This window comes from Neolamprologus brichardi, chromosome 15 (genome assembly GCF_056152115.1).
Source record: "Neolamprologus brichardi isolate AB-2024 chromosome 15, ASM5615211v1, whole genome shotgun sequence".
Taxonomy (NCBI): Eukaryota; Metazoa; Chordata; class Actinopteri; order Cichliformes; family Cichlidae; genus Neolamprologus; species Neolamprologus brichardi.
The window spans coordinates 39624796-39695153 of NC_142118.1; the positions used below are offsets into that span (position 1 = coordinate 39624796).

General features: G+C 43.6%; 4 protein-coding genes and 1 long non-coding RNA gene across 8 annotated transcripts in view; 4 read left to right on the top strand and 1 right to left on the bottom strand.

The window, feature by feature from the left end:
* Positions 1-5530, top strand: part of vps16 (VPS16 core subunit of CORVET and HOPS complexes) — a 13574-nt gene extending 8044 nt beyond the window's left edge. Inside the window, exons 21-24 of the mRNA XM_087851812.1 lie at positions 1-61; positions 176-272; positions 4905-5008; positions 5083-5530. The exon at positions 1-61 is cut by the window's left edge and continues 22 nt beyond it. Of these exons, the coding sequence (XP_087707938.1) occupies positions 1-61; positions 176-272; positions 4905-5008; positions 5083-5224 (404 nt within the window). The 3' untranslated portion in view covers positions 5225-5530. The remainder of the gene's footprint in view (positions 62-175; positions 273-4904; positions 5009-5082) is intronic.
* Positions 5531-18563: 13033 nt separating this feature from the next.
* On the top strand, positions 18564-19916 carry LOC148098650 (uncharacterized). Its single transcript, XR_015720715.1, has 3 exons — positions 18564-18768; positions 18932-19112; positions 19486-19916. It is a non-coding gene; the product is annotated as an uncharacterized LOC148098650 (long non-coding RNA).
* A 3981-nt stretch (positions 19917-23897) lies between these two features.
* rgn (regucalcin) lies at positions 23898-32562 on the top strand. Its single transcript, XM_006791888.3, has 8 exons — positions 23898-23984; positions 27917-28106; positions 28184-28366; positions 28442-28536; positions 29753-29867; positions 29943-30074; positions 30190-30344; positions 32324-32562. The coding sequence occupies exons 2-8, from the start codon at positions 27944-27946 to the stop codon at positions 32372-32374; spliced, it is 894 nt and encodes a 297-aa protein (XP_006791951.1). The 5' UTR covers positions 23898-23984; positions 27917-27943; the 3' UTR covers positions 32375-32562.
* A 28-nt stretch (positions 32563-32590) lies between these two features.
* On the bottom strand, positions 32591-48946 carry fmnl2b (formin-like 2b). 3 transcript variants are annotated; one of them, XM_087851815.1, is made up of 28 exons: positions 48326-48946; positions 47068-47151; positions 46424-46504; positions 46228-46304; positions 46056-46139; positions 45738-45881; positions 45540-45666; positions 45336-45412; positions 44983-45076; positions 44323-44397; positions 44039-44149; positions 43747-43896; positions 43521-43622; positions 43066-43286; positions 42870-42973; positions 41757-41942; positions 39936-39956; positions 39260-39384; positions 38971-39173; positions 38137-38371; positions 37989-38057; positions 37802-37882; positions 36346-36475; positions 36105-36265; positions 35151-35252; positions 34954-35052; positions 34084-34207; positions 32591-33999 (listed from the first exon to the last, which is right to left on the bottom strand). In XM_087851815.1, the coding sequence occupies exons 1-28, from the start codon at positions 48440-48442 to the stop codon at positions 33911-33913; spliced, it is 3273 nt and encodes a 1090-aa protein (XP_087707941.1). In that variant the 5' UTR covers positions 48443-48946; the 3' UTR covers positions 32591-33910. The 3 variants fall into 3 exon arrangements, with proteins under 3 accessions (XP_087707941.1, XP_087707940.1, XP_087707942.1); XM_087851814.1 differs by having other exon boundaries at positions 42852-42973; XM_087851816.1 differs by lacking the exon at positions 39936-39956 and having other exon boundaries at positions 42852-42973.
* A 1468-nt stretch (positions 48947-50414) lies between these two features.
* Positions 50415-55921, top strand: LOC102790568 (cyclin-dependent kinase 5 activator 1-like). Of its 2 annotated transcripts, XM_006791886.3 has the most exons (4): positions 50415-50624; positions 50725-51127; positions 51696-51833; positions 53818-55921. In XM_006791886.3, the coding sequence occupies exons 2-4, from the start codon at positions 50753-50755 to the stop codon at positions 54313-54315; spliced, it is 1011 nt and encodes a 336-aa protein (XP_006791949.1). In that variant the 5' UTR covers positions 50415-50624; positions 50725-50752; the 3' UTR covers positions 54316-55921. The 2 variants fall into 2 exon arrangements, with proteins under 2 accessions (XP_006791949.1, XP_087708626.1); XM_087852500.1 differs by lacking the exon at positions 50415-50624 and having other exon boundaries at positions 50691-51127.
* Positions 55922-70358: the final 14437 nt, after the last annotated feature.

The following is a 70358-nucleotide window of genomic DNA, read 5'->3' on the forward strand; positions in this document are numbered from 1 at the left end:
CATTAGGACTCCACAAACAGGCAGAGCAGCTTTACAAAGACTTCAGAGTACCTGACAAAAGGTGTGTCACTGAGGCTGCGCTGTTATTGGCTCTCAGTCTTTTACTACGGTCTTTCCTGTCTGTCCCTCTCACCTGGTTGCCTCTCTCACCTGGTTGCCTCTCTCACCTGTGCAGGTATTGGTGGTTGAAGTTGAAGTCTCTGGCGGAGAAGGAGGAGTGGGATGAGTTAGAGAAGTTCTCAAAGAGTAAGAAGTCTCCCATTGGCTACCTGGTAAGGAGAAGCCCCACCCCCTCTATTATGTTGCATTAACTACAGGGTGGGCCATTTATATGGATACACCGTAATAAAATGGGAATGGTTGGTGATATGAAAGTCCTGTTTGTGGCACATTAGTATATGTGAGGGGGCAAACTCCTCAAGATGGGTGGTGACCATGGTGGCCATTTAGAAGTCGGCCATCTTGGATACAACTTGTTTTTTCAATACGAAGAGGGTCATGTGACACATCAAACTTATTGGTAATGTCACAAGAAAAACAATGGTGTGCATGGTTTCAACGTAACTTTATTCTTTCATGAGTTATTTACAAGTTTCTGACCACTTATAAAATGTGTTCAATGGTGCTGCCCATTGTGTTGGATTGTCAATGCAACCCTCTTCTCCCACTCTTCACACACTGATAGCAACACCGCAGGAGAAATGCACGACCAATCCACTTTCCAGGAAACTGTCCATCTAGGAATGCTCGGACCTGGCACCCATAATGTGGTGGTGCACCATCTTGCTGGAAAAACTCAGGGAACGTGCCAGCTTCAGTGCTTAAAGAGGGAAACACATCATCATGTAGCAATTTCAAATATCCAGTGGCCTTGAGGTTTCCATTGATGAAGAATGGACCCACTATCGTTGTACCCCATATACCACACCAAACCATCACTTTTGTTGTTCCAACAGTCTTGGAGGGATTAATCCAATGTGGGTTAGTGTCAGACCAATAGCGGTGGTTTTGTTTGTTAACTTCACCATTTACATAAAAGTGAATAGAAAAAGTGAAAATCTTCTGCGTGAACTGAGGGTCCTGTTCCAATTTTTGTTTTGCCCATTCTGCAAATTCTGTGCAAAACACCTCGCTGAGATGCTGCAGTAGCTGGAGTTTGTAAGGGTGCCATTTGTGAGTAGCTAATATCCGCCGAAGGGATGTTTGACTAATGCCGCTCTCCAGTGACATGCGGCGAGTGCTACGCTGTGGGCTCTTGCTGAATGAAGCTAGGACAGCCACTGATGTTTCTTCATTAGTGACAGTTTTCTTGCGTCCACATTTTGGCAAATCCAACACTGAACCAGTTTCACGAAACTTAGCAAGCAGTTTGCTAACTGTAGCATGGGAGATGGGTGGTCTCGTAGGGTGTCTTGCGTTGAAATCTGCTGCAATGACCCGGTTACTGCGTTCACCAGATATTAACACAATTTCGATCCGCTCCTCACGTGTTAACCTCTTCGACATGTCAATGGCTGTGAACAAAGAGAAACTTGTAAATAACTCATGAAAGAATAAAGTTACGTTGAAACCAAGCGCACCATTGTTATACTTGTGACATTACCAATAGGGCTGCCACGACTAATCGACTAGTCACGATTACGTCGACTATCAAAATCGTCGACGACTGATTTATAGTCGACGTGTCGTTTGAAGCTTTGTAAGATCCCAAAAGACGCAGGAATAAGTAGTAGGATTTAAGAGTGTAATAACGGACTGAAACAGAAGATGGCAGCACTGCATGTACAAGGATGCCAGCTGCCGTTAAACCCCGAAGAAGAAGAAGAAGTAGCTGTGTCCCAGAATTCATAGCTTAGTTTCCAACAATGGCGGCAGCTAGTTGTGTGGATGCCCTCACAGGGCATCCACACTATTGAGTTCCTGTTTCTCTTTAAACTTTATTCTTATAGTTGCTCCACGTTTTTCGGCACTTAACTACTCCCTCAGTTTTCAGCCGATTTTCTCCGTTCAAACTCTAAACTGTTCTGCTATTTCTGCTAATTCCAGCTATATCTTTTGGTGTTTATTACTATTACAATATTACACTTTTTTCCTTTTTTTTGTCCCATTGAAATGAATGGAAAACTTCCACAATTCTGCTAAAACTTGCTTGTTTTTCAAACTTAACTACTTCCTCATACTTTCACCTAGAAACTCCATTCAAACTTTAAAACGTTCTCAAATGATTGGGCTTTTCGTGTGTGATTCAGCTTTTTCATATCTGTTACCGTTTTCATTTAATGCCTCTTTAAGTTTTCAGTTGCAGCTTTGTGATTTTTCAGAAAATATATGCGTTGTTATGGTTGCTATGCAATTAACTCAGAGTGAGAGCTGGTGCTTTCTGAAGTTTCTCTTCATGTCCGAACAACTTCTTGCTACTCGCTCAATTTCCACTCAACTTCCACAAATTATACATCAAAACGTAGGTATTTTTGCTGGCTTTAAGACAGTGTCACTATAATTATCGTGCGAGTTACGGTTTTTTCACAATTTGCCTCGAAGTGACACAAGGTCTAAAAACTCCCCATTCAAAGTCTATGGGGAGGTTGTGAAACTCACAGCTGAAATACTGAAACTGAAGGCATTTTCAAATCGTCATATCTCCTTAACGAAGCGAAGTTAAGACATGAGGCTTGTCCCCGTATATCTTCAGACACTCCTGACGCTCACAATTCAAGAATTATTTTCTCACCTATTACCGTTCTGAGATGAATTAGACTTGTTTGAGGGTAGGAAATCTGTCCTCCTCTCAGTTTTCAAACTCCGAAAATGAAGCCGTTTCTTCTCTCGTCATATCTCCGCGACGGAGTTACAAAGAGCTATGAAAATCGCAGTCAAAGTTCACCAAAGTCCGCTGATTAACCCAGTACAAGAATTATGCTTCTATCCCACCTAGTTTTTGAGTTACATGACGTTTTGTAACTCCAAAAAACGGCGTTTTTCGCCTCTTACCGCGATCTAATTCTGACTGCTCATCACCCTGTTTTCCAAGCGTCCGCTCTCTTTCCCAGTGGCGCAGTTGGTAATGACACGGGTCTGAAGCCCAAAGGTCGTGGGTTCAATTCCACCTTGTCCACATGTTTTTTTTTCACTACAAATTGATACACTATCACAGACCAGTAATTCATATTGATAATTTATTACAATTCTGCAAACTTTTATGATTTTAGCAGCTTTTCTAATATGGACCTCAGATTCTTGTTAACAGTCCATGGCAGAAATACATACAAGTACACAGCCTGATGAAGCAGACAGAAGCACTACCTCTGATTGGTGGACTGAAATTGAGCAGAACCAGGTTGTTGTGCCTCTTTTCACCAGAAAGTGTTTTCTCAGCCTCTTCTGCTGTTTTTAATAAGAATTTTCAGCTTTTTCACCTTTTTTCAGTTATATGAGAACCAGTTTGGCTCAGTGAGATGAGTATGAGATGAAATTCTGCTGATTTACCTCTTTTCTGCCAAATCTTCAAACATTTCACCTCTTATCAGCATAATTCTCAGCAGCTTCTGGTCTTTTCAGCAGAATTCTGCTCATTCACCTTTTTTCAGCAGAAATTCTGCTGATTGAACTCTTTTCAGCAGATTTTTCAGAATTTTCACCTCTTTTCTGCCCAAATTCTGCTTATTCACCTCTTCTGAAAAATTTTCAGCCTTTTCACCTCTTATCAGCACAATTCTCAGCAGCTTCTGCTCATTTCAGCAGAATTGTCAGTCTCTCCACCTCTTCTTTTTGAGAATGAGTTTGGCTCAGTGAGATGAGTAGCCGCTTTGAGACCAGAAGGGCCAGGTTCAAATCCTGCTCAGGGCAATCTTTTGTTTCAGCTTTTTTCAGCAGACATCTTCAGCGTTAAGGCATCCACACAGCATTTTCGCAGGAAATGCAAATTTTTCTAGTATTACTCTTATTATTCTTTCTGGGTCACAAAATAACGTTTAACATATTTTCAGGCGAGAATGTAGCTGTGTAAACCTCAAATATCTGCTCAGTTTATCAAGACACCACATATTTTCAAAAGTGCTCCGACGTTTTCGGAGACGTCTGTTTCCCACCCGCGCAATAGCTAGCCGGGGGCAAGGCTCGCTAGAGCCGTGAGAACACCGGACTCCCGGCAAATCGTTTTCAAACCCACCGCCGTCTTTCGCTACTCAGGTTAAACATGATATATAAGTCACTTAGATAACTTAAAAATGTTATTGTTTGTTTTTTTCAGTATTGTATTTGTTCCTGAGTAAATCGGTTTGGCTGAGATTAAAGTTATAGTTTTTACACAGCTGAATAAACGTCAATCAGACAGCTGATTATCAGAAGTGTGAGATGCTCGAGAATTTACTCCGGTGTCCTGTTATATTTTAGATAGCAAGGAGTTTATTAAACTTCACCGAAACAATTTTTGCAAATTTCATTAAAATTTTATAAACTATCATCTTGTCTTTATTTTTAGTTAGCACCTTAAACACTTAAAGCTGTAAGCTAATGATAGTTATATAAGAGCAGATGCTGCTGGTGCAATAAGCTGTACGTTTTACATCCAGTGGATGATGATCTGATTAGTCGACTAATCGCAAAAATAATCGGTGACTAGTCGACTATCAAAATAATCATTTGTGGCAGCCCTAATTACCATTAAGTTTGATGTGTCACATGGCCCTCTTCCTATTGAAAAAACAAGTTGTATCCAAGATGGCCGACTTCTAAATGGCCACCATGGTCACCACCAATCTAGAGGAGTTTGCCCCCTCACATATACTAATGTGCCACAAACAGGACTTTCATATCACCAACCATTCCCATGTTATTACGGTGTATCCATATAAATGGCCCACACTGTACATTTCCCATGAGTCTTAGCGGGATCTCTTCTTCAGGCGTTTGTTGAAGTTTGCATCAAGTGTAACAACAAGTACGAGGCCAAGAAGTACGTTTCCAAGGTGACGCCTGAGCAGAAGGTGAAGGCCCACCTGGCCGTCGGGTAAGACACCTCTGTGACATCATTACACAGCACAGGTGGGAGCACTCATGTAACTCCTCCTCTGTTCCCGACAGTGACCTGGAGGGGGCTGCGGATGCTGCCATTGAGCGCAGGAATGAAGCTGAGATTGGGGCAGTCCTCTCCAGATGCTCCGCCTCCAACAGCCTGGTGATCGAGCGGCTGAACCGAGCTCGGGCCGCCATTGCCAAAAAGTGAGCTTCCACTCTTGAGCATGACGTTGGTGGGAGCCAGCTGCTGTTACTGATCAGAGACTGTGATTGATTTCTGATCAACTGATGCTTTCTTCTTCCCTTCAATTAAAAGCTTTGACTTTATTTACACTCGAGCGCCACACCTGGACAGAAGCACTTCCTGCTGCTGTCCCTTCACAATAAAAGCTTCAGTGTGTAGCATGGCCGGTGTTATATTGTGAAAGAGGACAGTAAGTGTCCAAGCTGACTGCATGTGTCAGTTTGTATGATTTTAAATGTTGTTAGTCGATCAATAAACATGAAAAACACAGAGTGCAGTTCTCAGTCTGACCACCGGGAGGTGACAGAAATATATTCAATTCAATTCAATTCAATTTTATTTATATAGCGCCAAATCACAACGAATGTCGCCTCAAGGCGCTTCATAGATACAGAGAAAAGCCCAACAATCATATGACCCCCTATGAGCAAGCACTTTGGCGACAGTGGGAAGGAAAAACTCCCTTTTAACAGGAAGAAACCTCCGGCAGAACCAGGCTCAGGGAGGGGCGGCCATCTGCTGCGACCGGTTGGGGTGAGAGAAGGAAGACAGGATAAAAGACATGCTGTGGAAGAGAGACAGAGATTAATAACAGATACGATTCAATACAGAGAGGTCTGTTAACACATAGTGAGTGAGAAAGGTGACTGGAAAGGAAAAACTCAATGCATCATGGGAATCCCCCGGCAGCCTACATCTATTGCAGCATAACTAAGGGAGGATTCAGGGTCACCTGGTCCAGCCCTAACTATATGCTTTAGCAAAAAGGAAAGTTTTAAGCCTAATCTTAAAAGTAGAGATAGTGTCTGTCTCCCGAATCCAAACTGGAAGCTGGTTCCACAGAAGAGGGGCCTGAAAACTGAAGGCTCTCCCTCCCATTCTACTTTTAAATACTCTAGGAACAACAAGTAGGCCTGCAGAGCGGGAGCGAAGAGCTCTAATAGGGTAATATGGTACTACAAGGTCATTAAGATAAGATGGGGCCTGATTATTTAAGACCTTGTATGTGAGGAGAAGGATTTTGAATTCAATTCTGGATTTAACAGGAAGCCAATGAAGGGAAGCCAAAACAGGAGAAATATGCTCTCTCTTTCTAGTCCCTGTCAGTACTCTTGCTGCAGCATTTTGGATTAACTGAAGGCTTTTCAGTGAGTTTTTTGGACATCCTGATAATAATGAATTGCAGTAGTCCAGCCTGGAAGTAATAAATGCATGAACTAGTTTTTCAGCGTCACTCTGAGACAGGATATTTCTAATTTTAGAGATGTTGCGCAAATGGAAGAACGCAGTCTTACATATTTGTTTAATATGTGCGTTGAAGGACATATCCTGGTCAAAAATGACTCCAAGGTTCCTCACAGTGTTACTGGAGGCCAAGGTAATGCCATCCAGAGTAAGAATCTGGTTAGATACCATATTTCTAAGCTTTTCAGCGCCGAGTACAATGACCTCAGTTTTATCTGAGTTAAGAAGCAGAAAGTTAGTGGCCATCCAAGTCTTTATGTCTTTAAGACATTCCTGCAGTTTAACTAATTGGTGTGTGTTATCTGGCTTCATGGACAGATAGAGCTGGGTGTCATCTGCATAGCAGTGAAAATGTATGCTATGTCTTCTAATGATGCTGCCTAGGGGAAGCATGTATAATGTAAACAGAATTGGTCCTAGCACTGAACCCTGTGGAACTCCATAATTAACCTCAGTGTGTGAAGAGGACTCTCCATTTACATGCACAAATTGGAGTCTATTAGATAGATATGATACAAACCACTGCAGTGCAATACCTGTAATACCTACAGCATGTTCTAATCGCTCTAACAGGATATTATGGTCAACAGTATCGAATGCTGCACTAAGGTCAAGAAGGACAAGCACAGAGATGAGTCCACTGTCAGAGGCCATAAGAAGATCATTTGTAACCTTCACTAAAGCTGTTTCTGTGCTGTGATGAACTCTGAAACCTGACTGAAACTCTTCAAATAAACCATTCCTCTGCAGATGATCTGTTAGCTGTTTGACAACTACTCTTTCAAGGATTTTTGATATGAAAGGAAGGTTGGAGATTGGCATATAATTAGCTAAGACTGCTGGGTCTAGAGATGGCTTTTTGAGTAAAGGTTTAACTGCAGCCACCTTGAAGGCCTGTGGTACATAGCTGATTATTAGAGATAGGTTGATCATATATAAGATCGAAGAATTAATCAATGGCAGGACTTCTTTGAGCAGTTTTGTAGGAATGGGGTCTAAAAGACACGTTGATGGTTTGGAGGAAGTAATTATTGAAGTTAACTCAAAAAGATCGATTGGAAAGAAAGAGTCTAACTTAACATCAATGGAACTAAGAGTAGCTGTAGATAATATTACATCTGTGGGATGATTATTGGTAATTTTTTCTCTAATGATAAAAATTTTATTTGTGAAGAAGTTCATGAAGTCATCACTAGTTAACGTTAAAGGGATGGTTGGCTCAAAAGAGCTCTGACTTTTTGTCAGCCTGGCTACAGTGCTGAAGAGAAACCTGGGGTTGTTCTTATTTTCTTCAATCAGTGATGAGTAGTAAGCTGTTCTGGCTTTGCGGAGGGCTTTCTTATAAAGCAACAAACTATTTCTCCAGGCTAAATGATGATCCTCTAAATTTGTGACACGCCATTTCCTCTCCAGATTACGAGTCATCTGCTTTAGGGTACGTGTTTGAGAATTATACCACGGGGTCAGGTACTTCTGATTAGAGACCTTAGTTTTCACTGGAGCTACAGTATCCAGAGTCGTACGTAGTGAGGAGGTGAAATTATTAACAAGATAATCGACCTCTGTTGGGGTAGCGTTCAGATAGCTGTTCTGCTCTGTGTTGGTACAGGGCATTGACGATGATAACAGTGGCTGGATTATATTCTTAAACTTAGTTACAGCGCTTTCAGAAAGACATCTACTTTGATAAAGTCCACTCTCCACTGCTGCGTAATCAATTATTGTAAATGTAAATGTTATCAAGAAATGATCAGACAGGAGAGGGTTTTCAGGAAACACTGTTAAATGTTCAGTTTCTATGCCATATGTTAAAACAAGATCTAGAGTGTGATTAAAGTGGTGGGTGGGTTCTTTTACATTTTGAGAGAAACCAATTGAGTCTAACAACAGATTAAATGCCATGTTGAGGCTGTCATTTTTAGCATCAACATGGATGTTAAAATCACCCACAATAATTATTTTATCTGAGCTCAGAACTAAATTAGATATAAAGTCTGAGAAATCAGACAGAAACTCTGTGTAAGGCCCAGGTGGACGATAGATGATAACAAGTAAGACTGGTTTCTGAGTTTCACAGCTGGGGTGGACAATGCTAAGCATCAGGCTTTCAAATGAATTAACAGTCTGTCTTGGTCTTTCATTAATTAATAGACTGGTGTGAAAAATTGCTGCCACACCGCCCCCTCGACCTGTGCTTCGAGATTTCTGGTAGTTAGAATGACTCGGAGGTGTTGATTCATTTAAACTAACATAATCATCCTGCTGCAACCAGGTTTCTGTAAGGCAGAGTAAATCAATTTGTTGATCAATTATTAAGTCATGTACTAACAGAGACTTGGAGGAGAGAGACCTAATATTTAATAATCCACATTTCACTGTTTTACTCTTTGGTTCAGATGTGGATACTGTATTGTTCTTTCTTTGTAAATGTTTAAGTTGTTTGTTGCTGGTTTTTAGTTTGTTTTTTGTCTTTTTGGAAGCAGACACAGTCTCTATGGAGATGGGTTTTTGGGGGGGTAGCAGGAGGAGGGAAGCTGCAGAGAGGCGTGTAAGACTGCAACTCTGCTTCCTGGTCCCAACTCTGGATAGTCATGTTTTGAGGGGTTTAATAAATTTGTCGATATTTCTAGAAATGAGAGCTGCTCCATCCAAAGTGGGATGGATGCCATCTCTCCTAACAAGACCAGGTTTCCTCCAGAAGGTTTGCCAATTATCTATGAAGCCCACATCGTTTCTGGGACACCACTCAGACAGCCAGCAATTTAAGGAGAACATGCAGCTAAACATGTCACTCCTGGTCTGATTGGGGAGGGGACCAGAGAAAACTACAGAGTCCGACATTGTTTTGGCAAAGTTGCACACCGATTCAATATTGATTTTAGTGACCTCCGATTGGCGTAACCGGGTGTCATTACTGCCGACGTGAATTATGATTTTATTGAATTTACGTTTACGTAGTGAGTACACAGAAAGTGTGCTTCGGATGAAGCACGTGAAGATTATACTGTGAAAAAAGAATGTATTTAAAAGTTGTTAATTAAACTGCTAAGCAAATAAGCTACTCAGAAACACCACTGTGTTTGAGCAGGAACAGGAAGCGATACTATACCACAGAGCGAGCGAACACCAATAAAAAGCCTCTTTGTTCTGTAAATAAAATCCTTTTCTATTAGTGCCCACTTGGATCAACTCTCCATGGTTTTCAGGATTTTCCATTAGATCATAGTACTTGGTAGCCGTGTTGTACCAAGTGTTCCTGAGTCTGAAGAAAAGCCACAGACCGAGCTGCAGGTATGTTGTCTCCTCCACGTCCACTTTTGTGGTAGTGTTCGTTTCGCATGCTACATACATTATGAGGTACTGGACTGTAATGAAAACCAGTCGACCCGAGTAAAACTTAAAAACAAGTTTGTAAACGAGTTGATTCTGTTTGTCTGGACGCAGCCTTTTCAGAAATGTCTGCCAACCTCACAGCACCTTGGTCATTCAGTGGGCTCTGACGTGTTGGCGCCGTGCAGCCCCACGCATGGGGTGATCCGCGTTAACTCACTAATGGAGATTTGCCACTTTAATGCGGTTACGGCGTTAACGTCATTTTAACGAGAGTAACGAAGACAGCACAAATATATGTGTGTGTGTGTATATATGTACAGTATTAGATTTCATTTTTGTACTACTGCAACTGTGGCTTAGCAAGCTTTCTTAGTGTTCTTTTAAACTCTCAGTCATGACAATTAGTTATACTGAAAACTATTTTAAAATTAGGCTAATAGGGAAACCACATGGTATTGTTTAAATCAGTGGTTCCTAAACTTTTTTTGCTAGGCCCCCCTTTGTTTTACAAGAAAAATCTCCATTGCGGTTTATTTCACACCTCAAACCTTTAGTAAACAATTAAACAAGTAACAGTAATCTGCAATAAATTAAAGGTAGTAATAAAATACATTACTAACTCTTTTACGCCACGTCCACACCTACACGGGTATTTTTGAAAACGCAGCTGTTTCTATGCGTTGGGCATTTCGTTCATGCGTAAACTGCGTTTCAAATCACCGAAAATGGAGATTTTTTTAAAAACTCCTTTTTTGCGTTTACGTGTGGACGAGGAAGTTCGTAATGCAACGTCAAAGGTATGTGCCTTTTTTCACGTCACGTTGTGCGCCATGTTATTGTTTACATGAGATGAATTGCAGAATGGCAGATAGAGACGAAATACTGTTACTTAATCTGACTATCTTCAGGTTTTACACACTTACATATACACACGCAGTTACTGTCCCTCCATTTAGAAACGCAGAGGCGTCATGGTGTGATTATTTTACATGTAGTTGGGGTTTTTTTCCCTGTGAAAATATATTCAAGATTGCTATCAATACATTTTTCAAAAAATGCCTCTCTGAACTTCCAGGTAGGCTATGAGAGGGTGAAGACCCTAACCCTAACCCTAACCCCCCCCTAACCCCAACCCCCTAACCCTAACCCCACATAAGTGGTCCGCAGGTGTGCATTCGCTGTCAAAATAAAAAACGCGCACAAGATAAGAAGTTAATATTATATAATTATACAATATTATACTTTAATGTATAATATTGTAAAGGAAACAAAACATCAATCAAAAAATTGCTCTCTTTTTTATTCGGGCTACTTAAATTTATTTTGGGCTACCAAAAACTGAAAAGTCCCTGCCCGAAGGGCTACCAGGTATTTTGAAATTTTGCGAGCCCTGAGATATATTTATTTTTTTTATTACATTTTTGATTCAGCAACATAAAATTTAAAAACTGTACTTTTGAGTTAAAATATATATTTATAATTTTAATAAATGACAAATTAAAAAGGCATGAACATTTTTTTTTGTATCAAAAAAATATCGAACCGTGACACCAAAGTATTGAACCGAACCGAACCGTGAATTTTGTGTATCGTTGCACCCCTACTAGTTACATTCTGTCATGTTTCATGTCCAAGTTTTCTTTGTTTGTCAAGTTCGAGTCATGTCCGTGTCTCATTATGTTTCCTGTTTTATTTTGAAAGAGCTTTGCGTTTTGTGTTTATTATATTTAGTTTCACGTGTCCTGTCATTATGTTAATTGCTGTCAGCTGTTTTCCCCATGTGATTCTACTTCCCTTGATCATTCCTTATGTGTATTTAGTCTGTGTGTTTCCGCTCACTCAGTGTCAGATCGTCTGTTAACCTCACCACAGTTTTCATAGGGTTACCTCATTGTTTCACTGTGTTTCCTAGTTTACTCAGTGTTTATAGTTTTGTCATAGTTTTTTCACTGAGTGTCACATCCTTCTGTTAACACAGTGTTCATAGTCCCCTTAGTTTCCCTAGTTTCATGTTTTTCTTCTGCAATCAGCCACAGTGGCTCGCTTTATTTTTGAAACTACGTTTTGTCTCCACCATCTCTGCATCTGGGTCTACCTCATTCTTCACACCGGCGCACCCCGCCGTGACAGTACGATCTGACCATGTCAGACCCAGCGGACAGTCCGGACGAGATTGGGGAGGAGCTGCTGGGTGCATGGACCCCAGACTGGTGTCCACTGGGTTGGCGACCATAGACGCCATCCTTCAGAAGGCGCCGCAGCTCCGGCAGTTTCTCCAGCTTTTTGAGGCGTTTGACTCTCTGGTCCCCCTGAAGGAGGAGCTTCGCGCCCGTGCGCTGGCTCAGAGAGTGTTGAACGCCGCCTCAGCACCTACAACTCCGACCCGTAAACGGTTGTCGTTGTCATCGCTGCTGCCTCGTGAGCCGGAGGCAGTCACAGTCCGGTCGTTAAGTCTGACTTCACTAGCCGTGTCTGGGCCTAAACTCCGCTGCAGGTCCATATATCAAACGATCACTATGGCATTACTGAGAGTTGAAAACTGTCTAAAGTCTTTCATCTTTAATAAAATGATCAGCATTCTGCTCTACCAGGTGTAACAATTGAGTTTAACATCCAGGCATCCGTGAAAATGGAATTTATGACATTTAACCCTTTAAGACCTACCATAGAACCAAGTCAGCCAGAGCTTATATTATATTTTTACATGCTGTGGAGCCATTTTTGGGAGCATTTCAAGTTGCTATACATCAATACAACCATTACAGTCTAAATTTTAATAATATGTATGCATTAAGTGCATAGTAATTATATAAATTGCAAAAAAGTGCAATAAACTACAAAAAAATTGAAAATCGTTTTTGTTTTTCAACATATATGTCTAGTTAGAGAAATTTAAGAGGCTTATCCCTCAAAACTGTAAATACAAAAAAGTTGCACAAAATAGTTTCCCACCACAGGAAATTTATTTTGAGTGTCTTCATAGTTTTATTTTTGAAATACACCAATTTTTATATACTGCAGGAAAAACAAAAATAAATATTATAATGCAAATTTGCAAAAAAGCAGCATATGCATCAAAATAAACTATTTCCAGCAGTGCAATATGAGTCCTAAGCATCCCAGAAATGATACAGAAAGTCATGAAGTCAAAGATAACTTTTAAAAACACCAGTATAGGCTCATGAGGCTATATGGTAAAAAACTACATTTCCACAAAATGATGTCACTTTCGGTTTCAGGCAGGTCATGGCGGACATGCGATAGTTCGCGCTGATGGACGTAGGAAGTGTTATGAACAGCTGATCGGATCGGCAAAGCGTGTTTCTGGAATATTATGTTTTTGTTGCTGCAAGTGCTTTTTATGCAGTTTTTGCAAAGCTATATGTGGAAGGAAACTGTGACCGAAGACAAGCTGATGGCATAAGATGTAAGTACAACTCCTCCGGTTTCATATGCAAAAAAAATTATTGCACTAGCTTACGTGGTTGCAGAGCTACCGGGATTTAAAAATAGTTATGCAAAACAGAGCGTGCCCGCTCCGACCGGTTTTAAAGGGTTAACGGAGTTAGAAGTTAGCAGGAAGTTAGCTCGCTAGCTTCTATCTAAATAAAATATAGTATGTCCTGACTGCGGGGTTTTGGAAACAAATTAAAACGTACAGCTCTGCTATCACTTCCAACATAAATGAAGACAGAAAACTAAACAGCAGTGACGTTTGTAGGGTTACTGAAGTTTGGCTAGCTGGTATATAACGATGTGCTACGTGACCGCTAGCGACCAGTGTTGGGTAAGTTACTTTAAATTAGTAACTTAGTTACATTACTAGTTACTTCTATCAAAAGTAACTCAGTTACTTCAAGTTACTTGTTACTTTCAGAGTAACTAGTTACTAGGGAAAGTAACTTTGGTTTTACTCAGAATTCTCTTGTTAATGTGTTGCTTCCGTAACTGGATACCCAGCAAGATTGCCAGTCTTCTAGCTTGCTTACTTGCCACAAGTGCACTGTGCCACCTACCAATAGAAAGGAAAAAATAATGTGCACATTTCCACGAGAGAAATCCCACGCCTGATTCTATCCTAGCCTGCTTTTTACATCCAACACAAAAACTGCAGTCATGGTGCTTTCGATTGTACTCAGAACTCGGAAATTCTGCCTTCTGAATAGGAAGATGTAGGTAAAACCAGACTGCAGAGGAGCTGCATACAGGGCTGGACTGGGACAAAAAAAATCGTCCCGGGCATTTTGACTAGAGACCGGCCCACCATTATAGGAAAAATCATAAAGCCTTTGAATGAAAATAAACACTGTTGTGACAGTGATGTACACTGTTCTGATGGTATATATGTATCAATCTATCAATCGTTTGTTGTAAGACTCAGATAATTATTTTTTTAAAAGTGAGACATTTTAAATGAGAATAAGAAAAGTATTTCCTTGTGCCCCCCTTTCCCTTTTAATGCCCTACATGGAACCCTGGCAACACTTTGCTAGACCCGCCCCTGCACAGTTACCAGCTGTCATCTCCTGGTTTCATCTTCATGTTTCCCTCTCACCACATACAGTGGGGCAAAAAAGTATTTAGTCAGCCACCGATTGTGCAAGTTCCCCCACTTAAAATGATGACAGAGGTCAGTAATTTGCACCAGAGGTACACTTCAACTGTGAGAGACAGAATGTGAAAAAAAAATCCATGAATTCACATGGTAGGATTTGTAAAGAATTTATTCGTAAATCAGGGTGGAAAATAAGTATTTGGTCACCTCAAACAAGGAAAATCCCTGGCTCTCACAGACCTGTAACGTCTTCTGTAAGAAGCTTTTCTGTCCCCCACTCGTTACCTGTATAAATGGCACCTGTTTGACCTCATCATCTGTATAAAAGACACCTGTCCACAGCCTCAACCAGTCAGACTCCAAACTCCGCCATGGCCAAGACCAAAGAGCTTTCGAAGGACACCAGGAAAAGAATTGTAGACCTGCACCAGACTGGGAAGAGTGAATCTACAATAGGCAAGCAGCTTGGTGTGAAAAAATCAACTGTGGGAGCAATCATCAGAAAATGGAAGACATACAAGACCACTGATAATCTCCCTCGATCTGGGGCTCCACGCAAGATCTCATCCCGTGGGGTCAAAATGATCATGAGAACGGTGAGCAAAGATCCCAGAACCACACGGGGGGACCTGGTGAATGACCTGCAGAGAGCTGGGACCGAAGTAACAAAGGTCACCATCAGTAACACACTACAACGGCAGGGAATCAAATCCCGCAGTGCCAGACGTGTTCCGCTGCTGAAGCCAGTGCATGTCCAGGCCCGTCTGAAGTTTGCCAGAGAGCACATGGATGATACAGCAGAGGATTGGGAGAATGTCATGTGGTCAGATGAAACCAAAGTAGAACTTTTTGGTATAAACTCAACTCGTCGTGTTTGGAGGAAGAAGAATACTGAGTTGCATCCCAAGAACACCATACCTACTGTGAAGCATGGGGGTGGAAACATCATGCTATGGGGCTGTTTTTCTGCCAAGGGGACAGGACGACTGATCCGTGTTAAGGACAGAATGAATGGGGCCAAGTATCGTGAGATTTTGAGCCAAAACCTCCTTCCATCAGTGAGAACTTTGAAGATGAAACGAGGCTGGGTCTTCCAACATGACAATGATCCAAAACACACCACCCGGGCAACAAAGGAGTGGCTCCGTAAGAAGCATTTGAAAGTCCTGGAGTGGCCTAGCCAGTCTCCAGACCTCAACCCCATAGAAAATCTGTGGCGGGAGTTGAAAGTCCGTGTTGCTCGGCGACAGCCCCAAAACATCACTGCTCTTGAGAAGATCTGCATGGAGGAATGGGCCAAAATACCCGCTACTGTGTGTGCAAACCTGGTAAAGACCTATAGTAAACGTTTGACCTCTGTTATTGCCAACAAAGGTTATGTTACAAAGTATTGAGTTGTATTTTTGTTATTGACCAAATACTTATTTTCCACCCTGATTTACGAATAAATTCTTTACAAATCCTACCATGTGAATTCATGGATTTTTTTTTCACATTCTGTCTCTCACAGTTGAAGTGTACCTCTGGTGCAAATTACTGACCTCTGTCATCATTTTAAGTGGGGGAACTTGCACAATCGGTGGCTGACTAAATACTTTTTTGCCCCACTGTATTCAAACCGATATCATGACCAGCAGGTTTACAGCTGTGGCTCCAGCAAACATCAGCTGATACTTAATTAATATTAAATAAATTCTAACAACAGCTGATCAAGCTTAAAAGTGCTGCTGTTGTTTACCGTGACATCCGCTGGTTTCCTCTTTCTGGCGCAAAGTGGGCGATAAATAAACAAGAGAGAAAAGCCGATCAGCTGATCATTGATCAGTTTCATGATTGAAGTAGAAACAGGAGAGGGAGGGTGAGAGGATGAGAGAAGAAGAGGCAGCTGTGCAGCAAACACAGAATAACTCCAACTTTGTGTCTTTTTCATTGTAGCTGAAGTCCGGGACAAACTGTGTTCCTTTTCAGCTCAATACAAAACGCGTGATATTTTCTCTGAATACGAATTCCGTTTTTTACAGGACGGTTGGCAACTCTAATAATTAACCTTATGAACAAAATAAAGTTCAACATCAGTAACATAGCACCCACCCAGCTGTATAGAAACTCCGTCATGCTAGCTAGCATGCAGTACGAAAAAGTCAGCATAACCAAAATAAACTCCACCTAAACTTGGTTCATATCTCACCCAGCTGGACTGCAGGTTATAACTTCTTACCTGAAGTTCAGTTCACCTGACACTCTCGGACCAGCGGCCGCTTCGGGTCTCTCCTCTTGCCTCCCTTTTCCTTCATCCACCTGCTGGCTTCCAACACTTGCTAATGTTATTGAATCTGTGGAAGCTCCGCGATAGCCACCACACGAAGTAACGAATAACGAGCCTATCTAAATCCCAGTAACGAGTAACGCGTTCCTGGTTTTGGCATAATAACTAGTTACCGTGCGCGTAACTTAGTCCCAACACTGCTAGCGACACAGCTGTGTTAGCATAATATAAACACGCTAACTTAGCGTGAGGATTCCCGGTGGTCAGGAACAAATGTAATCGCATAGCAGGATGCTGTAAGCAGACCAAACTTCAGCCAGGAGAACAACTGAGATAATCCATCCACAATACGAGTGTTACCGCGCCAGATCCGCGGCCCCGAACCGTAGTAAGGAAACCTCTGGCAGTTACTTGAAGGTTCCGTAACTGACTCGTAGCCAGCAACAGCTTACTATACAGGTCAACTCCGCTCGCAAAAAGATCGAAGGAGGCGTAGGAAACAGTGTTGCCAACTTAGCGACTTTGTCGCTATATTTAGCGAGTTTTCAGACCCCCTAGCGACTTTTTTTCTAAAAAAAGTCGCTAAAAAAAGACGTGAAAGCGCATATCGCTTTTACTCTCAACAAGCAGCGGGTGCTGTAACGCAGTCAGTTCTTCTTTTACTCTTTTACTGTTATGCTGTTTTGTGGATCACAAGGTTGAAAACTACTTATAAACACACACACACAGTAACTCCACCAGAGTGCCTATTTCGGGTCACTTTTGCCGGTCCAAGCCCGGGTAAAGGAGCAGGGTTGGAATTGTGACATTAAAAAAACAATAATTGCTAAAATAAATTTAATTTGTAGTTCTAAATAAATTCTAAATGCATTTAGGACGTTTTTTACTCACTTTATGTCTCTTCCAAGATGTTATTTCTCTCTCCAACAACATAGATTACAATTACATTAGCATGACCAATTATGCAACCCAGATAGCAAGGAAACATTGAACAGATGTTGATTTTCCATCTGAACCATCAGAATCGTCAGGGTTGAAATGTCAACACAAATCCAATGTTGAAACAACACTGAAATACTGATGAAACCGCTTACAGCTGCTACCACTTGGACTATTCCATAGCCCCCCCTCTCACAGTGGTACATCCCTTCAGGTAACCATTGTCTTGTACAGTAGAGCGGGACATTAGATTTACTCTCAGCGGAATTGACCGGAGAAGGCATCAGTTCATGCACTGCACTGGCCTGCACCACGATTAGTATAAGGTAAGAATGAATGACTTTTGTTCTATTCGTTATTTCCACGGTTGCATTTGAATAACAGTAAAAAAACAAACAAACTTGTTAATGTAAAGTTTCGGACAAAATGTGGGAGCCCGAAATTGTGTCTACTTTCATCTTACAATCCGGCAACAAATAAATTGCACTGCGAACAAAGTCAACAAAGAAAACATTTTCGTTTCATACTTTTCCGTTATATTCCCTTACAAAGCTAGCTAGCTAGCTTTAACGCTTTGAGGGTTCCTTTGTTCTTGCCGTCGCCTCGGCGCTTGACCCAGACTTTCGCTCTGTAGTTGCTTTTTAGCATAGTACTACAAAAAATTGTAAATCTGTGATATATGATTGATAAACGTAAAGGTAACTGTATAAATGTGTTCAATGTCTTTGTTACTTTTAATGATTGGAGAGCACCCGCTTCGATTCGCACTCAATTCAAACTTTACGTTGCACGCTCACCTAACTTTACGTTGCACGCTCACCTAACTTTACGATGCACGCTCACCTACCTTGCGTTTGCACCTTTTGTCCACACGTAAACTGCGTTTTATTATTTATATATTAGTTTTTCGCCTCTCACTGCTTAAGCCATTAATCTTTCTGGAATTGTTTTTTTTAAACAGATGCGACCTCACAAAAGATATTAGCTATGCTGTCAGACCTGACGACAGCTGTTAACGAACTCCGTGAGGAGGTCAGAGCCATCCGCCATCCCTGCTGCAATGAATCGGTAGATGCTGGGGTACTGCCTCTGGATTTGCCCTTGCACAACATTGAGGAGCTAAACAATGCAGAGGCAGCTTTTCAATCATAAGAGGCAAATAAGGCAATGGTAAGTATATAAAGGTTATGTACACTTTGTAACTATAAAGTGTAATAGCTGTCAGATGTGATTTAAATACATAACAACGGCCTGTTGATTAAACACACAAGCACTTGCATACACATTTAAGACATGAGACACGCTAATTCCATCTCTTAAAATGTGTCTATAGGTGAGACGCTTTGCCTTGATTGGAGGGACCACACTGGAGGTGCGAGTCCGCCGTGTAATGGCTTATGCCATTACAAACGAGCTGGCCTCGGTACTCAACTGGGCAGGGAAAAAAACCAAGGACCAGACAAAGCAAAAAATGGCATTTAAAGATACAGCGCTCTGCAAATGCATATATGGTGGTAAGTTTTACAGTTTTTTTGCTATATTACTTTGTCTTTCTTAATAACAAGACTTTCATGTCCGGTTAATCTGGAGATGGAGTCTTTGGTCTTTGGCTTGTTTAGTCCTCGGGTTGTAGTTGTACAGCCCGAGGACCCCATGTTTATTTTGTTTTAAAGGATACACGGCACACCATGCTAAGACTTATCACTTATCACAGCTCATAGCTCTTTGGGAATCAAATGCGGCAGTTTGCAGATTTACGCCTGGTGACTTTCATGTTTATCAGCCTAGGAGTTTACATACTTTCTCCCCGCTGAAGACAGTTAACAAGAGCTTATTCATGTGCTCTAATTCACTTTTTTTGTTTGTGTGTGTGTATTTTTTTCCTAGATGGCCTGACGCAGCAGTTAGGGGCAAACTCTATGTCCAAGTTTGTCTTTGCACAAGCAGTGCAGAAATGGCTCCGATACGCCCCAGATCGTATGGGTATGGGTGGTGCAGGATGCACATCATGCATCCCCATCCCAGAGTAAAAAATTACAAACTTCTGTGAAACATATAAATGTAAATAGGAAACTGTCTTTTAATAAAGTATTTAGCAAACGAAACACGCCTATTGACCTTTTTTTGTTTATTTTTTTTCTCTGTTACATCACATGCAATGCTTTCTTATTTTAGGATATTAATATTGACATGATACATTGTGAGACATTTGTTGTTGTTGTTTTTTTATAAAGGGTGTCCAATTTGAGGAATAAGTACAATTATGTGTTTAGGTGGTTTAAGTATTGATGGAAACATGCAGTAGTTTAGTATTGGTTAAAATACTTATAAAGAAAGGTAGATTTCCAGTCATGATTTAACTGTTGTTTTAATAAAAAGCAACTGTGCGAAAGAGGTGGAAATATCAACACCATAGCTCAACAGTGTTTCAATATCAGAATCTGACATTGTTTCAATGTCAGGTTTCAACATTGATTCAACATCAAAACCTGACGTTGTTTCAACATTAAAAAAGGGTGCAGGAGTGACGTTAGGTCAACGTCACACTTCAACGTTGATTCAATGACGTCGCCTGATATTGACTCAACGTTGTTTCAATGTTTCCTTGCTATCTGGGAAATTAGGTGATGACATCATTTAGCGACTTCTAGCGACTTTTAGGACAGCCAATAGCGATTTTCCTTACTAAGGAGTTGGCAACACTGGTAGGGAACTGCTTCACCGAACTTTATTTCTTCTCTAAGGCACGAACACCGCGTACAGTGGGCTGAAACAGTTTACTCACAGCGAGCATCGCCGACACAACTCTGGCTGTCGAGGGAGTTATTATATTCCTTTTATTTATTTTCTTTTCGTCTCTTCTGTAGCTAACCGTTACTTTTTCCCCTTCTCCGCTCTCTCTCTCTACACACATACACCAGCAGTCCCGCTACACACATCCCGAATACATTTCACATCAGGCTTCACCCTTAAAGGGCCATGCCTGTAACACGAGGTTAGTCATTCATATACTGCTGCATGCGCTGGGCTGTAGTTACATCCTAAGGTTTTAAAAATTGAGCTTTAAAATGATTAGCGGTAATAAAAGCCGAGGCCGACAGTGATCACTGTTTTTGACTGTTTTTAGGGGCTTTTTGAAATTAAATAGAAGAAGATACAAAACATTAAACATGTTAACAACACAAAAGCCATATTAAACGCAGACTACTTTGGCCCGGAAGCAGGATTTGTCACGTCATCACTTAAAGACCGATTAATTTGATTTAGTGATAGTCAAGTGTGTTTATGCTTGTCTGTGCGAATATGTCCACTATCACTGTCAATTGTCAGTAAACACTTAATCTGGTTGATGAATCTTCATGTGACATATTGCTAAGTCAGTATTATTAAGTCTGTAATTAGGCGCCATTCTTCTTATTTTACGGGGGAGGCTCTCTGCTGAGGAGAAAAACATGAATTTGTTTGTAAACGGATTATCCATTGTTTAAATGTCCCGGGCAGGCAGAGCTGTTGAGAAATGCTAGGAGCTAACTGGGTGCTAACCGTGTCACTCAAATACATTAACTGTCGCAATGTTGGCAAATAGAGGAAGGGACGTAAGATTTTCGCATGTGTGGTACCGATCAGGTTTCCGGTACGGATTGGGTAGTGACACCCACACCCGGAGAAAGTTTAAACATGCATTTGTAATTCAGTTTACTTCAGTTTACAATACGGTTCATTCGCTCGGTCAGCAGGTGGCGGTATCCTCGTGCACTGGGGAGTAAACTGCCGTTAAATGAAACAGAAGAAGAAGAAAAAATCTGCACATGTGCAGTACGGATTGGGTAGACCCGATTTGTACGGTCCGACTTTGCACATGCGCAGTAAGGATCGGGGAGTCCTGATCCGTAACTATCTTTTTATTTTTCGTTTTTGTCTACATTATATTGAAATGCTTAATTATTGCAAACATTTTAAGAGATACTTATTATTCTTAACATCTTAACAGATACTCTGACCTGTAACTATCGTAAAACGCTACTAAATAATGATTATAAAATATTAGCTCTATTGCTAGCTAGAAGAATTAAATATATTTTGGATGATATTGTAGATGAGACACAGTCTGGATTTATGACAAACAGGCACATCTCCAATAGACTCGTCTTGGATATTCTGGACTACTCAGCATTAATATCTGATGACTCATTTATCCTAATCCTAGACTTCTATAAAGCCTTTGACTCAATTGAGCATGAATTTGTATTTCTTACACTTCAGAAATTTGGTTTTGGTGATATCTTCTGCAAAGCTATCAAAACTCTGTATTCCAATGCAAATAGTTCTATTAGAATGAAAAAGGGCACCACTTCTCGTTTTAGTCTTAATCGAGGGGTACGCCAGGGATGCCCGATTAGCCCTTATCTTTTTTTACTTTGCACCCAAATTCTTGCCTCTCATATTTCGAATAGCACTGTGAAAGGTATAAATATAGCAGACAGAGAGATTGTCATTAGTCAACTGGCAGATGATACCACAATTTTTCTTAAATATGCCAGCCAAGTGCCAGTTGCTTTACATGTAATAGAGGATTTCTTAAAAGGGTCTGGATTGATGTTAAACTTAAATGTCAATTATCACCTGTCAAAGAGTGTAATGTTCAGAGTCTTTGTAATATAACAGTTAAACATGAAGCAACATATTTACGTCTGATTATCTGCAAAGATCAAAAAGACAGAATTTCACAAAATTTTCCCCCAATTATTAAAAAATCTCAAACCAAATTAAATCAGTGGTTGCAGAGACATTTAAGTTTAAGAGGGAGGGTATTGCTCTGAAAAGCAGAAGGTCTGTCTCGACTGACTTGTGCAGCAATTTCTCTGCATGTGGACGGCAAAACTTGTAAGGACTGAATGCTCTTCATTTTCCTCTGGAAAAATGGGACACATTACATCAGAAAAAGTGTAGTGATGAATGACTATGAACACGGTGGTCTCAATATTTTGGATTTTACTACTCTAAACAATACATTTAAGATTAATTGGGCTAAACATTTTCTTAAAAATCCGGTATCCATTTGAAATTTTATTCCTCACTACATTTTTGGTGGTCTAAGTTTTATCTTAGGTTGTGATTATAGTATAGATAAGCTTCCAGAAAACCTTTCGATGTTTCACAAACAAGTTCTATTAGCTTGGTCCCTTATATATAAACACAACTTTACACCCCATACGTATTTAATTTGGAATAATAGGAACATAGTGCATAAAAAGAAATCATTAATTTTTTTCTAGGTGGGTTGAGAAACAGATTGTTTTAGTAAATCAGCTGTTTAATCCTAATGGGCAGCTTATGTCTTATTCAGAATTCTTAAACACTTATAAATTTTCAGCCACACCCAAAGAATATGCCATATTATTTGATGCAATACCTACGGGTATTATAATGTTTTTTAAAGGTATTCAACCTTGTATATCATCTGTTTCTCTCCCCAACCCTGTGGATACACCCATAGGAAGAATCTGTTTAAAAAACCATAGTAAAGGTAATAAAATAAGATTAGTCCCACGAGTGGGAAATTTCATGTTAAGGCTGCCGACCTATTGCACGCAATGGCGGCGCCAATAAGAATATTCGTGCTTTGTTCCAGACAGAATCTCTAACTGTTCTCCTTTGTCAGTGACATTAACTGGAAAAGAGTATGGACAATTCCTAACAAGTATTTGGTAACGAATAAAGTAAAAGAAGTTTCATTTAAAATATTGCATAAATTTTATCCTGCTAATCATTATATGACAAACTTCAAAAGGGACATAAATGTGAACTGTGGATTTTGTGGAAGCCATCCTGAGACTGTGCAGCACCCCTTCTGGATCTGTTCATGCACTAGAACATTTTGGAAAGACTTCAGTAGATTCATTGCTGACATCTCTACAAAGACTTTACTGTGAAATGGGAAAATGTTGTATTTTGTTTCTTTCGAAGGCAAAAAAAAAAAGATGATGTTTACTTTGTAATAAACTTGTTAGTTATCTTAGCTAAATTTTATTTTCACAAATGCAAATACAGTAACCAAAAGGCTTGTTTTAAACATTACTATAATGATGTTTTATGTTACATAAAATTGATTCATGGATCACTTAACAAAAAGGCTATGAAAACTATTACTATTTGTAGTAATTACAAATTATTTGAATGTATGTAATTCTTTGTATTACACCCCCTGGCATATGTTAATTTTGTTCTGGTTGTATACATGTTCTGTATACTGTTTCTCAATAAAGTTTAAAAAAAAGATCGGGTAGCGACAGGGGGTGCTCCGCTGGGAGGGGCGGAGCTGCGAGACTGGGTCAGTGTGCACACACGGAGAGCACTTCAGAGTACTGCGTCTGGTACTGCAGCAGGTAAGTGGGTGCCGGTTCAGTTGTGTTTATGTGTACTGAGTACATGGTAGCGCTCCAGAAAGCTACAAACTTAACTTCTTCACACCGAACCAAACTCCGTCTAAAAATGTGCTGATTTTTAGTGTCGCGTGCTTTTCCGGAGGCTCGCGAGGTAAAAGTTTGGTGTTTCCGGATGAAAGCGAATCTGTTTTTAATTCGGCATTAGTGTTTGCTCCAAACTTCACGGGACTCCGTGAGAATCTGAATTTTGGCTTGCCGGGGCTCAGCTCCTCACTGTAACACGCTCGTTCACCTCAATGAAGACGTGCACGAGCCGTGCGGGGCAGGGGCGGATCTAGAGAAATTTTCTTAGGGTGGCATGAGGGTGGCAAAGAAATCAAATAGGGTGGCAAAATCAAAGCCTTTTTTTTTTTCAAACACATATGCAGGTGGTTACATATGGTTAGAATAATTCAAATGCAGTAAGTATGCACGTTTTTCATATAAATATAGTCTATAACTTAATTATTGTCTGTAGCCCACATAATTACACACTTTAGTTACATAAAACATGTGAGTTTTGATTATATGTACTGTATAGCCTGTATAATAAATAAGTATGTAGCCCAATAAGTATAAAATCCAGAAAGCTACACAACATGAGGTGGTCTATTTACAAACACAAGTCTAACTTGAGTTTCACTGTTTTTTGTTAGAAAACAATCACATTGTTACAGCTTAAATTACACAAAATGTCAGAAATCTGCACTGTCATGAACAAACATGTAAACCTAATTTTTCATGATTTGTTGGATTAACTCACTGAGGTCTGACATACAACCGGCGATTTTGATTCCTTTTGAGTTTACGTTTGTGTTTCACCCTCAGATTGTTTCATTTTATTTTTTTCCCCTTGCCTTGTTTGGTGTCTTTTCAGCTCAACTGAATTTAGTTGTTTTTTTCACTGACATACTGCATTAGTATTACTGATCTGAAATCACACAAAGAACTTAAAATCCTAGTAGTATTTTTTTTACTGTAAAAAACCACAGACATGTTGAGTAAATTTTTATAACTTGAAATGCAAATATAAATTGTACATTTTGTAAACATAGACAACTATTTATCTAAAAATGCAGCCAATACACCTGCCGTTTTTTTTTCATTTTGTATAACCATTTAAAAATATTACTAAAACTAAAATTAGAGAACAATCAGGTGTTGCAATAAGATGCCCCACAAATGATGTGTGTCAGTAAAAACAGGAGAACAGCACAGGGAGAAACCTGCAGGCCTGATAACAGCAGGTGTATCACTCCGCTGGTTTTCTACTTAGTGACAGTGTTTAAATTGCAAATGTGCCTTTGTGACATTCATTAGTGCCCTCACTGACACACAAAACAAAACGACGACTACACAACACAACACACTAAGTAAACACTCCACACTAAACGTCACAAATCTCCCACATCTAAAAACTCTCTCGCTCTCTCTCTCACTTGCTTGCTCTGTCTCGCTGCCGTTACTGTCACTCCCAAAACTTTCCCCTCTTCCTAAACAACCAAATCCCACGTGTTGACTTTTTTTTAAATTGGCCGACATGGTACTTTTTCCACCGATAGGAAAGAGGTGGCTTTTCTTCCTTTCTTTACTGTTTTCGCGCTGTCCTTAAAATGCTTAAAACACACACACACACACACAAAAACGTGACGACAGTATTTAGAAAAAAGCGTGGCTTATATATATTATCATTACTCTGGATTCACTGGCCTGTAATTAAAATTTAAAAACTTTGAAGTCCGAATTTTCAATGTGGCTGAAATAGAAACTCAGCGTGGCTGCAGCTTGTTGCTGTGTCAGCTTACATCAGTCATGTGATTTGGAGGTGCAGCGTGTCCGTAGACCACAAAGGGTTAACAACACTCACCTTCCTTCCATTTCCAGAGTGTAACATCCACCCACCTGTGTAAAAAGCGAAATTCCCATGGTGTTGTTCAGAATGTGCTCTGGCACAATCATAAGCATCGCTTGCTACTGAAAACAAGAAAAAAGCCGGTCCTGCTATGGCTGAACCATTTGTTACTGGTGAGGGGGGTTTATATTCAGTTTTAGCATTTATAGTCACTGTTGACTGTAACTACGCTCAAACTGTTAATGCTATCTTATTTTAATAAACAACACTGTCACATGCAAAACTGGGGTGGCAGGGGATCATTTTAGGGTGGCACTTGCCACCCCATGCCACCCTTCTAGATCCACCCCTGGTGCGGGGACGAGCGACGTCAGATTCACGTAGTTCACCTGTAGTTGATGAGACAGGTGAGGCCGACACGTACAAAGACACACAAGGCGGAAGCAGCGTGTTGGTCCTGCAGGACTTTGCAGTCTTTAAACTTTTTTTATTCTGCGTGTGCGCACGCGCGTGGTTGCTGGATGGTCGAAGTTAAAGACTGTGTCCTCCCTCCGCTGAACTGTGCGATCTTCACGCACGTGTCACTGCCGTGGCAGATGTTTAATGATCGGATCCAGAGCAGTCTGTGCGACTGGAGCATGATGAGGAGGACACGGAGCCATGAAACTTGAGGAGGTTCCCCTCATGTGTGGAGGAGCAGGCGTCACGGCACACTCCTGCTGGGACACCACAGAACAGATGAAAAGTGTTGAGGTCACAGTGGGCTGTCCTAGTTTGGGGCATGTCCCTGCTGTCCTCCTGCACCTGCACCTGTCTCTGTGAGCGTCTGTTGTTATGCCTGAACCTGTGAGGTTTTATGGGACATCAAAGTGACGACCAGAATGCTATCAGGTTCATCAGACTCCTGCTGATTTGTTGTGGGGTAATAAAGACAGCAGTTTTCAGTTTTATTTGTCATATGCAAGTTAGCACAGGGTCAACATTGCAATGAAATGTATTTGATGAGCGGAAGACAGTCACTCAGCAGAATGGTACAGTGGAAAAAATAGTAAAGAGCAAAATGTTAATAAAATATAGTAAAAGAAAAAAGATTAACAGTTAACAGACTAAATGTATATATGTATATATAAATATATGTACACACTAGTGATTGAATAAAGAAAATCTTATATAGGAATGTGAGGGGGGGGGGGGCAAATGGGATATTGCACAGTGGCAGGAATGAGCAGCAGTACAGACTGAACAGTACAAAAAAAAATTTTGCAGTTAGTACAGTATTGCACTTTTTTCCCCCTCTTTATATAAATACCAATAAAGTGGAGTGACCAGGGAACCAGCGGCTCTTTAAAGTGTCTGAGAGATGAAAGAAAGCTGACTCACTCAGTTTAATGTTTAACTCACCAGTTAGTTAATAATCAATCAACAGATCAATATAAAAAAACTGCATGTTATGTAGGCTGCATGTTACATAAGACTGCGTGATGCAGTACTCCTTTCTGAACATGAGTAGTACTACTTTATGTAAGACCGCAGTACCTCCCAGCACAGAGCTCATGGTCGGGGTCATTGTCGGGGTAACGGCTGTCCTGTGGGCACATTTCCATTTCCACAGTGTCAATCTGGACTGTACAACTCATAAGGTCGATGTTTGTGTTTCGCCTGCTGCCCTCATGTTTATGACATCACCAGGTGTGTTAATGACATCAGAAAGTTTTTTATTCTGGGATCAGGGTCTAGCCCGACTCACCGTCAGCAGAACTTCCTGTTGTTATGAGTGGAGGTCACGAAGGTCGTGTCAGCGTCACGCTGTTGTCCAGGTGACCGTTATACTTTGCCCACGTTCCTCTGAGCAGTACAGGGAATGTCCCATCAGACCTGTTTCACCAATCAACAAGACACCTGCTCAGCTGCTCATTCATAAGGCGATTAGTTGATTCTCCTAGCAGCTGATTGGTGATTCACTAACACAGTACAGGTACATGTAGTACAGGTGAGTTCAGTTTGATTTAAAACAACTGACCTGCTGTTTCCATGGCTACAGTGTCCTGCTCTGTGATTGGCCCCAAAGATGTCGTCAGTGAAGGTGCACCCCATAGTGAAATCAAGCGCTCTGATTGGTGAAGGGCCGGTGTGGGAGGAGTCAGAGCAGACCCTGCTGTTTGTTGACATCATAGGGCAGAAAATCCACCGCTGGAGTCCTGCGACCAATCACATCCAGTCTGTGGAGACAGGTGGGCCAATCAGCATTTTCACCTGTCTGACGCTTACCTGAATGTTGACCATGTCTCACCTGTCCTTCTCCCCTCAGCTGATACAGTGGGCTTCGCGGTTCCTCGCAGGTCGGGCGGGTACGTTGCAGGTGTGGGTCGCAGCATTGTGGCTGTTGATTGGCAGACGCACAAGGTGACATCACTGGTGGAGGTCGATGAAGACAAACCGAACAACCGCCTGAACGATGGGAAGGCTGATCCGAGTGGACGACTGCTGACGGGTCAGTCTGCACACCTGGTTACTGTCTTACCTGACTGTCTCTCTGTTGCTATGGTAACAGTGGGATGTGTTTTAGGTACGATGTTAAAAGATTACCCGTCCGGGGAAAGGAAACAAGGAGCTCTGTTCTCTGTAGCCCCTGACCTCACTGTGACCAAACACCTGAGCCAGGTAACTTAACCTGCCTGTGATACTAAGATAATCCTGTTGGTGTTCTTAATCAAGTGGCTATATTAGGGCTGTTTGATATAACGATATATATCGGATGACGATATAAAAACGTCTATCATTTCATATTACGCTATTGTTTGTTTCGTGGTGTCATAAAATAAACTGTTTACGGCAATATTTTTTCATGGTTCTGAAGGGCGATCGTGGCTCAAGAGTTGGGAGTTCGCCTTGTAATCGGAAGGTTGCCGGTTTGAGCCCCAGCTTGGACAGTCTCGGTCGTTGTGTCCCTGGGCAAGACACTTCACCCGTTGCCTACTGGTGGTGGTCAGAGGGCCCGGTGGCGCCAGTGTCCGGCAGCCTCGCCTCTGTCAGTGCGCCCCAGGGTGGCTGTGGCTACAATGTAGCTGCCATCACCAGTGTGTGAATGTGTGTGTGAATGGGTGGGTGACTGGATATGTAAAGCACTTTGGGGTCCTTAGGGACTAGTAAAGCGCTATATAAAATACAGGCCATTTACCATTTACCATGGTCACTGTAGTTATTATTAATGTCTTAAAGTTCTCTCTTTCTCTTATATTTAATATAACCACACTACGGACGGACAAGCGCCTGTTTTTACGTGTTGTCGTTAGCAACAACGACGGTAAAACCATCGCGTGGCTCTGCTGTCCGCTTGTTTGTTTTCCACGTAAACCTTTCACAATAAAGCTCAAGATCCTGTTGAGACTTTTCAAAATAAACTGAATCACGTGAAAGATGCAGAGAGTTTACGGATGAGAAGAAAAAAAAGAGCCGTCAGGTGCTAAAAAATAAACCTTAGACTCAAACTTTGAAAGAAAACGGCGGCCGTTACAACTAATGTCTAAAAATGTATAGTTTCATGCATCAGTAAAAACACTCGACTCCAGCTACACGACGCCCAGCTAGAAAAACTTCACACAAGTCGAGCTGCCCGAGATTCACAGAATTTACAGAAAATATTACATTTTTGTGATTTATATCGTTGTCAGGACGATAAATGTCTTATATCGGGATATGAGATTTTGGTCATATCGCACAGCCCTAGGCTGTATCAACGACATCAGCCAGGTTGGCAGCTCATTAAACAAGACAGTCAATGAGCCCCGTTAACGTGATACCTGACCATGTAAAATAAATGTACAGTCTCACTGTACCTGTCTGTCTCACCCGTCTGTCTCACCTGTCTACCTCTCAGGTGGACATCTCTAATGGGATGGACTGGTCTGAGGATCAGAAGACGTTTTTCTACATCGACAGTTTGGCTCTGACTGTCGACGCCTTTGACCACGACCCCAGCACTGGACACATTGGTACCTGTGTACTTATGCTGCACATTGTGTGTGCTTATGGTGTAGTACATCTGTATTTATAGCCATGTTTCCTAGGTAATCGGCGTGTGGTATGCCACATTCAGGAGGGGGAAGGGATTCCCGATGGGATGACTCTTGATGCTGAAGGTCGTCTGTGGGTGGCCTGTTACGACGGAGGGCGGGTCCTCAACATCGACCCTGCTACTGGTTTGTTCTGGTTCTGATGATTAGTTCTGGTTTCTGCTGATTCTGGGTGTTTCTGTAAGTGCGGTCATTTTAAAGTGGTGGTGATGATGATGATGTACCTGTCATACACTCACAGGTGTGCGGCTGAAGACGATCTCTCTGCCGGTGACGAAGACCACCTCGTGTTGTTTCGGAGGTCCAGACTACTCTGACCTCTACGTGACCTCGGCCAGTCTTGGCCTCAGCCAGTCTGAGAGCAAACAGCAGCCCCTGGCTGGAAGCACCTTCAGGGTGAGTTGGCAGCTCATGTGTTCCCTTTTAATAAACTTTTGACACTTGACTGTGAGAAGATGATGAAACACAAAGAGCTCTCAGACTGTTTACAGTAGATGGACGTACTCAACTTTTATGTCACTGACCCAAACTGGAGCTCAGACTTCTTGGGTCATCTGTAATATTGTAAGGTAAAGACCCTGCAATAATACAGAGATATCCCAACAATCAGACAACCCCCTACGAGCAAGCACTTTGGCAACAGTGGGAAGGAAAAACTCCCTTTTAACAGGAAGAAACCTCCGGCAGAACCAGGCTCAGGGAGGGGCGGGGCCATCTGCTGTGATTGGTTGGGGTGAGAGAAGGAAGACAGGATAAAGACATGCTGTGGAAGAGAGACAGAGGTTAATAACAAGTACGATTCAATGCAGAGAGGTCTGTTAACACAGAGTGAGTGAGAAAGGTGACTGGAAAGGAAAAACTCAATGCATCATGGGAATCCCCGGCAGCCTACGTCTATTGCAGCATAACTAAGGGAGGATTCAGGGTCACCTGGTCCAGCCCTAACTATATGCTTTAGCAAAAAGGAAAGTTTGAAGCCTAATCTTGAAAGTAGAGATAGTGTCTGTCTCCTGAATCCAAACTGGAAGCTGGTTCCACAGAAGAGGGGCCTGAAAACTGAAGGCTCTCCCTCCCATTCTACTTTTAAATACTCTAGGAACAACAAGTAGGCCTGCAGAGCGAGAGCAAAGTGCTCTAATAGGGTGATATGGTGCTACAAGGTCATTAAGATAAGATGGGGCCTGATTATTTAAGACCTTGTATGTGAGGAGCAGGATTTTGAATTCTGGATTTAACAGGAAGCCAAAACAGGAGAAATCTGCTCTCTCTTTCTAGTCCCTGTCAGGACTCTTGCTGCAGCATTTTGGATTAGCTGAAGGCTTTTCAGGGAGTTTTTAGGACATCCTGATAATAATGAATTACAGTCGTCCAGCCTGGAAGTAATAAATGCATGAACTAGTTTTTCAGCGTCACTCTGAGACAGGATATTTCTAACTTTAGAGATGTTGCACAAATGGAAGAAAGCAGTCTTACATATTTGTTTAATATGTGCGTTGAAGGACATGTCCTGGTCAAAAATGACTCCAAGGTTCCTCACAGTGTTACTGGAGGCCAAGGTAATGCCATCCAGAGTAAGAATCTGCTTAGATACCATATTTCTAAGATTTTCAGGGCCGAGTACAATGACCTCAGTTTGATCTGAATTAAGAAGCAGAAAGTTAGCGGCCATCCAGGTCTTTATGTCTTTAAGACATTCCTGCAGTTTAACTCATTGGTGTGTGTTATCTGGCTTCATGGACAGATAGAGCTGGGTGTCATCTGCATAGCAGTGAAAATGCATGCTACGTATACTAATAGTTGGCTCAACAGAGCTCTGACTGTTTGTCAGCCTGGGTACAGAGCTGAAGAGAAACCTGGGGTTGTTCTTATTTTCTTCAATCAGTGACGAATAGTAAGATGTTCTGGCTTTGCGGAGGGTTAGTGATTAGGGTTAGGGGTTATGTCTCTAGGGGCCACCGCATATATTTATATGTAAACATATAAATAAATCCACTTTTTTTTTTTTACATTAGTAATTTCTTTTGTGCATAATTTTATATTGTTATTTATAATAAATTAATTAAAATGGTAAATGGCCTGCGTTTGTATAGCGCTTTTCTAGTCCCTAAGGACCCCAAAGCGCTTCACACTACATTCAGTCATTCACCCATTCACACACACATTCACACACTAATTAAAGCAACAAAACAACCTGAAGAGCCGGTTGGGAGCCGAGAGAGCCGTCTGTTTTTAGTGAGCCGAGCCGAAAGAGCCGGTTCTCCAAAAAGAGCCGGAATTCCCATCACTACTGCCCTGACTCGTGTGTGTGTGTGTGTGTGTGTGTGTGTGTGTGTGTGTGTGTGTGTGTGTGTGCGCGCGCGTGCGTGCATGCACAGGTCACAGGACTCGGGGTCAAAGGTCGACCTTCATACGCTTTCTCCGGATGAACTTCAGGAGGAGAAGACCTGATCCATCAGTGAACTCTAACAGCCAATCACAGCACAGATCAACATGATGAACTAATCAACATGTTTACTGATTACTTGTCAATCAATCAGTGTACTGATACATGATTAACAATCATCAATCACACAGATTAATGATGCTTTGTGTTGGAAATAAAACCTGAGTGACAGAGGGATTGTGGGTAATGTAGTGTCAAACAGAACACACTGCATCATGTTGACAAGGTGCGCTTTATTTACACACCAAGTGCAGAATCACCACCAAACACAAACACAGACACGTACAAGCATTGCTACATGGTGATCTAGAAAATGTCTGTACATGTAGAAAACGTTGTGCTGCCATTTTTTTGTCTTCTTTGAATCTAAATGATGAAGAGGAGAGAAGGGGAGGGGCTTCAGTCTGAGACTGGACCTGCAATAGGAAACGGGGACTGCAGAAACACTACAGAAACATCAGTGGGAGTCGAGGTGTGTCGAGCACAGAGCCCCACCTGCCAACTTCACTGTCACCGTGAACCTGCTCAGGTGGATTCCGGTCCACAGGTGGGAGCTCCTTGTGTTTCAGCTACAGCGGCCCCTCGGTGCCACACTCCAGATTGCAGCGCTGAGTCGTGACCTTTGGGTGACCAACTTTGCAGGTGTGTGTGCATGAACAGCTGGAAAACAGCATGTTGTGGCTGGTGAGGCTCTGCAAGTTAACAGGCTAACTGACAGATGTGGGCTCAGGAGGGTGGAGAAGGGGCGGAGCCACAGATAGACAGAGTGATACTTCAGTGAGGCTCTGGTACCTGCAGTAAGGCCAGTAGATACAGTAGAACACAGTAGAATATAGTGAAGGTAGAACCCTGTACAGTTAAAGAAACAGACCGGAGAAGCCCATGCACTCTGACCCCCCCCCCCCGACCTTTGACCCTTCAGATGTTTATTAGCCCTCGTGGTGTGAAAAGGCATGTATGCACCTTTGCTCCAGTTCAAACCCAAATGCTGCTCTACAGCATCACCTGTGGCGAGGCACAACTTTGTTTTTAGCACCGCGGGTTCTCGGTTGTCACGCCAACGGCGTTCAGAGCCGCATGATCTGATTACAGGAAGTGGAATTCTACCTGACCACAGACCACATGATCTTTGTCAGGAGAGGTCAAAGGTCAGATTCAGTCTGTAAAGTGCTCTGAGGAACATCTGCTGGGAAGGTCATGTGATCTAATCAAGTGTTATTTTATGTCTGTTCAGCTGGAGGGACGCTGCCCCCTGATTGTTCTGCCACGCTGCTGGACTTCAGTCAAAAGGTGTTTAAAACACCTGCTGAAGCCAAAAAGCCAATCACAGCAGGACAGGGCATCCTTCCGATCGATCCGGTTTAGCTGAGGTCAGGTGTTTGGGCGCCCAGTCTATGCACAAAGAAACCAATAAAATAACATAGAAAACATGATGTCATCAGTTAGAGCGATCAGAAAAGTTCAAAGTGCTAATTGGTCCCATCAATGAAAAGTGGGCGTTGTCACTCTTCGTGACTTCTCAGTAGTGCTCCTCGGTGTGGGCGGGGTCACAGAAGAAGCGAGAGCTGCGTTTGGCAGTCCGAGCCGTGAAGGGGACGGTCTTCAGAGCTGTAGATAAGCGAATAAACAGTCAATCAGAGGACAGCTGACACGCCTGCTGTGGTCACTCACGTGCCTTGGCAACATGTTTACCTGTTATGATATCCTCGATAGCGCCGTCCTTCCCTTCATAAACATGGCGGCTGTCTTTTCCTTGGCGCCTTCTGAGCTCCGTGATCAGCTCCTGCTGCTGCCGCTTCCCTCTGTGGGACGGAGACTGAGAGGGGGAGGGGCTTCAGTATTAGACGCTGTGACACGTCACGTCACCTGATCGATCGATTAGTGATCTGAATAAACCTAAATCTGACCCCTTCAGCCTCCTGACCAATCAGAGACTGTTGAAATCATGAGGACAAAGCGAGGACAAAGAGAATTACTGAGCTTCTGGTCTCCGTGCCTGCCCAGCTGGCCCCGCAAGGCTACATGTGTTTGTTTTGTTTTCTCTCTCTCTCTCTCTGGGCGGAGCTCACTGCGGGCTACTGCCCTTGGCCCACACACCTGTCCACTATTTGAGGCTGGGACACAGATCTTCTCGTCGCTGGATGATTGTACTACAGACTTTTCCTTCCCGGACCTGTGACCTCCCTGCAGTGCGTGTGTGTGAGGCTGGGCGTGAAGACGAGAGCGAGTGTGAGAGAGCTTCCACTTGGTCCCGTGGAGCCTGGATTTTCCCCTCACTGTATATATTGTGCACCGGTGTTGTAAATAAACTGTGTTTGGAAACGTCAACCTGCTCTGCTCTTGAGTCCTTACTCTCAGTTGTGACAGCTTCATTTTTAAAAACAAAGATATAAAGAAACTTTCAGAGGACCGAGGTATTTTAAAAATACCTGAAAACTAAACATTTTGGTTTAATGTAGGAATTCAACATGGAGGTGCAAGCATAAGCTCCTCCTCCATCAGGAGGTCACATCCAGCTGAAATAATGGGAGCTAAGTAATGGATTATGTCATGAAGTTTCACCCTGGTCTCCTCTTCCTCCTCCTGCTGCTCCTCCTGTTCCAGTTTCTCCAACAACATCTGCTCCTGACGCCTCCTCTGCTCGTTCTCCTCCTCTGCCAGCTGGAGACACACAGAAACATATTAATGCAAAACTAAACTCAACTGATACAGGCCCACTATCAGAGAGGGAGCATGGTCTATAGACAAAGGTTACCCACCCTGTAGGCTTTGATGAAACGAACAAAGATTGGGAAGAAGACAGACGGCGGCATCGTCTTTGAACTCTCTCCGAAAAACTTCACAGCATCTTCAAAGGCATCCTAAAGTTTGTATACACACACACACACACACACACACACACACACACACACACACACACACACACACAGACAGACAGACAGACAGAGAGCTGGTTATCATCAGTCTACCTGTTCTCGTACCTTAAAAAGACTAACAATACATAAAACTGATTAAGAAACAAGTTAGAAACATGTGTAAAGCTTGTAGGTTTAGTGTTGGTAGTGTTGTGGGTTTACCCCTCTTCTTCTCCTTCTACCTCTTCTTCTTCTACCTCTTCTTCTTCTCCTTCGTCTTCTCCTACCTCTTCTCCTCCTTCTTCGTCTTCTTCTCCTCCTTCTCCTTCTACCTCTTCTTCTTCTCCTTCTACCTCTCCTTCTTCTAATAATAATAATAATGGATTGCATTTATATAGCGCTTTTCGGGATACCTCAAAGCGCTTTACAATACCACTATTTATTCACTCTCACATTCACACACTGGTGGAGGCAGCTACAGTTGTAGCCACAGCTGCCCTGGGACACTGACAGAGGCGAGGCTGCCATATCGCACCATCGGCCCCTCTGACCACCACCAGTAGGCGGTAGGTGAAGTGTCTTATCACAGGACACAACGACCGAGACTGTCTGAGCCGGGGCTCGAACCGGCAACCTTCCGATTACAAGACGAACACCCAACTTGAGCCACGATCGCCCTTCTCCTTCTTCCTTGTCTTCTCCTTCTTCTTCTTCCTCTTCTTCTCCTCCATCTTCTCCTTCTCCTACTCCTCCTATGTGCTCGGCTGTTTGGTGTTCACAGTTTGAGCTGATTCTGCAGGAGGAATTGCACCTGAATCATGGCTGCGTGGTACCACATGGTGTATGTGTGTTTCTCACCTGAGCAATGCGCGCGTCCTCCTGCAGTTTGCTGAGCCGTGATTCGTTCCTGCTGATGAAGTCTTTGAGCGTAGCGTTGTGCGACACGCTGAACTCTCTCCAGGTGAGCTCCATGCCGCGCTGGAGCTCCTTCACGTCACTCAGCACGTTCTCCAGACTCACTGCACAGTACAGGTAAACGAGCTCAGGTAAACAGGCATCTCGCAGGGAGCGCAGCGTCCTGATTGGCTGTCAGACTCACCTGCGGCGGCCTTGTCCACGTAGTGAAGCTCGTTGTAAAACAGAGACACAGCAGGATACTTCTCTCTCACCACGTTGCTGATGTAATGAAGCAGCGTTTGTGTCCTGTCGGTTGACTTGGTCTCCAGTAACTATGCAGAAAACGCACAACCATGGTAACCGCAGCAAACAACAAGGCTCTAGAGTGTGCTTGAAATAAAGAACTTTGTGATGAGAAGATTGTTCGTTAATCATTTACAAATCAATACTGTCTGTATGGACAGCAATTAAAAACAAGGTGAACATGTAAAGCTGTGGCGTTAAGCGATGCGGTTGGAAAATTTGGGTGCACCTAACTTTTGTGCTGGTGCACCTAAGAAAAAAAGTTAGTCTAGAGCCCTGAAACACACAAACGGTCACAGCTGTGTGTTGGGGCCTATTAAAGCTTGCTCTGGGGCTATGTCCACACTAATGCATTTTTGTTTGAAAACGCATCGTTTTCTCTCCGTTTTGGCCTCCCGTCCACACTGAGATGGCGTTTTCCCCAAGGAGAAATGCAGCGTTTTTGAAATTGCTCTCGAAAACGAATAAATATGAAGACAGTGTATTTGCGTCGCAGTGTGGACAGTGAAAATGGAGACTTTCGAATCGATGATGCATTTTAGTCATGTGATGCAGTCATGTGACCAATTAAACAAAGATAGCAGTTGTTTTGTTTGCTATCAATGTTGACAGCCCTATTAAAGATTAATATCAGCTTGTACATGCTTCAGGTAGCTTTTCTTCAAATTATTTAATTCTCACATGCTTTGGCAACTTTGTTCTTTTGTGTTACTCGCAGCAACAACTCCACCTCATTGTTAGTCCATTTAAAAAACGTGGTGCTTTTCCTTGACGCTTTGCTGCGACGTTTCAAGGAGTTGGAAAGTAAATAAATGGCTGACGGAAATGAAGGGGGCCGAATCTTCTTGCGCTTCACGCAAGTACTGGAATGTAAGCGTTCTCGTCCGTTTCAATGTGGGCGCACAACTCTTTGAAAATAACTGAAAACGCTAGTGTGGACGTGGACTGTTTTCAGATGAAAATGCCGTTTTCAAATCTATCCGGGCTGGTGTGGACGTAGCCTGAGCCTTTTGGTGGGATTCACTGTGTCAGACTATAAATAAACCCACCAGCAGGGGGTGCCTGTGCTGATGTCTGATGGAGGTCTGCGAGAAACTGGTTCAACCCAGCTGCCATGGCAACACACCAAGTTATAAAAGTCAAGAGATCTATGACCGACTCATGTGACACAGGATGTGATGTCATTGCTTATTTTGGTACATAAACTCCAAACATGTCAGGCAGTTAAACGTCAATTATTGAAAATTAAAGCTGTTTAAGTGATAAAGATGCTAAATTCAAAATAAAATTAATTAAAATCATGTTGTGCTGATTGGTCGGATCGGTGATTCAGTGTGTGTGTGTGTGTGTGTTACCAGGTCTAAGCTCTGCAGCTTGAATCCATACACCGCTCCTCTCTTACTGCTGTTCATGTAGTTTCCCAAAGCCAAGATGATCTACGACAACACACAGCAGCTGCGCATGAGTATTGATGACACTGACTGATTATTGATACAGAAACAGAGAATCAGGCAGAATATCCACAGGTAACCTCAGACTGACCTCGAGGATCTTCTTCAGCTTCTGAGAGGACTTTATAGAAACTGAGGCCGCGATCATGGCGTGGAGTTGCTGAAAGGAAACAAGACGGTCAGATGGGTCACACCTGTCGATATACTTGCATACCTTCCTATCTGTATGTCTGTCTCACCGGTGTTAACATCTGGACGTTGTCGCTGAAGTTGCCCATGAAAGTCATGATGGTCATGCGCTGGCTGAGTCTCTCAAGGCGACTGAACTGCATCATGAAGCGATCTTCGTCACTTAGCGCCTCCAGAGGTTTTCGGTCCCTCTCATATTGCCGTAGCAACTTCAACTCAGCCTCCGTTGGCAGGAAACGTGTCAGACACTCTACAAAGTCCACCCGAACGGTCCGGAGGTCAAACCTGGAGAGATGATGGACTGGGTTGATTTGATAGAGTGACTCAGAGTGTACACAGGTACCTAATAAGCCACTTAAACACACCTGTAGAGGGTCACCTGATTGATTTCAGGCACATTGCAGTATGGCTGACTCAGATTCAGCTCTGAGGCCTGAATCTGAAGTCTGATTATCACTGATGGAACCCAGGCCAGACCAGAACCGACTGCTTTTATTGGGGTCATGGGATGCTCACTATGATGCTGTTTAAACTCTAAAGTACTCTGAGACAGAGGAACTTCTATGATGTCATCTCAGGCTGGGTGTGAAGGCAGTTTGTCTGATGAATGGAAGCCACCATGAGTAAATTCTCAGCTAACAGAGGTAACAAACTCCAAATGTTAAAATCTCTGATATCGGAGGCAGAGAGAAGAAGGTCAAGGATCAAAGCTATGAAGAGATCGATGGATCATAAAGCAGCAGCTCTGGTGGACAGAATCATATGCCCACCTGAACTCACCTGTAAACACACTGCTGTTATATAAACATAGCTACATTCAATTTTGCATTTCTGGCACCAAGCTGGCATCGCTGGCACCTGTAACCTGGTGCAGTTCCACCTACGTTTGGATGGCACGGCAGATGACCTCTGACCCCTGGCCGGCCTTCCTCAGCGTGATGGCCAGGTTTTTGGCTCTGTTGGCCTCCAGCAGAGAAACTTTGGACGGAGCTTTCTGAGGAAGCTTCTGTCTGGCCAGCGTCAGGTCCACAGCTGGACCCTGAGCCTTGGTCTTAAACATCTCCTCGAACTCCTCCACGTTCAGGTCCTGAGACACACACAGGTCATCGCAGATTTTAAACAGGTGAAAAGCTTTTGTCAGCCCTGAGTGATGCCTCTTGCTGTGGATGTTACCTGCAGGATGGACTCGTCATCAATGTCATTGAAGATGGTTCCGTTTATCTGACTTGGCTTCAGAGCTACCCAGTTCAGCACCGGCATCCTGAACTTGGTCTGGATTGGCTTCTTTATCTTCACCGCTGTGCGAGACATGTGAGCAGGGAGACATGTGAGGAGAGGACGAGACTGGCCTCAGATTGGTACTGCGAGTGACTAAAGTCCAGCTGTGTGTTCAGACCGATCAATCAGTTTGTGCCAAACTGCTGAAGGTTAACAGGCATCACTGCACCTGTTACTATTGTCAGGTACAGGTGCGACAGGTGAGCAGGTCTGTATGGGACAGACCAACAGAAGTCTGTTTTTCTAACATAACCAATATAGGTCTTCAACTTAATTCATAGATGAGCATTACTTTGGGTCTCATCAGAGCCAATCTATCCCTCGGACTCTATTTTATTTATTTATATCTTTTCTCTTCTCAGGTAAGAGTAGGTATGATCCTTCAGTCTGAACACACATCAGAGAAGTGGGATCAAACATATGACTCTGATTGACAATTGTGGCAGTTGATTAACTGAGAAACCAGCCACTGACTGGCTGCGGCTGGTTTCCAGGTGATGGAGGAATGGAAGAAGATGGAGGGTGGGGAAGTAAGGGTGTTTTGTGAAGATGTTAGAGAAAGTAAACGTACAGAACAATTTGAGAGCACCCTCTGTGAGCAAAACAGAAGAAAAGAAACAACGTTAGTAAAATGGCAGTTAACATACACGTTTATCACACTGACTAATATTTCTGGACTCTCATCGGCTGAAGGTGTGGCATATTTAATTGTAAGGAATAGACAGCGTATATAAAGAGATCTGAACTGTGGTTATTTGTGTAAACTGAGAGCTGAGTTCTGGTGAAGCTGCTGAAGTTGAATCAGTTCTGTAAATTTTATTTTGATAAAATGTGATGGAACAAATATCTCTAATGTCTTTTATTAGTGACGATGGTATAAGTAGGATAACAGTCTGAGATTTGAGCTCCATTTCACTTCAGTGGTTCTTCATCAATAGTACAAACAATATGCAACTTTTTCTGTATGAACAGAACATTAAACTGAGAAAAATCCAAAAAAGTAATACTCTGTATATATCAGCATCCATTCACCAATGGAGACTGTTGGAGATATTTAATATTTAATAAGAAATTAACTTCCCAGAAGTAAATATTAACCACCAGAGAAGACCGTCATGACTGAAATATGCAGACAAGGACTCTATGACCTCTTGGACTTCAAGGACACGTGTTTATTTAAGTCTGACCATCAGCCACCTGCAAACCAAAGCAAACAAAGCATTCATCCAAGGAAAAATGATGCAAACCAAACCTTAACCAACCTAAACTCCAAACCAAACAATCAATGAAAGCCAAACTCCAAACCAAAACAAACCGAGCAAAACCAAACTCTCAATCAAACTAGAGTCCAAACCAAACTAATCCAAGCCAAACCAGCCAAAGACCAGATCAATCTTAACCCTAACCCAAATGTCTTGTCTGTTGTTGTGATTTGGTGATGTATAAGTAAAACTGAATTGAAAATTGAATTGAACTGAATCAAACCAAAACAGTCCGCACCAAACCAAACTCTCACCTAAATCAAATCTGGACCCAACCAAATAATCAATACCAAACCAAACTCTACCAAACCAACCCAACCTAAACCAAAAGAATCCAAGCCAAAAGCCAAACTCTCAACCAATGGTTCGGTCAAATCCAAACTTCAAACCAGACAAAAACAACCCGAGCAAAACCTTGCTCTTAACCAAGCTAAACTCCAAACTTAAACAACCGTAACTCCAAACCAGAGCAACACAAATTCCAAATCAATCCAAATTCTCAACAAATTCAACTGAGTTCAATGTCACCAGTTATCACCACCATCATCAAACAAAGGCTCAGATTCACTGACTACCTGCTCTGCATGAGTACCATCTGGCCTCAACAGATCTTCTATTTATGGCTCTTCCCTGATCTGATGTATTACCTCTCCAACATTTCAGAAACAAACTCTGACTATGAAGAAGACAAATCTACAACCTAGGAAGAACAACCAAAGGTTGAAAACCCCGGCCTCAAACTAACACAGATTCACTGAGATTTGCTGACCCAAACTACAACCACTTCCTTCTGTTCAACCTTTGCAGACCTTAGTTTTTTACCCAAATGTTACCAAAAACCAACTTCTCAACTGAAAGTGAAGAGAACTAACAACTGGCTGAAAAACAAGAACAGCTGGTGTCAGCTGGAGTCAGCATGTTTATAGTTTCTATTATTTTTTTTTCGTAATAATGATGTGAAACTGATGTCTATAGTTCATGTCCTGATTAACTGTAACTGAGTTTACTCCTCACCTGGCTGCAGTAATGTACAGGTGTAGTGTTGGTGTGGTTACAGGGGAAAGGACGGTTTGATGGTCAGGTTTGGTTCAGTTCTACACAGCCCGTGAACCCACTGTTTGCAGTCTCACCTGCAAGTCCAGAGTTAAAGATGACTGTAGGTGACCCCCCTGTTCCTGGGAGTGGTGGGGCCACAGGTGGAGGAGGTGGGGGCATGGGGACGGAGGAGAGCTCACTGGTCCGACAAGGTGGAGGAGGGGGAGGGGGAGGAGGAGGAGGACCAGGTGGAGGAGGTGCTGGGTACGGTCCGTTGGACACTAAAGAGGAGAAAAAAAGACGATGTTATTACTCATTACACAGGTGATACTCAGCAGTAAAGTAAAGTAAAAATCACGAAGGGCTTCACAGAAACGGACATACAACCTCAAACAAACAAAATCAACCAAAAGCAAGTTTAAACAGATATGTTTTTAACTGCTTTTTAAAAGAAATGACTGGGACCACAGATCTCAAACTCAAAGGGAGTGAGTTCCAGAGTCTGGGGGCCACTGATACAAACGCTCTGTCACCTTTTGTTTTTAACCTTGTATGCTGGACAACCAGCAAGCCCTGGTCGCAAGACCTCAGGGACCTGCTGGGGCGATAAGGAAGAAGATGATCGCTGATGTAAATTGGAGCTACACCGTGCAGGGCCCTATAGGTCATGATTATAATCTTAAAACGGACCCTGAACTTGACAGGGAGCCAATGCAGTTGAATCAGCAGGGGAGTGGCATGGGAGTATTTGGGATGCTTTGTCAGAAGCCTGGCAGCAGCATTTTGAACACCCTGTAGTCGTTCCAGGGAGGCATTACTTAAGCAAGTAAACAAGGAATTACAATAATCTAAGTGAGATGAAACAAAAGCATGAAGAATCATTTCCAATTCAGAGCGTGACACAATGAGCTTAGCAATATTTCTTAAACGGTAAAAACAAGAACGAACCAAAGATTTAATGTGTGTGTCCAGCGTCAGAGCTGGGTCAAATGTAACACCAAGGATCCTAATGGAGGGTTTAATATAAGAAGCAAGAGGGCCTCGATTTTTAACCACGAGGGGAGCAAAATTCTCAGGAGCAAAGACAATGACTTCACTTTTATCAGCATTTAGTTGAAGATAATTATCAGCCATCCAATCTCTAATGGAATCTAAGGACCGCAAGATTTGAAGCTTAGAAACATCAGTACCTGCAAGGTTCAACTCACTTGTGCCTGGCATTGGTGGAGGAGGAGGTGGAGGAGGTGGGGCCAGCATGCCTGGGGCTCCGCCCAGCCCCGGTCCCGTACTGTGATAAGCTACAGTCTCAGGGCTGCAGGAATCAATCAAAATCAATCAAAAACAAAATCCTTAGCCAGAAGTTTTAACTGTGAGATACTACAGCTTCTAGGTCCTGTGATTCACCTAGGGGACAGGTTAGGACAGGGTGGAGGTGACGGAGAGGCAGAATCAGCCACCCCTCCATCGCCCTCTCCTCTCTGTGGTTGAGGAGCTCCGGGTCCTCCGGCCTGCTGCGCTTCCTGAGCCTGACGCTCCAGACGACTCTGACGTCGGATCGTCTGGTCCTTTTCCCGTACCATACGCCGCAAGGTATGCACCTGTGAGTTAGCACTGGCATACACATCCTGCAGAGGTAAGCGGTGAAGGTGAGTCAGGGGAAAGCGTGGTGCCAAAGAACAGTCCAACATTTTATAAAACCCATGTTTAAAAAGTATTTCAGCCCTGTAAACTCCACATTATTCCCTGTAGATGTCTCTTCATCATTATCACCATCTGACCTACTCTTATACATTTATTTGCCTCATTTTTTTGCTCCATGGTGACAATGTAAATGTGGTTTCCACAGTAACAAGACTGACCCGGAGTTGGTCCAGCTCTTTGTTGGTCTGCATCAGCTGTTTCTCCAGTTCAACAATCTTCAACATTGCTTCGTTCTCCACATCCAGCAGACGTTCTGACATCTGAAGGCATATAGAGAAAGAAAGAGGCAGGTGAAGGTCAGCACAAAACCAGAGATTTATCATAATGTCTTGTAAGACTTGACTCCTTTGTTTCCACCTGTCTCCCTCCACCTGGAGGTCTTACCGTGGCCAGGTTCTCCTCCAGTTCCTCGACTCTCTCCAGAGCAGCAGTTTTGGTCTCTGCATCCTCCAGTAGTGTCCCGACATCAAATACGTTGTCCAGGTACGCCTGAATCTGAACCTGCAGCCTGTCACTCTCTGTGTGCTTTAGCCGCTGAGGTGAAACAGGTGAGGGCACAGGTGAGGAGACAGGTTTTGGTGAAACACATCATTTTCTGAACAGCACTAGATGTAAATTAAAACCACGTTCTGTCTGAGAGTGACTGTGATGCTCTGATTGTGGGTTTCTGTCTTACCTCCAGGTGTTCTTCCAGGTTGAGTTTGGTAAAGTCATATTGCAAGTGGACTCTGAAGTTCATGTCCTCTACAGAGTGAACCACAATGTTGATGAACTGCATGCAGGCCACCTGGAAACATGTTTCACTGCCCATTATTAACCTGATGATGTCACACCAGGCAAGGCTGACGTTACCAGAATCACACAGATGTAAACTTTGTGAGCTGAATGGATCTTAAATTTCATGCAATTAATTTAAAAGAAAAATCTTGAAATATTAGGTCCCATTTGAGACAAAGTTACCAAGAAGTCGATGTTGTCATCTTCATTCTTAAAATGTTCCATCAACTTTTCAAAACGCATTGACTCAGAGCACACCTGCAACACATCAATCAATCAATCAATCAATCAATCAATCAATCAATCAATCAATCAATCAATCAATCAATCAAACAAACAAACAAACAAACATATGCTGTTTACTCTCTTCTCATTTTCCCAGTTTGTACCTCCTTTCCTTTAATATAATTTCCTCCCATCTGAGACGTGATTGGAGGAAATACAAGGAGTCGAATCAACAGGTTTTTAACAGGAGAGCTCTTTAGTCCAGAGCCTCATTTTATAATAACGCATACAGATGATCACTCTGGATGCCATTACCTTGGCCTCCAGTAACACCATGAGGAAAACCTTTAGTTGTTCTTGACCAGGATATGTCCTTCAATGCACATATAAACAAACATCTTTAGGACTGCAATATCTCTAAAACTAGAAATGTCTTCCTCCCTTCATGGTTTGGTGATTCCAGCTCTGTGGCACACCTGTTTCATACGTTACTTTCGCCTTCTCATGTATCCTGACAGAGACCCCAAGACAACAGGAGGCACAAAGTGGAGAAATGACAAAAGGATTACTTGTTGTTTTATGTTTAGAGTGTGTTGCTCCTGTTGTTGTTTTGTTTACAGTTTTAAAGTTGTCGAAGGCCGACAGGATGATCTCGTGCCCTCCTCTGACCAAACACACTGCGGCCAACAACTCCAAGACCAAAGCCTTTGTCCTGATGAAGAAAATGCATCAAATAAATTTTTAAAAAGCTCTTTATAGAGAGAAAAACAAGCTTCATACACTAATTAACAAACAGTGAACAGAAACAATGTCTACATCTGTGGTTTAACTGACTTTGTGGCTTTCTTCTCAGGAGCTGTTTGAATTCACTCAAAGTTTGTATTTTCTAACACGCAGGTGTATTTTGTTCTCTGCCAGAGAGACAGATACAGCAGTGGTAATATTTATATTAGTTGTATCTGCAGATGTACCTTGGGTTCCTGTTGTTGAGGCTGAGAGCAATTTCATTGACAGCGTGAGGATGAGACATCACCATGTTGAAACCGTACTGATGAAGATGAGGACACAGATGAAGGTCAGTAATGTTTCCAGCTCTAAAATCTAAACTTTACAGATTTAGGACAGGTTTGACTTCAAATTGACACAAACCTTCTGTCACCGGGCAGATTAATTACCTGGTAGTTCATGATGGCTCTCAGACACATGATACAAACGTGAACATCATCTTTCTTGCACACAAGTCGTGAGTTCTTGAGAGTTCGACGACTCGGCAGCGTGTTGGATCGAGTCACCAGAGTCGAACTACAAACAGAAAATTCACGTTAGCGCGCCTAGGTGACTTCTGGTTTTATTCATACATTATGTTCTGCTACCTGATGGAGTGTCGAGCTGCTCGGGGTACAGAGGAGGATGGTGAGGGGAGGCTGCAGTCACCATGGAGATCTTCTATCGAACGACTCCAGGGAGAGTCGATGGACGACACCTCGCCTCCAGCCTCTGACTGTTCTCCATCAAACCTGAGCACAAAAAGGTTGTAAAATGTTTTTAAGTCCCAAACCTGCTCCAAACTAATCACCTGAACACTACATTTCATCTGTTAGTGTGATCGCACCATAAAAAGATCCGACATGTGAAGTTCAAAATTCAGACCGAAGCTCAGAAAGCAAAGAGGAAGCCCTGTCTTTACTCACGTGACAGCGTACTGAGCAAACGACAAATATTCAACCAGAACATCAAGACCCCTATTCTCCTCATTCAGAAACTCTCTCACCCACCTGCAGACAGACGGGAGACAGATGTTAGACAGCCATGAGACTGTTAGACAGGTTAGAGAGACAGACAAGTGTTCTGACAGACAGGTACCCAATGTGGTTTGTACGAAGAGAAATCTCGAGTTCTCTGAGCGTCTGAGTTGATTCCTGAACTCTTCTCCTGAACTTCTGCAGACAAACACACAAAGTGGTCAATATTTTAAAAAAATATAAACACAGGCCGTAACTGAAGCACTACCAGCAGTTTTCTCTGTCAGCACAATAAACTTTAAACTTTGCCATCTCACCTTCCGTGTGACGGCCGGGTCGAGGAAGCCTCTCAGTTTCTGGATGTAGGTGTGAGGAGGATTCTTGACCTGAAACCTTTCCTACATCAAACATAAAAACAGTGGGACTAGATGGGATCAGATATGAAGCCCCACCCACCACAACGCCTGTCTGACTTTTACTGGGGAAAATAATTCTAAATTTCATTTTTTAAAGAAACTTTAAAATGTTATTAAATTTGCTCTCAACTTTATCAGCTGCAGGATTTTGTCAAATCTCAAATCAACAGAAGTCGGGCAAATTACAGACTGGAACCAAAGGTACGGGGACCCAGAAAGTCCAAGAACCCTAGTCTAAACCAAGAGATATGACATATAACCCAGAAATAACTAAAATGAGATACAGGAGAGATGTAAAATGACCGTGAAGAACAAAAACAGCAACAAACAGCTGGAAAAAGACTAAAATTACATAAAATGCCACATTAGAAACACATAAAACAATCTGTTTTGTAAAATGACCAAAATGGGATAACAAATGACCCCAAAGTCACACAACTAATCATATCTGCACAGTTTATGATTCGTGTCTCTTTCAATATTCAGATCAATGAGTTGAAGCTTCTTAACAATTTGTTCCTGCAGTCCCATAAACATCCACCTACCTGATCACAGATCAGCTCCCACTTCTTTTCATTGTCGTAGGAACGCAGCAGACGCACCTTGTCAGGTGGCAGGTTCATTGAATTCTGAAAATCAGACAGTTTTATTGCTCAAACACGTCTGGAAACAAACAACATTTTGAACCCTTAGTCCATGAATACAGACACAAACCCTTAAAGAAAATCAACGTAATCTGTAAATCTCAACCCCCAAACCCTAAATACAGAATGAACTCTAAACTCCCAACTCTTTTTTTTTATTCACTAAACAGCCCAAGACAAAATCTGGATGTTCCAATTCACATGTCTGTACTTAAATCCACAGATTAAATAAAAGAGTCAGTCATACCAAAGGTTGCTCCAAAAACAACAAGATTTGAGCCTTTGAAGATTAAAGTGATGACGATCAGGACTGATCCTGGATCTGCTGGTTCATCCATGAATTTTTCCATGACATCAAACTTACTTTGTACCAGTTTTATTCAGTGTAAACACAATTAAATGATGGCTGTCAACCAACCATGATATGCTACTCCTGCAGGAGCATCCTGCTGTGACTAGTGGACCATGTGACCACCATTAAGTGATTCTTTAGTTAGCTTGACTTGTGACTTTTAGAGATACTGAGTCAGGTCGTATACCTTCAAAGGTCAGCTGTTTCATATTTTCAGTGGATAGCTAAAGTGGCTTACAGCCCTCATACTGAAGCTCATGTCAGGGTGAAACTTTGAGCCCTCCTATTGGTCCAGTCCCAGAGCTGCTGATCATGGTTTCCAGTATCAACGTGTTTCCCCTGTCTGACTTGGCTAATCTAATTCTCTTGTGTTTTTGAAGACCTGAACAAACTGTAGAGGGGCTTTGAGCGTGAATCTGAAGACAAGCGTGTGAACAGACTCTTGAACAGACCCAGCTGGTTCTGATGTGGTTCTGAATGTTCCTCCCTTTAGATCCAGATTCAGACCAGGATCTGTGTCTCCTGAGCCAGACTACATCACAGTTTACAGAATGAACCTGCAGAACTATAGACCTCTAGGACCAAAGACCACAGGAGAAGTGACCTGGAGAACCAGAAACCCAAAGAGGGGAAACTTACAGATCCAGAGCCCTGCAGAACCACAGGCATTTAAAACCAGTAGATCTGGAGACCAGGATCTCATGGCCTGGTGATCAGGTTCTGCAGAGACCACTAACCCACGCCAGACCTGCAGAGTGTGACTGCATATTTTCAGCATGCCTGTGTGTGTCTGTGCGAGTATCCTACCAGTGCGATGGAGAACCTCTCCTCTAGCTCGGCCGGGTCTGGCATCGGGAGTCGAACCGGAGCGGCTCTGGACCGGATGACGGCCAGCTGGCTCTCCATGCTCTCGGCGTTACCCATCACATGCGCCGTGAACACACACCGAGCAGGAACACGGGAACACACCCACCCACAGCAGCACACACACTCAGCACACACACAGGAACATGTGGTCGACCATCACTATGAACGTAGATGGGTGGTCGAGCTGCTGAAGGCCTGTCTCTCTCTCTCTCTCCTGTCTGACTCCTCAGACGATGAAGAGCATCTGCCTCCTCCTCCTCTTTGCCTGTCTCTCTCTCTCTGTCTGTCTCTTTGTCTCTCTCCCTCACCGCCGCCACTGCCGCTGCCGCTGCCGCTGCTGATGCTTCTGCTGCTGATCCAGATGAAGCCTGCTTGGCTGCTGTGTTATTGTGTGTTTGTTTGTCTGAAATGTGTGTGTGTGTGAGCGCGCGTGGCAGATCAGTCGGTTAATCCTCCCCCTCTCCTCCCCCACACGAAGAAAGAAAGAGAGAGTCGGCCTCCCCCCTCTTTGTCTCTCTCTCTCCCAGCTGCAGTCTCTGTGCAGCTTGCTCCACCCTCCCTCCACCCTCTCTCTGCCTCCTCAGACAATGAACCTTCTGCTGCCACAGGCCCCGCCCACCAACACACACACACACACATGCAGCGCTGTGAGTAATCTGACTCTGGATCAGCTGTGTGTGTTTTCATTAGTCTATAATAAACAAGATTTGTTGTTAAACATGTAAATCTTGGGTTTGATCCCACACGTGTTACCATGGACACAGATTATTTACAGCAATAAACCATGTTTCCAGCTTTCAAACATTAAACGTGCTTGTATTGTAGTTTTATGATTTTAACTCTAAAACAACAATATTAAATTACACATGTACCAAAGAAAACTGCAGACTAACGAACACTCCTCCTTCATTTGTCACACAACTTCTTCACAAATAACATTTTTACCATTAATTCAAAAATGACTGATCACCATCTCACAGACGTAACTTTATGTACAGCTACTTTCAGTACCATTGATACTCATTTAGACTCTTTATATAATATCCTATTAGAGCGATTAGAACATGCTGTAGGTATTACAGGTACTGTGCTGCAGTGGTTTGTATCATATCTATTTAATAGACTCCAGTTTGTGCATGTAAATGGAGAGTCCTCTTCACACACTGAGGTTAATTATGGAGTTCCACAGGGTTCAGTGCTAGGACCAATTCTGTTTACAGATACCCAATAACACACACCAATTAGTTAAACTGCAGGAATGTCTTAAAGACATAAAGACCTGGATGGCCGCTAACTTTCTGCTTCTTAATTCAGATCAAACTGAGGTTATTGTACTCGGCCCTGAAAAGCTTAGAAATATGGTATCTAAGCAGATTCTTACTCTGGATGGCATTACCTTGGCCTCCAGTAACACTGTGAGGAACCTCATTTTTGACCAGCACATGTCCTTCAACGCACATATTGAAATATGTAGGACTGCTTTCTCACTTTCCTCTGAAAGCTCCTCGAATATCCAGCCTGAAAATATCTAAATGCCTTCATTAATTTTTACTTAATTACTCAGTGATTTAGTAAGTATGACTTAAAAATGTATTCAAATGTTTTAGAGTTAAACAAAAGCTCATCAGCAACAACCAGCTCTTTTCACTCACTGCATCTCTTCCTACTCCTCCTCAGCAACAGCACAGCTCCCTCTGGAGGACACTGAGAAAACTGCAGGTCAAACTGAGAGGTCTGATTAGTGTGTTTGTGGTAATAGAGATCAATAAAGCTGATTCTGAATCTGTACTAATAAAAGCTCCACCGACCAATCAAACAGCTGAACCGTCACACAGGATGCATCTGCCTTTAATCTGACAAGCTCATGATCTCCGACATTTTATAATGAAAGGTTCCGGCTTTGGTTTCCTGCACAATAAAAGCCTTGCAGCTTGTCTCTTCTGAGAGGCTTTTATTATGAAACATCCGCAGGAAGTGGGGGTTGAACTGCAGATCATAGATGAGCCAAACATTTGGATCAGTACTTCTGTTTGTGTACCTCAGTGTGTATTTGTACACAGTATGTCAGTTTATTTTCTCCACCTCTCCAGGTGTGTCCAGGTGTTGCAATAGATGCCTCACAGCTGCTTGTCTCTCCAGGTGCATTGTGGGTGACTGCATCTGTTTCTTTGTTGTAAAAACAACGGATCAGAGACTAAAACATAAGCCCTGCACGCCAGCCTGCATCACACGCGGACAGGTGAGACAGACAGACGGACGGGCTTTCTCTCTCCTCTTCTCTCTTTCTCATCCCCTCCTTGTTCCTTTTCCTCCCTCCTCCTCCTCCTCTGTTGCTGCAGTGCCTCTCGCCTCCATCCGGTTGTCGTCATGGGAACGGTGCTGTCTCTGTCTCCGGGCTCACGGAAAGCCGCTCGGGGCCCGGAGGAGCTCGCGGTAAAGAAGCCGCTGGAGGAGGAGGAGAAGGACGGAACAAGGAAGAAGAAGAGGCACCCGGTGCTGCTGCACGCGCTCAGCTGGAAGAAACGGCTCGTGGCCGCGCGAGCGAAGAGGAAGGGAGGGAAGAAAGTGAAGCCCGCAGTGTCCGAGCCCAGGCACGTGCAGCAGGAGCGCCGCGAGCCCAGAGTAGCGAAGCCCGGACACAAACACGGACCCATCCCGGTGCCCGTGCCCACGGTCCCAGACCAGAACCAGAGACAGGCCTGGCCCGAGCCGCTCGTGTCCCCACGGAGGGTGGTGGTTCAGGTGGGTGAGTCAGTGAGGGGTGCTCATGTGTGTTGGCAGAGGTCATCAGCTGGTTTCTAATCAGAGACACGCAGACAGACAGCGGGTAAGTGCATGCGCTTGAAGGTCAGAACATTAGGAACAGTGAAGGCAGAAAAACGTGACGCTAAATAATAAAAATGGAGAAGCCGTGAAACCTAACAAAGGAATCAGGAATAATAGATGTAAAATAATTAATATAAATTCATTCATAAAATAAGATTTTTATAAAATGGGGGTGTAAGAAGAATTATTCTGAAATTAATAATAACTAGAAACTCTGTGGTGAATACAGTTTTATTGTGAAGGGTCTGAGGTGGTTCAAAGACAGTTTTCAGTCTAAAAAACCCGGAGGAAAAAAACTCCCATCTGATTATAAAGTTTAAAACATCAGAGGGCACCACACACATCCACCCAGAGGACAGGTTCCACCTACAGAACCTTCAACAGAACCTCAGGTTCTACAGAAACCCAAACACTTTGTTCTACTTCCTGTGTTACAACAAAAAGCTTCCTCTCCTTGCTCCTTGTTTCCTTGTCTTCTCTGCAGGCGTCCACAGGTGAGCTCCTTCGCTGTCTCTCCGACTTCATGTGTCGCCGCTGCGTCAAACTGAAGGAGCTCTCATCCAATCAGATCGTTCTGTGGTTCAGAAACGTGGACCGAGCGTTGCTGGTTCAGGGTTGGCAGGTGAGAGCCCATCTGTGTGTCTGTGCTAGTCTCACCTGTCCAGAGCTGTTATCTGCATTCATTTACCTTAACCTCAGGGTTTAACATGTGTGCTTACATGAAAGGGGCAGGGCTTGTAACTCCTCTGGCCAGTCACGGTGTTTACAGTGGTGACAGCTGAGCGGCTTATTTCCAAAGGAAGACAAACTGTATATTAGAGAGATATGAAGGTTTCAGACATGCTACAGACTGAAAGTAACAGACTGCTGCACACAGAGCACTGTCGGTGGAAACGTGTGTGTGTGTCTGTGTTTGTGTGTGTGTGCGCTTTAACTTCATGTTGTATGTTTTTATTTCATATCTACTGTGGTATTTAATAAACATGTCATGTTACTGTAGGTTGTTGCTGTGTTTACAAACTGCTGCTGAAAATTAACCTTAGCATCGATGTTTGGGCGTTGCATGTTAAAAATGATAAAACGTTACATTCAGGTCATGTTAGCACAGCTGAAAACTGGAGGAGCATGCTTGGTTTTGTTTGGCTTGGTTTGGTTCTGCTTGGTTTGGCTCTGGTTGGCTTGGTTTGGTTCAGTTTGGCTTTGTTTGGTTTAGGTTGGTTTGGTTGGGTTAGGCTTGGTTTGATTGGCCTCCTCAGTTTCTGTGGGCTCGATTATTGTCTCAAGAGAACGTCAGACTTCAGGGAGATCGATGGTTGGTGGCAGCTCTTAGACATGAGCCTCTGAAGCCTTGATCTCTTTCAAATCCCTTCTCCAGAAATTTGCAGTGGCAGTCAGAATGAAGGAAGACGGGTGGACGAATAACTACATGAACAAATCAGTCCTCCTCTTACTTCCAGCATCAAGTCTGAACTGGGTTGTTTAATCTTCAGTTTGCAGCCGTCTGCTTTTAAGGGGTTAATGATGTAATTTTAATAAGGAGAGATCACTTGGATGAATTGAATGTAATTCACTGAGATAGAGAAATTATATTATTATATGTATTCTGCCATTAGACTCTGATGACCCGTCATGGCAAAGTGGACTACCAGTGGTGATAGGATTTAGGACAGGACTCCTGGGAGTCTAGACACTGGTTTGGATGGGGCTCCAATTGAGGTGTCTATGAGGTGGAGATGGGATGGAGATGGGATGTACAAATGAGAGTCTGAAAGGGAGAATGACTGAGAGCATAGATTGAATCTATGCAAATTGGGGGCTGATTGGCTCAAAGATGGCGGGCGATAAAATAATTGGACTAACCATGTCAGTACTGAGATTGACAGCATGGGAACTGATAATGATGCATAGAACAGAAAAAGAGCCTAACACCCAGGAAAGCAGGTAGATGTATGCTTATTGAACTTAGGCATAAGCTTCATAATGATGTCACTTGGATGTCTTCTGCTATTGGTCAGTCATCATCGGTGGAAGTGTTGTGACACTACGAACTATAATAATAATAATAATAATAATAATAATAATAATAATACATTTTATTTATAGGCGCCTTTCAGACCCTCAAGGTCACCTCATAGTAGCACGTAAACGTGAACTAATAGATAACAATGATATTAATCCAGAATAATTCACCTATTAGTTGAGCTGCTCTTTCTGTAGTACTAGTACTGTTGTCCCTTCATTGCCCTGTCATTGGCTGGCGTTGGCCAGGTGGTAGAGCATGTTGTCTGCTAAATGGAAGGCTGATTGTTTGATTGAGATCAGTCCACATTTTGAAACGTGTCCTTGGGCATTGTACCGTCCTCAGAAAGACCACTATAGTGAGTGTAAAACAGCTCTGTATGAGTGTGGATGGACGTGTGGATGGATGAGTGGACAAATGTGTGGACAGATGTGTGGATGAATGAGTGGACGGATGTGTGGGTGGACAGATGTGTGCATGGATGTGTGGATGCATGTGTGGACGTATGGGTGGACAGATGGGAGGATGGATGGGTGGATGACTCTAAGACTGGTTGTAAAGTTCACTCTCGGTTGTCCCCCTGCAGGACCAGTGCTTCATCAGTCCGGCCAGCCTGGTGTTTGTGTACCTGCTGTGCAGGGACGTGGTGGATGAGGATACTGCTTCAGAGCACGAGCTCCACGCCACCTTCCTCACCTGTCTCTATCTCGCCTACTCCTACTTGGGCAATGAGATCTCCTACCCCCTGAAGCCTTTCCTGGTGGAGTCCAGTCGTGATGCATTCTGGGATCGAGCGCTAGAGCTGATCGAGCGCCTTAGCGGCGACATGCTGCGAATCAACGCCGATCCACACTTCTTCACCGAGGTGTTTCAGGACCTGAAGAAGCAGGGCACATCAAGAGCGAGGGAGGCGGAGAAAGATGGGAAACAGCAGGAGAAGGAGGAGTTGAAAGAGGGGCAGGAGGAAAAGATGGAGAAGAAGGAGGAGGTCAGCAAAGAGAAACCTGAGGAGCAGCAGCAGCAAGAGAAGGAGGGGCCGAATGAAGACGAGGAAGAAGGCAAGCTGGATGATCTGGACCGCTAACAGAGAGAGGAGATCGGCAGTGTTTGTTACAGAGACTTGCCCAGCAACCATTGACCCGCCAGGGTCTGAATGTAAACCGCTGTTAGCGCGGCGACTGACAAGCGGCAGGCGCGATGCCAAAAGTTTTATGGACACTAGCTCACTTTAACTGCATGATGTCAATCAAGCTTGTAGACAAGTTACCATGGCAACCCTACCATCTCAAGCCTTATTTTGTTTAGTTGCACAATTTGGCGGCAGGGACAGAAAGCATCACACGTAACAGCAGCATGCTCAGGTCAACGCTGGTTTTGGTTCTGTTCTGAGGTTTTTTTTCTGAGTTGTTGGGGTTTTTTGGGGGGTGGGTGGGTGTTTCTGGGTTCTGCCATTCTTTAAAAAACAAACCATGTATTGTTTTTTTTTTAATGGGACTCACCTGAATGCTGCCCGTCTGAGGCGGTCCGCTGGTTAGAGTTGGGGTAACAGGTGACAACCCCTACAAACATGCAGGTTAGCATGTGGTGATGCATAATGATTAAATCTGGAGTTTTAATGTGTTAATGAAACAGTATCACTTAGTTTTATAAGGACAGAGGCAGTGATGCTGTACGCCCTGTACCTGCACAGGTGTGTGCACGAGTGAGTTCCAACCAGAAAGAAAACCATCTATGTTCTTTTGATAGAGTCAGAAAAGCTGGAGGGGGCAGACATAGAGCTTTAAAACGACTCATTTTTTATTACGTCTGACTCATCGTAGATGGAGGACACTGGGAAATGTTTGTGGTTCATGAACTGCAGGTTTTTTTTGTTTTTTTTAAATCATTGGACGTTGATCAGCAGGACAGTTGGTGATCGTCTCAGCTCTGAAACTGTCCTGTGCTGATCAGCGAGCTGCTTCAACTCGTTTCCTTCCTTTACTTTAGCTGGACTGAAGTTACTCACTGAGAGACAGGGATGCAGGAAAGGTTCCAGGTGTTTCACTTCATGTGGTTGTGCAGATGAAATCGTCTTTGAAAATAACTTGTTATTGTATTTATTCAGCTCATCAGAGCCCAAAGTGTATTTATTGATCAGAATCAATATTATTGAAAGTTGAGTGGAAGATCTCCTCCTCCAGTGGGTTAGGGGTTTAAGATGAAAATCTGACATTTTAACTTCCTGTAAACATAGTCCCATTAACAGAGCTGTGTAAAACAGATTTTCTCAGACAGGTCGTGTGACCTGGCAGTCAGCTGACGTGATTTTGATGTTTTCTGTCTCTGGTCTGAAAGTTGAATGTAAAAGCAGTCAGATCGACTGACCCTGCTGAACCATCATCATAAACAACAAAAGTCAGCTGTGTGTGTGTGACCTCTTATTTCCCTTTTCACCTGTGGTTTCATCTGCAGGCCACACTCTGTTCTACCTGCCTGTATCCATGGAATGAAAGATGAAGGTTTGAACCTGTCTGCTTGTGTTGTTTGGGTAACCCTCGGTCTTCAGACGGGACGAGAGTTCAGACCTGAGTCCCAGTTCATCCTGTTAGCCCTTTAAACTAGATCTTAAATGTGCCACTACGTGCACACTGCTAAATCTGAAGTGGCCAGAAGTTTGTGATGTGATGACAACTGCAGTCGTGGTTATTTCCGCCCCCTGACTGATGCCGAGACTCTGAGAGACAAGACCCTAAGTCAGGGGTGGGGAACTCAAGAGCTGGTGTCCTGCAGGTTTTAGATGTGTCCTACTTCTTCTTCTTCTTCTGAATCTGTGTAGGGTTTATTGGCGGTTGGCAAACAGCAAGATGGTGCATTACCGCCACCAACTGGTGTGGAGTGTTAGATGTGCACTTGATCCAACACAGCTGATTTAAATGACTAAATGACCTCCTCAGCATGGCTGTATCCCAATTCAGGGTCTGCAGCCTTAAAGTACGCAGCCTCAACGGTCCTCAACGGTACTCAAAGACCACTAAGGCCAGAAGTGTGAGGCTTGTGAAATGGGACGGTCTAGCCTCCGTCGCGCTGCCCAGGTTGCCTAGCAACCATGATACTAACAGCTGGAAACGTGTGGTTGACAGAAATGAAGGAGAACATATTTTGTTCATTCGTTTGTTTGTTTCTGCACGAGCTTTGTGTGATTTAATAAGTATCTGAGGCTGAGACCACAGGACTGGAAAACATGATTGTTGGGCTTCATATCTGTACTGAACAGTCATATAAGATTAGTTAGTAAATAACAGTTAGCTCATGTTGTTCATGAGACTAAAGTCAGTGTAAATATGATATGGCCAATATAATAGTTATTATACTAATCATTATTAGTTATTACAGCAGTGAGTTTGAACTCTCAAATCAAATCACTTCTATTGTCACATCACATGTGCAGGTACACTGGTACAGCACAGGTGAGTGAACTCTGTGCCAAACACTGAGCTTCAGTAAAGATTCAACTTGCAGTTATTTATATTTCCTATCACCTTAGATCTTCACTTAAAGACACTCAAGTATCTGTGACAGTGTATATACAGATGTATTATATATAAGAGACAAACATTGTTCTTTTAATATGTTGGCATTACTAAATTTGGCTCAATGCTTACATACATGTGTAAAAAGCAAATGTACGAGCTGTGATAACTGTGTCTGATAGAATGAAGAGTAGACTGATATATGAAATATTCCTTTATTGGGTGAGAAAATCAGACCATGTCATAACTGCTTTAAGTCACACAGAATAGATATCAGAGCCTTAAACAGGCTGACTTCTGCTAAATGGGTCAAACTGGGCAGAAAGTCTACAAACACATAACATCCTTATAGAATATGATGTAACACTATAGATCAACTTACCTCAGAATATATAAAGCATATAAACAATTACAGCAATATGATGCAACAAACACAGCAGTGCTACTGATCCAAAATACTCAAAGCTTCATAGAACTGAAACAAACATTTATTTTTAGCTCCATTCTGCTGCTGATACATACTTTAGGTTTCTGAACATTAAACTTGTTGCTGCCTTTCATAGTGTGTAACTTGAAGGCCCTGAGTACTTTCTCCCACACTGAAAACACTGGATGATAACATTATTTGAACATTACCTAATAAGACTGATTCAGGACAGACAGTTAGTGATGTTAAACTTTCCTAGCAGTCCTTCACAAACAGGGAACAGTCTGTCTATTCTCTCCATCTGTCAGCTGCTGCTGGCTCTTCCTCCTCCTCTTCCTCACACACTGCTGAGTTTGTCCTGGTGGATCATCAGGGGTGCAAAGCCTCACAGATGATGTGCAGCAGTGGGTCCCTCAGTCTGTCCTCACTCTGGACACTTGCAGTCGTCACACATGGAAATCAAATGTGTGATAAGCTGCAGGATTCAAACACAAGTGTAACTTATAAACACATGTTCATACTTTTATTCCACAATCAGAGAGAAAGAAACAGAGAGAGAGTGCAGGACAGACAGACAGGTGACAGTCTCAGGTGTACACACTGCTACAAACAGAAGGATTTAGTGTTTGTGTTATTACGAGTGCTGAACAAGAAGAGTTCCCAGATGTTACAGTGGACACATGTGTGACTGCTGTGATTAAAGCATCTTTCTTTCAGCTTAACGAGTGAACCGTCAGCTCGTTCAAACACACGTTAAAGTCCGTTTGGCTCGACACCACCGAACAGAGGCAGCAATATAACAGAGCTAACATTAACAGTGCAGTGAATCCTGCTTGTGCCGTGATATTCAGGACTGCAAACCGAGCAGCATCACTGACTTACAGCTTGTTGTGTTTGTGGATATATGACTGACTTTAATTATCCACAAAATCATCACATTCTCTGTAAGATTGAACGGCGTATATTTTAAAGTAAAGGCTTTAAAACAAAGTTGGTACTAACATCGCTAATGTTTGAAACTTTGCTGACCTGTGGCCAACAGTAATGATTTAATGTTCTTTGTTATTAAACGTTTGCATGTAAATAAGTGACACAATTCAGTATTTACTTTTAAAAGTTTACTCTTCGGCTGCCCCGCTTCAGCTGTCCGCTTTTTTTTCTGCAAAATTATCCACACCCATCGCCGCGCTATGAAGTCTGGGATATGTTTGAAGGATACACCGACCCATCCTTAAAATTCAGGGAAATGAAAGACTCATTTGAGGGCCGCATTTTGAGCAACCTTCGAATTGGGACAGCCTCTGTCTCGTCACTGTGACGTAATCAGCCTTAAAATGCAGCCTTTGAGGCAGCAGACCCTGGCTGTGTCCCAATTCAGGGTCTGCACGCTTGAAGTACGCATTTCAAGTGCGGTTACATCACCGCCACGCGACGACGGCTGTCCCAATTCGAAGTGTACTTCAAATGCATACTCCTAATGCGCCGTTGATTTACCCAAATATCAAGCGTGGTCCGGTGCACGCTTCGTGGTCCCATATATCCCACAATTCATAGCGCGGCGGTGGGTGTGGATAATTTTGCCACAAAATACGGGTTCCAGTTCAGTTTGTACAGTAGACATACAAGGCAAATAAGAGTAACAATATACAGTACAATGAAATAAGAAGGATAAATAAATAAAGGATAAAAAAAGAAAAAAAGGGGGGGTGGGGGGGAATGTGACAGACTTCATAACAACTTTGTGCTTGAAAGTTGTGACAGCTCATTCCTTAAACATTTCTGAATGAACTTCAATCAATGATAAACCTTTTTTATTGGAAGTTAATTTAAGAGAGTTTAAGTAATATTCAATTTCAATCAAAAACAAATTAAATGATGGGGTTGAGTTTTGAAATTTACATTTATGTATGTGGAATTTCCCTAATAAGATGGAGCGGCCGAAGAGTGAACTGTCAAAAGTACTGAATATGACGTCACTTATTTATGTGCGAATGTTTAATAATTAAAGTCAGTCATATATCCACAAACACAACAAGCTGAAAGTCAGTGATATATGTATATGTGTATATATATATGTTGTGGAGGTAAACACAGACGACACGAGAGCTCTCGATTGACACTGCTCGTTTATTACTTATCACCACACAACTGAACTCTTTTCCCTCCAAAACACAGCAACAACACTTCCTGAGAACTGGGTGTGAGTGGAGCCCTCCAGTGGTCCACCACACATGCCCCCCCCGAACACCCAGTAGGGTCATCCCCTAGTCCAGAACCCTCGCTTTAATTAAACGTCCAGAACGGCTGAAGCGGGGAGGTGGAGAGCTGGCGGAGGGGAAGCGAGCCTGATGGCCAGGCTGGCATGGGCGGTCAGGAAAAACTGAAGACAGCTCGGGCCCCGCCAGGTGGGGGGCGCTCCCAGAGGAAGAAGCAGGATTGTCCGGTCCAGTGGAAGGCGGGCGGCCACGGCGGGGGGCCTGAGCCGGCACCACCTGATCATCCCGAAGCACATGTGCTGGTTTAAGTCTGTCAATAGAAACAGCCTCCTGTCGACCCCCAAAATCCAAAAGGAAATACTTCCGGCCCGGTTGAATAACCCTAAAGGGGCCGTCATACAGTGGACGCAGCGGAGGCCTATGAGCGTCATGCCTGACAAAAACAAACTGTGAGGAGTCCAACGACCTTGGAACAAAGGTGTCGGGCACTCAATGGTGCACTGGGCCAGGAAGAGAAAACGAGTCTCTTGGGGGACGGAGAGACAGCACAGATGGAGCGAAGCACGGGGGTGGGCTCTCAGGCAAGAATTCCCCGGGGACCCGGAGGGGCTGACCGAGGACCAGTTCAGCCGGGGAAACCCCAAGGTCTTCTTTAACCGCGCAGCGCAACCCCAGTAAAACCCATGGAAGGCGGTCAACCCAGTTGCCATCTGTGAGAGAAGCACGGAACGCGGCCTTAAGCGACCGGTGGAAACGTTCGCACATCCCGTTGGCCTGCGGGTGGTACGCAGTGGTTCGGTGGACCTTGACCCCCAGGCCGTCAGCCATGGCAGACCAAAGCTTGGAAACGAACTGGGGGCCCCTGTCTGAGGTGATGTCGGCGGGGGGACCGAAACGCGAAACCCACGTTGACAAAAATGCCCTGGCCACTGCTGCTGCTGTAGTGGACGCCAGAGCGTCCACTACAGCAGACTGTAGTGGACCGCACAACAGCGGGTTGTGCGGTCCACTACAGTCAAAAGGTGCGTGAAACCTTGTGACTGCGGCAGAGGACCAACCAGATCCACATGCACATGATCAAAACGCCTCCCTGGAACGCGGAATGATTCGAGGGGCGCCTGTGTGTGCCTATGGATCTTAGCACGTTGGCATGGGATGCACGCGGCTGCCCACTCTTTCACTGATTTACGAAGGCCCGGCCAAACGAACCTAGAGCTGACCAGCTTGACTGAGGCCCGGACGCCTGGATGAGAGAGGGCGTGTACGGAGTCGAAAACGCGACGACGCCACGAAAGGGGGACTACAGGGCGTGGACGGCTGGTGGAAACATCGCAAAGCAGGCTGGGCCCGCCGTTCCACACGGGTCTGTCCTCCAATACAAGGCCCGTTTGCGCAGACCGAAGGGCAAGGACGTCCGGGTCGGCCTGTTGGTCAGCGGCCATAGCCTCGAAGTCTATGCCAACATAAACGGGAGAGACCAGCACACGGGATAGACAGTCAGCCACGCAGTTGGACTTACCAGCCACGTGCTGAATGTCAGTTGTGAACTCTGAAATGGCTGCCAACTGGCGCTGCTGGCGCCCGCTCCACGGATCAGAGACCTTGGACATCGCGAATGTCAAAGGTTTATGATCGACGTATGCGGTGAAGCTCCGACCCTCGAGAAAAAACCGAAAATGCCGTGTCGCGAGGTGCAGGGCCAGCAACTCCCTGTCAAAAACGCTATATTTGCGCTCACTGTCCCTAAGCGTGCGACTAAAAAAAGCGAGCGGTTGCCAGACACCGGAGACCCGCTGTTCTAACACCGCGCCCACTGCCACGTCCGACGCGTCGGAGGTCAACGCAATCTCCGCCGACGGAAACGGGTGGGCCAGCAGGGCGGCGTTTGCCAGCGCGGTCTTGGCCCCAGAAAATGCCTGGATGCGTTCAGGGAGCCAATCAATCGGGTCCTTAGCTGTTTTACCCTTCAAGGCAGCATAGAGAGGCTGCAGCAGGTGCGCAGCTCTGGGGAGAAAGCGGTTGTAGAAATTGACCATCCCCAAGAACTCCTGCAGCGCTTTAACGGACGCAGGACGCAGGACGCAGGATGCCCTTGTCAGGCAACGGAACCACACCGTCAGCGGAAATGCGGTGGCCCAAGAAATCCAGAACCGGCAAGCCGAACTGGCACTTGGAGGGGTTGACGATCAGGCCGTGTGCCGCCAAGCGCTGGAAAACCTGGTGCAGATGGGACGCGTGCTGACTCTCAGAGCAGCTGGCCACCAATATATCGTCAAGGTACACGAAGACGAAGGGCAGCCCGCGCAAAATAGAGTCCATCAACCGCTGAAAAGTCTGGGCGGCACCTTTCAGGCCGAACGGCATGCGCAAAAATTCAAACAGGCCGAAAGGGGTAATAACGGCAGTTTTGGGGACGTCTTCGGTGCGCACGGGAACCTGGTGATACCCCCGCACCAAGTTAATTTTAGAAAAAATCGAGGTGCCGGCGAGGTGGGCGGAAAAATCCTGGATGTGGGGAATGGGGTAACGGTCGTTCTCCGTGACATTATTCAAACGGCGAAAATCCCCACACGGCCGCCACCGACCGTCTGACTTGGGCACCATGTGTAGCGGAGAAGCCCAGGCACTATTCGAGCGCTGCACTATGCCGAGGCGCTCCATTGCGGCAAACTCTTCCCGAGCGACGGAGAGTTTCGCGGGGTCGAGGCGACGCGCGCGTGCGAACACCGGCGGACCGACCGTCGGGATATAATGTTCAACCCCGTGCTTCGTTGCCGTGTTCGAAAAATTAGGAACAGTCAGTGAAGGGAACTCCAAGAGCAAACGCTGAAAAACATTCCCTGAAGTCACTAAATTAGCCCGATTCAGGGGCTCGATGGCGCGAGTGAAACAGGGCATTGAAGAAAAAGACAGTGCATCGATTAAGCGTCTGTTAGCGACATCGACCAGCAGTCCGTGGGCACAAAGAAAATCGGCGCCCAAAATAGGTACAGAGCTAGTGGCAACAACAAAGTTCCATTGGAAATCCCGACCATGAAAACAAACAGTCACGAACCTTTCCCCGAACGTTGCGATGGGAGAGCCATTAGCCGCAATAAGCTGCGGTCCGCAGCCCGCTGCTAAACTGTCGGCTCCGGACGGGGGAAGGAGGCTCTTCTGGGAGCCGGAGTCGACCAGGAAACGTCTCCCAGAGCGCGAGTCTTCTATGAAGAGCAGTTTTTCTTTGTCGCCAGCGGTCGCGGCCGCTACAGCGCACTGGCGGGGTCCATGTCCCAGGGTCGGAAAAGCACAAGGCGGCAGGCAGCGGCGCGTTCTGGCGCCAAAACGCTGATGGTAGAAACAGAGGTCCCGTCCGTGGTGTCGCTGTGCCGCGATCTTTGCCGTCAGCGAAGGATCGGAGACGTCGGGGCAGGTCAGTGGGGAAGTGGAAGGCGCCGCCGGCGAAGCTGGAACTAGGTCGTGATCGTGGAAAGTGCGGGTAGCCAGGAGAATACGATCCGCGTCCTCAGCCAGGGAGCGATAATCCTTCGTGCCCAGAAGCGGAGAGTTGGCGAGGCCGGCTCTCACGGCCGCCGGCAGCTGTCGGAGGAATATGTGGGCGAAGAGGAATCCCCCGTCGTCCGGTCCGAGAAAGGATAGCATGTGCTCCATCAGTTCGAGAGCCGTACCGCCACCCAGGCCTGAGAGGGAGAGGAGCTTCTCGGCTCGCTCTGCGTCGGAGAGGGCATAGCGCCGAAGAAGCAGCTCCTTAAGGGCGGCGTACTTCCCTCGGGTGGGTGGGTCCCGGAGGAGAGTCAACGCATGACGGGTGGCTAGCGGGTCGAGAGAAGCCACTACATGGTGATATTTCGTGTCGTCAGCCGAGATGCCACGAAGGGCGAACTGAGCCTCCACGTGCACGAACCACGACGGGGGATCGTGAAGCCAAAAGTCCGGCAGCTCGAGCGCCACAGCAAACGTAGCTGCAGCCGGAGGCAGAGGGCTGGCGGCTGCTGATGCATCCAGAGCGGAGTCGGTGCCACCATCGGACTGCAACATGTTCAAGTCAGGGGTCACCAATGTGGAGGTAAACACAGACGACACGAGAGCTCTCGATTGACACTGCTCGTTTATTACTTATCACCACACAACTGAACTCTTTTCCCTCCAAAACACAGCAACAACACTTCCTGAGAACTGGGTGTGAGTGGAGCCCTCCAGTGGTCCACCACAATGTATATATATGTGTATATATATATATATATGTATATATATATATGTGTGTGTATACATATATGTGTGTATATATACATATATATATACACACATATATATACATATATATATATATATATAATAATCTGACAATAATATAATATTGGCCATATTATATTTACATTACCACAGTGAGATGACTTTAGTCTCATGAACAACATTTGTCACGGTTCGCTGGAGGACTCACACGCAGGACTCAGAGGCACAGTATTTATTACAATTCCACCAGGTGTATTTACAAACAGTGCAGAGGGGGTAGTGCTATATACAAAGCAGTGACAGGGAAAAAGGCTCCGGGGAAATCCAGGGAGGGAAAAGACACTCGCTCTTCTTCTAACTCTCTCCAAACACTCACACAAAGGAATCCGCTCGGGGAATGCAGGGTCGGGTCCAGGGGATCTATGTACAGAAAGAAATACACGTCAGAGGTTTTGCGCAGGGAAAAAGAGAACTTGCTCAGAGCCGGGCTGCACTGACGTGAGTCACACACAATGATCCAGCGATGAGTAGAAGCCACTCTTTGGCTTAAATGCTGGCTGCGCTGATGAGGCCCAGGTGTTTCCTCTTCAGAGGGGCGTGGGCCGAGGGCGTGAACCCACCATGAGTTCCGCCCTGGCGAGAGAGCGAGAGAGAGAGCAAGAGAGAGAGCGAGAGAACTACTAGTCAGCGGCCTGCTGATCCCCTGGCCGTGACAACATTAACTAATTGTTATTTACTAACTAATCTTAAATAACTGTTCAGTACAGAAATGAAGCCCAACAATTGTGTTTTACAGTCCTGTGGTCTCAGCCTCAGATACTCAACTAATCAAAGTGATGTCATGACAAAAATGAATGACTAACAAAACATTTTTCTCCTTCATTTCTGTCAAACAAAGCTGTATGTAACGTGTCTCGCGGTTAGTATCATGGTTGCTAGGCAACCTGAACAGCGCGACAAAGCGTATACCGTCCCATTTCACAAGCCTCTCACTTCCGCACTTCTCGTACTTATAGTACGCACCGTACGTAGTACGCGTAGTGCTAGTACTTCAAGCGTGCAGACCCTGAATTGGGATACAGCAAACATGTCTTGAAGTTCTCCAGAGTCCTGGTAATGAACTAATCACTTGATTCAGGTGTGCTGACCCAGGGTGAGATCTAAAACCTGCAGGACACCGGCCCTTGAGTCCTAGAGTTCCCGACCCCTGCGCTAAGTCGAGACCTGGAGAGCTGAAACTTGGATAATCAGTGTCTGTGTTCACTCGATTACAAAAGAACTAAGTTGGTAAGGAAAAAACACATGACAGAAAGACAGGCGGGTTGATGGATGGATAACTTGATGGATGGATTACATAACACAACGTAAGCACATCTACAGATGTGAACACAGGTCACATGATCCCAGCAGTCATGTGAACACAGCCTGGCATAAACTCTTTTTTTTTTTTTTAAAGAGGTCCCAGTGTGAGTAATCCGTCCAGTGTGCCCGGTAGTCCATGGTTATGCTCAGGTTTACTGCGTGAACTGGGGCTCATCTCACGCAGCATTACAGGTATTAACCTAATCCAGTCACAGATGTGTTTCTCCAGCTGTCTCTGTTTCACTGCAGAGCCGCCGCATCACTGCTCCGCTTTTTCAGAGTAACCCAGGCACAGGTCATATGATGCAGCTCTGCTCACTGCCCATTGGTCCAGATTTGCTGCAGAAAGAGAGAGAGATGAGAGTGAGGTGAACAAGGAAGTAAAGTCACTCTTCTTCGTCTGTTTCATTCAGCAAACTTGCAGTGCTCCCTGCAGCACTGTCAGGGTGAGCGCTGCACTTTTCGGTTTACGTGTTTGTACCTCAGCTGCTGCTTCATTATTAATAAATGATGACTAAATCAGACCAATGTCGCACTTTTAATATCTGCATCCAAACACATCTTATGGGTGGAGCCTCTGAAGCTGCTGTTTCATCAGTTTATACAAAACTTTTATTGTGAAGTTTCAACATCTGTGTAAATTTATAGACTTTAATTAGATATTTAAACAAATTTTAATCATGAAAGCGACTCATAGTTTATCTCAGATGACTGTCGTGGAGAACATTTCTCTTTTCTAAATGTATGATCAGTTTCATCATCCACGTTCATCTGATCGATCACTGGAATTCTTTGACTGGTCAGTTTGAGTATGTTCACTGTTCAGCCTTCTGCAGATCTCCTATAGGAGGGCTTTGACTCCATGAACTGCCTGACCCTGTATGGAGTGCACTTCCCCTTAAACCTTTTTGGTCAGTTAGCTCCAAATTAATGCAGACTGATGCTTCCTGGGTCAGAGTTGTGCTCCTGACAGCAGGTAAGAGGGTAAAAATGTCCTGCTTTCACTAAGCAGGAAGAAGGAGTTGGAAATTAAAGTCCAAAAAAAAAAAAAATCCTTAATCACTATAATACTGGAGACATTTATTAAACACCTGCCTCCAACGCTCCCACTCTAAGTCCAACAGCCTTAAAGTCAAACGTCTGGTGTCAGCTGTATGACGGGAGAGCCTGTGAAGAACAAAGATCAGCTGAAGAAAAAGATCTGAGGTTTGGTAAACAACGAAGGCTGAGAGGAAACACCACAGCAGGGGCAGGCCACTTCTTCTTTTAAAGAAGAACAGCAGAAGGAGAAATGAGGCCTCTGCTTTCAGAACATGCAGGAACTGAGGCAGCAGAGGGTTAGGTTTGTGTAAATGAACAGGCTACCAGCTTGCTGGTGGCCTGAAGTGCACGGGCCATCATTGGGGCTGGGTGGCGATGTCCCTTCCCTGTTTCCAAAAATTACCGATCTTGGGTGTATGCGCATTGTACATCATTGGGCCCTCGCAACATTTCTTTGCCTTCTTTAGGCTGGCCCAATGTGTGTTGTGTTGTGTCTGTTTGACTTCTGTCTTTTCTGTCCCTCTCTTGGCTTTAATACTCTTTCTTTGCTCCTCCCACTCTTGTGTTTTCAACTTGTTTTTCTTAAAAATTCTTTCCTACTTTTATTTCTGTTTTTCTCTTTGCATGACTTTCTTGTCTTTACTTCTTTTCCCTTACTTGTGACCTATTTGTCTTTATTTGTTTACTACTTTTCTTTTTGTTTGTTTTTCTTGACTTTCTCGTCTTTCGTGACTTGTTTTGTCTTGTGACCTCTTTGTCTTTTTTTTTACTTGTCTTTCTATTTTTCTTCATTTTCTACTTGTTTTCTTTATTGTTGTTTTTCTTTTCATGGCACCCCCTGCTGCTTTGACATCCCGTTCTCTCTGTTTATATTTCTCTTTATGCCACCCCCTTCCTTTGAGTCCTTTCCAGTGTTACGTTTCCTTTGTTTATCTCCTTGTGTCTCTTTGTTTGTCTCCTTCTGTCCTACTTAGTTGTTTCGTGACTTTGTGTCTTACCTTCTGACTGTTTGTCTTTGTGTTTTAGGGACCCCCATGGTTAGGTTTGTGAAATAAAACACAATAACCCTCCCCACCTCATCTGACGAGTGAGTGGTTGGATACAGGGCCATTGGAAATGCACCAATGCACCCCATTCCCCTACCCCATTCCAGTCCCCCTCCCTCTTTCCCCAGAAAGTTAGCGTGTAGCCCCCAGGAGACCCTGAGACAGCACCTTTGGTCACTCCCCATTATATGAGACCCTATATTAAGTTTGGAGGGCTTACGTTTCAAGTGTTTTAATTTTTCTGTCTTTGTTGCTACTTCAAAATTCTTTTGTTTATTTCACATATTTTTAACATGAATTTTAATTGTTTTTCCATTTGTAATGTTTTACTTTCAATCGTCCATTTGTTTCTTTGTGGGTTTTTAAGTTATTTTTTTATACCTTGATTATTATTTATTATTAATATTATTGTTATATATTTGTGTGCTTTTATTTTTGTGTTATCTTTATATTGTGTTATTAGTGTTAACTTTGTCATTTGATTTAATTAGTAAGGGCACATCATCAGTAGTGGACCTTGCAGTCATTGGGTGTTTCGGCCATTATCACTAGACACCCTCTTCCAAGGAAGGCCCTGTCAGGGTTGATTAGACCCTGCAGTGTGTCTCAGGTTTAGTGCAATTACTTTAATTGATGTAATTATTTCCATCTTGGCTTTCAATAACAAAACAATTGAAAAGTGAGATAATGTTGTCTTACAGTAAATTATCTTTCATATTTAGTGGTCTAATTTATTACTCACCTGTGTTTTAATTTTTAAAGGGCAAGTGAGGCCCTATTAGTTTCGATTTGGATCTAATGGGTATTTGTGACTTTGTAAACTTGTAACGTTATTCATAATCTTGATTATGATAATATAATCGTGCAAAATTAAGCATTTCAGTTTTACAGTTAATGGAGTGATGGGGGGTTAGGATTAGGGGAATTAGGAAACGCACGGGCCATCCCTCCCGAAGGAAACCCACCCTGCTGGTTGTCACGATTACGGGAAAGCCTCCACCTTTTCCCGTATCGGACGACGGTCCAACCTTCTGAGGCCATCCGGTCCTCAGTCTCAGGCTAATTGTTGTGTTTGTGTTGTTGTGTTTTATGTTTTGTATATTGTTGTAGTTTTTGTGATGTGGGTTCGCCTTTGTTATCTAAATAATTATAACTGTTATTCGAGCTTTTATGAGGCGAGATACAAATGTAGAAAATGAAAAGAAAAAAAGGAAAAAAATTAAAGAAAAATTAAAACAAAAGTTTTATTTAATCAATTAATAACATCCAAAAAATAGTGTGCCATACGTGCAACGTTTCGACCCTATAAGGGTTAGGGGGTTAGGGTTAGGGTTGAAGAAAAAGAACCTGTCCCTCCCGAAGGAGGAATAGAGCATGCACGGGCCATGCAACTCTCCGTGTGGACCCGAACCTCCATAAGTGTTTTGATTTTCAAGGTAAGTATTTCTTTCACAGGTTTTTCTTTTCAGGTAAGTATGGTTTTTGGTTTAAATTTTGAAAGGTAAGCATTTCTTTTTTGCAGGTTGTCATTGTTCGTGTCCGTTACTTTGGCTTGTTTTCAATAAAGTGTTTTCAATCCCAATTTGTTTTCTGTGTGTTTTTTTAATTTAATTTTGATGTATCTCTGATTAGAGCTTTTTAAGGAAAATCAATAAAATATGAATTAAAACATGAAATAAAATCCCCCAAAATAACAAACTAAAATAACAAACTAACACAAAGTTGAAAAAAATTAAATGAGTATGCCCTTGTCGCGATGTTTCGAAGGTGTTGCTTCTTCCTCAGGTGAGGGCATACTGAAGAGCTCTGTGTTTGAGCCTCCTATTTATACTCTCCCCTCTGAACCCGCCTCCTTGGCTTTCTTTTGATTTCTGTTTGCATGCCAGGCTTGCCACCATGTCTAGGTCATGATATCTTTGAGGGAGTTTTGGCTTATAATGTGGCACTGTATCTGAAATACTTCATAAAGAAAAAAGCATGGTTCACTTACTCCACTCTGAACCGACGCATCAAACAGTTTAGTTACCATGCCTCTGATGCTTCTACAAAGCCATCTGAGGTCAGTCCTCAAGCAGCTAAACTCTCAGGACAGGCTATACAGAACTGGAACTTCCTCCGATTGCTGCCTCTCATAGTTGGTGACATAGTGACAGACCCCACAGATGATGTGTGGAACTTAACTCTGCAGCTGAAAGATATTGTAGACATGGTGTGTGCTCAGAAAACTTCAGTGGCTCAGGTAGCATATCTTGATATTCTTATTCAAGAATATTTAGAGTCAAGAAAAGCTCTGTTCCCAGAATGCTACCTGAGACCAAAACACCATTTTCTACGCCATTACCTAGCACTGATTCTGAAATTTGGCCCACTGATAAGATTATGGACAATGCGCTTTGAAAGTAAGCACAGTTATTTCAAGAGGTGTGCCAGAAATCTGAAAAATTTCAAAAACCTCTGCCATACACTCTCTGAAAGACATCAGATGTTTCAAGCCTATCTTGCAGCAGGGTCATTGTGTCAATCTGTCTTGAAAGTCAAAGATGGTTCTCCATTTTGCTTAGTGCAGTACAGTAAAGCCATTCAAGAAGCAGTTCAAATGTTTGACTTTACTGAAACCAATACAAAGGTCACAGTAGAAATGATGTACAAGGGAACACAGTACAAGAAAGGACACTTCCTTGTCACAGGGGGCTCTGACTCTGTTGAGTTTGGTGAAGTAGTTCTCATTTTGATTAAGAATGACAGTGTTTATTTTCTGGTGTCGGTGCACGTGACAGAATACCATTCTCAGTATCATCTGCACTCAGTGAGAAAGGAAAAAGAAAAGATGCAGTGTGTGAACATCATTGACTTAATTGATTTCTATCCATTAACATCTTACATGAAGTATGGGTACCAAATGGTTCCACTGAAACACAGTGTGCTGTCACAATAATGGTGCTGTTAGTTTGGTACTTACGAAACACTGTATAAAAGTGTAGTATCAAGCAAGATCAGCTTCATATTTTAAGACCAAAGGTACCACTTGGTGTAAATTGACCTTTATTCACATTCTTTTATCAGACATCTTGGAAATGGGGGACAGCATAAGGAGTTCCATTACTAAGGTGCTGCCGGACCTGTCTGCCTTAATCCTTGAAATTGTACTGGAGGCACTACAATCATTAGGAGTGGAGACATCTGAGGACTTGCAGTTCATCAGTGAGACTGATCTGAACTCTGTCCTGAAACCAGTTTAGGCAAGAAAACTGCTGGCTGCCTGGAAACAAACCAGTAAGTATTATGATTTCATT

Coding starts and splice junctions, on each gene's coding strand:
- fmnl2b (XM_087851814.1), bottom strand. CDS start 48,442: ATGGGTAACGCCGAGAGCATGGAGAGCCAGCTGGCCGTCATCCGGTCC. Junction 43,287..43,520: donor AAGAGCTGGACCAACTCCGG/GTCAGTCTTGTT, acceptor TTACCTCTGCAG/GATGTGTATGCCAGTGCTAA. Junction 39,957..41,756: donor CTTTAACTCTGGACTTGCAG/GTGAGACTGCAA, acceptor TTTTGCTCACAG/AGGGTGCTCTCAAATTGTTC.
- LOC102790568 (XM_006791886.3), top strand. CDS start 50,753: ATGGGAACGGTGCTGTCTCTGTCTCCGGGCTCACGGAAAGCCGCTCGG. Junction 51,128..51,695: donor CACGGAGGGTGGTGGTTCAG/GTGGGTGAGTCA, acceptor TCTTCTCTGCAG/GCGTCCACAGGTGAGCTCCT. Junction 51,834..53,817: donor TGCTGGTTCAGGGTTGGCAG/GTGAGAGCCCAT, acceptor GTCCCCCTGCAG/GACCAGTGCTTCATCAGTCC.
- rgn (XM_006791888.3), top strand. CDS start 27,944: ATGTCGTCAGTGAAGGTGCACCCCATAGTGAAATCAAGCGCTCTGATT. Junction 28,367..28,441: donor GAGTGGACGACTGCTGACGG/GTCAGTCTGCAC, acceptor GATGTGTTTTAG/GTACGATGTTAAAAGATTAC. Junction 30,345..32,323: donor TGGCTGGAAGCACCTTCAGG/GTGAGTTGGCAG, acceptor GTGCATGCACAG/GTCACAGGACTCGGGGTCAA.